At 37.0% G+C, this 60,779-nt stretch overlaps 3 protein-coding genes across 3 annotated transcripts; 2 read left to right on the forward strand and 1 right to left on the reverse strand.

The window, feature by feature from the left end:
* Positions 1–26,677: 26,677 nt before the first annotated feature.
* LOC113310051 (nudix hydrolase 23, chloroplastic-like) lies at positions 26,678–29,780 on the reverse strand. The gene is made up of 7 exons (XM_026558606.1): positions 29,426–29,780; positions 28,730–28,861; positions 28,236–28,312; positions 27,954–28,089; positions 27,715–27,855; positions 27,552–27,613; positions 26,678–27,148 (listed from the first exon to the last, which is right to left on the reverse strand). Exons 1-7 carry the CDS (start codon positions 29,711–29,713, stop codon positions 27,088–27,090), a joined length of 897 nt encoding a protein of 298 aa, XP_026414391.1. The 5' UTR covers positions 29,714–29,780; the 3' UTR covers positions 26,678–27,087.
* Positions 29,781–29,958: 178 nt separating this feature from the next.
* LOC113310050 (nicotinate-nucleotide pyrophosphorylase [carboxylating], chloroplastic-like) lies at positions 29,959–33,865 on the forward strand. Its single transcript, XM_026558605.1, has 10 exons — positions 29,959–30,096; positions 30,177–30,322; positions 30,547–30,680; positions 30,780–30,843; positions 30,950–31,032; positions 31,626–31,709; positions 31,791–31,943; positions 32,321–32,497; positions 32,765–32,832; positions 33,505–33,865. The coding sequence occupies exons 1-10, from the start codon at positions 30,002–30,004 to the stop codon at positions 33,599–33,601; spliced, it is 1,101 nt and encodes a 366-aa protein (XP_026414390.1). The 5' UTR covers positions 29,959–30,001; the 3' UTR covers positions 33,602–33,865.
* A 613-nt stretch (positions 33,866–34,478) lies between these two features.
* LOC113314436 (probable plastid-lipid-associated protein 12, chloroplastic) lies at positions 34,479–38,825 on the forward strand. Its single transcript, XM_026563227.1, has 11 exons — positions 34,479–34,853; positions 35,049–35,102; positions 35,331–35,405; positions 35,504–35,623; positions 36,054–36,245; positions 36,401–36,484; positions 36,587–36,679; positions 36,913–36,966; positions 37,093–37,172; positions 38,271–38,378; positions 38,467–38,825. The coding sequence occupies exons 1-11, from the start codon at positions 34,572–34,574 to the stop codon at positions 38,546–38,548; spliced, it is 1,224 nt and encodes a 407-aa protein (XP_026419012.1). The 5' UTR covers positions 34,479–34,571; the 3' UTR covers positions 38,549–38,825.
* The last annotated feature ends 21,954 nt before the right edge of the window (positions 38,826–60,779 follow it).

The following is a 60,779-nucleotide window of genomic DNA, read 5'->3' on the forward strand; positions in this document are numbered from 1 at the left end:
CCACTTCCTGTTTCTCAAGTTCTTCAACTAGAACCTTAAGTTCAGCAAGAACAACTTTTGTTTCATCGATTATGTCTTTGAGCCAATCTTGATGTTGAACCGTCATTATGAGATTGGTTCTTAGTTCTTCAAAACCTTGGATATAGTTAATCATAGTATCAGAACGTATCCACTTGGTTTCTGTTGGATCTTGAAAGTTGTAAGCAAACAGACTTGACTCATCTTGAGATCCATTCGAACTATCGGAATCATAATCAGACATGATTTTTGATATGTTTTTATTCTTCCTCTCTGTATTGATTCCTTGACAATCCTTAACCTTTTGAGCTTCCTCTTTATTAGCCTTTGTAACACTGCGAGTTATTGGAGGTATGCTCGGTTATTTAAATAGGGATTAATCAGGGTTTCTTAATACAAGCAAGAGATTGTTTCTCTTGACCGAAAAAAAAAACTTATGGAATACCGAAAATATACACAGAATATATTTTGTTTCCTTTGTCTGAACTTCTCATGATGGAAGGTTTATTAAAATTCGAAAATTTCAAATAAAACCTATTGTGGAAGATCATGTTAAACATGAACACTTTTTAGACAAACATGGATTCGCAGCTATCCATAAATTGCCTCAGATTTTTTTGATAAAAGGATACAAGCCAAAAATTGTGCTCTTGTTTTATGTGCTTTCCATCCCAAAATTATGAGCACGAATTAGGATGAGAGTGCACAATATCCATACAACTACGTTGTATCGGAGTAAGATTTTTCTAGCTTACAACAAGTATCAGAAACATAGTTCATATTTCTCTTTGGGAATTTCTGCCCAAAATATTTTCTCCCAAGAAGGTGATCCTTCCTTGATTTAACGATATGATCATTAGGAGAAACTGTACTGACGTTAGGATTTTCAGAGATGGATAAATCTCTCTTAACTCTGTCAATGAGATTTTCATAAGATTTTATCATTCTAAGGATTTCCTTATGATGCACATCAGCATGATTGTCTGAAACAATTATTGGAAATTTCTGATTGTTTCCTTTGGAAGAGATTTTATCTTTCCCTTTCTTCTGGGGTCGTTCTTCATCAAAACAAGAACTATTTCGATATGGGTAAGGAGGAACCTTTTTCCAGAATCGATTGTCAACTATTACTCCTGATTCTTTTGAGTTGATTTTATCGAAATGTGGTAAATTCTGTCTTTCTATTAAGGAATGATCTTTCAGTTTTTTAAGACAAGAAACTTCTTTCAATATTCTTACCACCGTATTTTGATGAAGTATAAGTTTCCTGTCAAGTGACTGAAAGTTGTAATCCTTAAGATCACGTTTACGGAATCGGTTCAAAGTTTCCTTTGGACAAGTTTTCGTCTGATCATCAGTAGATGTAGAATATGGTTTCTCATCCTCTTCTAACTTGATGTAGTTAGGAAAACTACCATCATCATGATCTGTTTCAGATGTGATCAAACAATTTTTGTCATCACAATCTCTCAAAGTCGAGCAAGGACCTTTGGTTTCTTCATCAGAAGAAATTATAACAGAATCATTAGTCAAGGTCATAGGATGAGTCTTTTGATCTTGAGCAAGAGATTTACCAAGATCTTCTAATTTGACAGTGAGATCCATATTCTCCTTGGCTAGAATATTTAGTTGAATGTATTTATCTCTGATCTCATTCTTAAGAAGATTTAACTTTGTCTTTAATATTAGCATTTTTGTAGACAGAGATTTTATAGGCTTTAGGAGTTTTACCAACCCTTTATCAACATCTTCTTTTCCATCAGAAAAAGACTCAGATGTACTCTTGATCTTCGTAACTCCTGGATCATGAGTCAATGAAGTGGTAACATCATCAACTTTTGAGTATTCATACTCTTGCAAAACGTTAACTGAGATCAGACATAGATTCAATTCTTATAGGTTGGATCGCACCAAACATAGATTGTTAGATATTTTCGTGTTTGCCTGCTTTGATACCAATTGAAAAGACGAGGGTACCCAAATATACCTCAATCTAAAACTTTTCCACCTATAAGTCCTCTTATCGAAAGTGATTGTCTATGGACTGAGTCGAGACAATACAACGAATCGGTTCACACTTCATGGGATCATCTATGGATACAAGATCGAGACAATACGACAACAAGACAACTTGTGTGATTGATTATGGATACAAGATCGGGACAATACAACAACGAAAGTGTGATTACTTGATAATAGGTTTAGACTTAACCAAACTCTATAGGATTGCTATCAAGTAATTACGGAATTAACGATTGTGTAATTTCCTTTAAATTATAATAAAAACAATTTTAATTGCGAAAAACAAAATAAATGACACATCAAGATTTTGTTAACGAGGAAACCGCAAATGCAGAAAAACCCTGGGACCTAGTCCAGAATTGAATACTCTAAGAATTAAGACGCTATACAAAATCTAAACCAACTTCGTATAGTTGATACCAAACAACTAAACCTATAGTTCACCTAGTTTCTTCAGTATCCGTGCGCTTCAGACATTCGATAAGTGCATGCACTGGAACAATTCCTTTGGTTCGTATTCCAAACAGTAAAGGAACAACAAATCTGTTCGGTAACAACTCTTTTCAAACAAAGTGATATGAGTTTGACAAAGGCTCTTCCGTTTAACCAATAAACTCCTTTGTCAGGTTCTAGATCTATTTAATTAACAACTACCAACACAGTCGTGTTTAGACTATACAGTCAATAATAGGATCCACCAAGATACTATATACTGATGTTGATCTACGTAACTAATAAATCAAGTCTATCAAAGACAAACCGATTATAGTTGGATCCCATCCGATCAAGTTTTGTGCACACCAAAGATTATGAACACAATTAGAAATTTTCTTTGTCTTCAAATCTTCTTAGATCTTCAATAAACACCTGCACACCACAACTTGAATCTCTTGTGATCAATCATGCACAGAACGGAGTATGTTAACAATGGATTATCACAAAACATCTTTAGATCTAAAAACAGTTCTAAAGATCTTGTCGAAACTTCGATCTAGTTTGAGGGAATCTTATATTAGAAGAGAAAATTCTCAAGCATAAACAAACTAGGTGCAATAAAAGTTCAACAACCGTTAATAAATCAAATCAAATCGAAAACTAATAATACTGCAATATCTAGTTTCCCACCAACGGTATTCGTAGAGCTTCTCAATCCCAAAGAAGTCTTTAAAACGAGTGGTTGTAAGAGATTTCGCCTAATTAGGGTACTTTCTGCTCCGGATAGACGGCTCCACAAGTAACAACACAACTTGGTAATTGTGCTGGCTTTGAGGATTCGTTTGCTCGAAATGCAAACTTAGGTATTTATAGACCAAGTAAGTTTGGACACCAAGGAATTTCCAAAACCGAATATTCTCAAGATATGCAATAAATGCCCAAATCTGTTTTCATAATTCCTGGAAATGCTTTGTCCAAATATCTATCGAAATCTCACTAGAAAATCTCTAATTAGTAAATGCACATTACCAATTTTTATTATCCAGAGATATGCATTTAATTGCTGGTAATTAAAAGCATATAAAACTAAAAACCTTAATTAAAAGATTCTCAATTTATTTTGGTCCGGGATTCTCCTTTAGTTATTAAGGAATATCTTTGAACAATAAAAGATAAAAATTACTCACATGTTCAAAGTATGTCGTCATCTTTATCTTTGTAAATCCTTTTTCATATTTACAATCTTGGAACCGATTTACCACACTTCCAAATGAGTTTAGAATTGGTTCATTTGATTTCCAAGAACTATATGTGATTGATCAAATGTCAATTATCAGATCACTAATCATGGGTTTACGGTTCTACCAAACACAAGGATCGGTTCTACCTCCATATGGTTACTGGGACCGGTTACATCAGTTATAGGATCGGTTACATCAATTACCAGGACCGGTTACCATATACTCATAGCGTGTTCGTTTCGGGTAATTGGGAGCCCAGGAATTGGATTTCAATGGAATAGACCCAATTTCCTTGAACCGAACAGCCATAAAATTTCCAGAATTGGATTCCTAAGGAATCCGATTCCCTCATATCAGCTCTATTCCATTGCAGCGCTGGGTGGGTGGAAAAGAATTCGATTCCGGAGAAAACCAAGGGGAATTGAGCTTAAATTACCAAACTGTCCATCTGAAAACAAAATCTCGATCTGTTTTTCAATTTTCATTTCTAACCATTTCTTCGTAATCGAGAGAGAAGAAGAATAAAACCATTGAAGAACGACAGATTGAGATCTACGATGATTAGGTTAGGGTTTTAGCTTCTGGGATTATGTCTTTCATCTTCTATCTGTATGTAATTTCCTTTTCATTTTTAACTGCTCATTTAGTTTGTTTTCAGGGTTTTGATTTCTTTTTATTTTGTTGCAGGAGTTATTAATTAAACGACCAATTATCATCTTAATTGGATTTGCGGCTTTGTGATAATCGGTCATCAACTCAGGAACAATAATCTCTTCCACAAGAACTGTAATTTTCATTTTCAACAGTACCAATTTCTTCTTTTCCCGACTCAATCAACTACAGTATTATCAGCTTTTCCCTTTGATTCAATTATTAAGAACTTTCAAGGTATAATTTGTTCACCAATTTCATTTAAATTGATTTCGGTAATTTTTTAGTATGGATTTGAGTGTTGGTTTTATGATAAAATTAGCTTATGCATGTGTATGTATGTTGGGTTTATGATATAATCCATGAAATCATCTTTTCACCATCTCTTGATTGTGTTGTGTTATGTTAGTAGTAGTACCCTGCATAAATTTGTAGTTGATGTAATTGGGGTTGTTCTATGTCTTCTCATATGAGTCAGGGAAATGATGTATAACAAAATTTGGTGCAAGAGATAGAAAGCTATTTATAATAGGAAATGCTAAGCAACTGGGTATGTTCTTTGTGGGGGGAAACTCATTTTGTTGTTTTCTAGATATCCGATTTCATTTTGTTCTCCGTATTCTGGTTAGTGGATAGTTGGTTTTTGTGATTCCAATTTCTTAAATTTGACTCACCATTCAAACACGGTAACAGCTCGTTGGGGAATGAACTGGTTGATAGTTTAATGTGAGTTTATACCATTTTGTTAGTACTGAATTTTTGTGAAAACTTTTGAGTTTGGTTGGAACCTTTTCAGTTGGGAAAATAACACTTTCCAATTCTTTTAACTTTTACCATTTTTATGTGAAAACTAGTATATTTTTTACCTTGTCTTGGAACTTTTCCTTAATCACTTTATTTGGAGAATAACTTCTGAAAATAGGCCTAAGCAAAGTGTGTACGAGAATCCATCTATAAGCTTTGGAGGAATTTGTGTTCATTAAACTGTACCTTGTTTTGGTTTTGATCAGGTGTTGAGGAAGAAGAAACTGTATCTTTGGTGGTGGTTCATTTCGCAGTTGGCTTTAGCTTACACAGAGACTAACTTAGAGGTTTGTTTTTTCATTTTTCTCTCATTGTGTGGTTCTGGCATAATTTTTTTTGTCATGCTATTTGCTTCAGACTATCTTGCTTCAAACTATCAAATTTTATTTTGCCACTGAGGACAATGCTTCCCTATTTGAATGAGAATGATTTTACAATCCACTAATCACTTATAACTTAAAATATGCTTGTTTTGTCCTGAAAAACTTTTGAGATTTGATTTGAGGCCTATATTGAGTCACCCTGTGGATGTATGATTTTTTATTGTTTCTATTTTTGAGATCTTGTGTTTTCAAGTGGTATGATGGGACTTCAATGAATTACTGGGTCCGCAGTAATTTGCAGAATAATAATCTTCTCTAACATTAACAAGTATGTTAAAAATGGCAACACATTTAGTTTTATTATCTCTCTATAATCATGTATGGTTGACCATTTTGTTCTTATGATTTTCAAATTCAGACCCACTTCCAGTATGGCACCTCTAATCTTGACTAAAAAAAAGAAAACTTGAAATGATGACAGGCGATATCCGAACAACGTTGGATGCAGTAACTTTATTTTACATTTATTTCTATTCATATGTCTCGCGTCAGCAAAGCTGTGTGTTGAGAGCCAATGATCGTTTTGAATTATCTATGGTACGATTGTGGGTGATGGAAGATTTGGTATACAAAAGTGACACCAAATGTAAATCCCAACTTCGTCTCGATAGATGCACTTTTAGAGTTCTTTGTCATAAGCTGCGCACCACTAGTGGATTAGAAGATAATAGAAATTGTGATTTCGAAGAAATGGTGGCGATATTTTTATATGTAATCGTGCATCACCATAAGAATAGAGTTGTGGGTTTTCAATTCAAGCGATCAGGAGATACGATTAGTAGACATGTGAACACGGTGTTGAAAGGAGTTATTAGGCTTCAAGGAGAGTTGTTAAAAGAACCGGTAGCAGTCGCTACAAGTTCAGTTGACCAAAGATGGAATTTCTTTAAGGTATGAGATTATCTCTAATGAAATATTAAAACCTTGTTAACCTTATCTGTAATGAATATTAACGCTTGGTTTTTCGTATCTATAATGAACTATTAACACGACCTTGTTTACCTTTAGAACTGCCTAGGGGCATTATATGGAACACATATTAGTGTCCACGTTGCTACAATAGAAAAGCCTAGGTATCGTACAAGGAAACGTGCAATTGCTACCAATGTCTTAGGTGTATGTTCTCAAGATTTGGAGGTTATATATGTATATCCTGGATGGGAAGGATCAGCTGCCGATTCTCGTGTTCTTAGGGAAGCCATTTACAAAAAAATGGCTTAAAAGTTCCACATGGTAAGTTTGTTAGAGTATTGTAACTTGAATCTGCGGATTAGCGAGTGTTTTTCATGTTTTTTATTAAGATAATGATGGTTTTTTACATGCTTACTTGTTTAGGTTACTATTACCTTGTCGATGCCGGTTATCCAAATAGTGGAGGATTTCTTGCTCCCTTTAGAGGTCAACGTTATCATTTGAAGGAATGGGGGAGAGATCGTCTAGAACCCAAGACAGCTGAAGAGTTATTCAATATGAAACATTGTAGGGCTAGGAATGTGATTGAAAGAGTTTTTGGATTGTTGAAAATGAGATGGGCAATACTTAGGGGTCCCTCATGGTATCCTGTGAACATACATTGTCTTTTTATCATGGCTTGTTGTTTGATACATAACCTTATTAGGAGAGAAATGCCGATGGATGAATTTTTACCGGAAGATGAATATGAAGATGGACCAATTAATTTGGTTTCTCCTCAAGAAAGTCGAATGATCGAACATGTTGATTCCACGAATTATTGGGATGTTCAGAGAAAGGAGTTGGCAGATCAAATGTGAGAAAGATGGACTGCACGTAGATGTAGGCGCATAGTTAGTTAAATGATTTCATCATTTTCCTGTATTAGCTTACATTTTTTATCACTTTCATTTGTACTGTACTGTTACAAGAACAAGGTTTATTACTTATCTTCGAATGGTATAATTTTGTCAAATGGTTTATTTCAGATTTATTTTTGCAAATGGTTGATTTTTTATCTCTATATTAGTATCTGTGTGGGTTTGTATGTAGCAATGATTACTGTGTTTACTGCTCTACAAAAATTTAGATGGTGGTAGAAAATTGGAGCATGTGATTACTTATAGAAACGAAATGCAGTTTTTCGCCTTTATGGCTTTCTGGAATTACTATTCCTAGACAGAAGTCTGTAGTATTTGATAATGAAGTGTATCATTCTTGTCATCAACAGGTATAAATGTGTGTTAATAACAATTAATTTGTGTTCTTTTATTCCTTGTTTTATTTGATGTTAAACTATTTTTGAAATTATCTTGACTGAACTTGGTTGTAAACAGGCAAGTAATGGCACCTCATCGGAATTGGGTACAAGCTGAAGATGACATATTGGTTGATGTTTTGACGGAACTTGCGCTCGATGGCAAGTGGAAAAGTGATACAGGATTCAAATATGGCTATTTGAAAGTGATTGAACAGAAATTAGCTGAGAAACTACCCAATTCCGGGTTAAGTACTACCAACATTGATTCTAGAATCAAGACTTTGAAGAAGCATTCAATGGCAATCAACGAAATGCTAAATGCTGGCAGTGGTTTTGAATGGGATTATGTCAACAATAAGCTTGTGTGTGAGAAGAATTTATTTGATGAATGGGCTAAGGTAATTTCAAACCATTATTAAATATATTCCTTTCTGTTTAGTCAGTTTGTTCTCTTAATCATGTAGTTTTATCCTTGGTTTGGTATTGGTATCAGTATCAGGTCATACAAGTAGTACGGGGTTGATGTCTTAGAATTGCAGAAGAAAATAAACATAGAAGTGTTATAGGAATGCCCTGGAGCTTACACTTTTGTTTTTTTCGACTGAAATTTGTGAAGTTCCAGTTCGTTGTTCTTGTTTTTTGGACTGAAATTTTGTTGTTTGTGGATTTTGCAGTCTCATCAAAGTATAAAGGGAGTGTATGGGAAAGTTTTTCCTCATTTGGACGCATTGGTTGAAATATTTGCTGAAGATAGAGCAAATGGTAAAGGAGCTGCGTCTTTAGAGGAAGAGTTAGAAGAGATAGATAAAGAAGATGAACAAGAAAGGGAGAACGAAACATAACAAGAAACAGAGCATGAACAAAGTAACCAGTCTGGATCAGTGGACGAAGCCAATAATAGCAACGATAAAGGTAGGAGAAGAAAAAGGGTTAGATCATCTTCTTTGGATGTTGGATCCGGTGAATCAAGTGGTGATTCGAATGGTCTTAATTTGATGGCTAATTCTTTCAGCAAGTTTGTATCAGGCACTCTTTCACATTTGAAGCGATTCGTAGTACATTGGCTCAAGAATCAGACACCAACAAGCAGTTGTTTGAGGATCTGCAGAAAATTGATGGTCTTAATGATGATGATGTGATAGATGTTGCATCGATTATACTTGATTCAACTACAAAGACCAAAAAATTTTTCGGGATGGACGAAGGAAAGAGGGCTCACTATGTGAAGAATAGAATACTCAAGTAGAGTAGTGGAAAAGGGAAGCTCTTGGTATGTTTATTGTGCTCTTGTTAGGGCGGTATTATACACAAGTTGGTTTCCAGTAACATTGTGGAGGAAGAAAAGTGATCTTAAATCTGTTTTGAAATTTTGAATTCTTAAATTTTTGAATTTGAATATGAATTTTAGTTGTGTATTAGAATTTGGTTGCCAGTTAGATTGTGGAGGAGTAATAGTCTCATTGTTTAAATTTGTTTTGAAATTTTGAATTCTTAAATTTTTGAATTTTAGTCATATATTAAAATTTTCAAGGATATTTAAGTAATATGATAGATTTGGATTACATTGTAATCCAATAACCCCAACAGAACATATTTTATTATACTAAGGAATCCATTTCCTGGAATCCAATTCTAGGAATTGAATTACCCTATAATCCAATTCCTAATATTTGAAAAACTTGAAACGAACGAGCCATCATGGTATTACTTGTGATCGGTCACACCAGTTACCAGGACCGGTTACACCAATTACAAGGATCGATTACACATTCTTTTGTGACCGATCACACCAATTACTAGGATCGGTTACACCAATTAATAGCATCGGTCACACCGATTACAAATATTGATCATACCATCTTAAGTGATTACTTAGGATCAGTTGCACTAATAAAAGTCATACCAATACATAAGTCAGGCACTGTGAATAGTTTTACCAAGATACATAATAAATTATGATCGGTTGTACTAATCACACATATTGGTAATCCAAAGATATGCAATGAATAACAATACCAATAATACTAGCGATTTCCCTTTCGATTCATAAAACAAGTTTATGAATGTACTTCGTTTAAACGAATGTAAACATTGTTTCCTAGGACGAAATCTTCACCCATACCCATACACATAATCACAATAGCATTCATACAATTATGTCGACGTCTTATGTACGAAGTTTAAAAAGATAAGTGTTATACTTCGTATTGTAATTCCTTAATACTGCATCTATCTACTAGAGTATAATCATTCACAGCTTCGCAGTTATGTTTTCAATATAGCACGACTTGAAAGATACGTTAGGAATAAAATAGTTCAAGTCAAAATATTACTAACCTCAAGAGGAAGGATGATGTCGTCGATATAGCTCTTTACTTCTTCACATTCTTCAAGTCTTCGAGTAATACTTGTATGTCTCATATCCTAATAACTTTCTAGTTTAATCTATACGAAGTTGACTCTAGTACATAATCAAGTGGTGTGTAAATGGGGTTGCACACAAAACTTGCAAGTATACAAGGCCAAGCTTTATAGTATAGGGATGAGTAGGGGTTAGTCCACAGGGAGTGGGAGCATACAAGAAGTTTTCCTAAGCTAGCAATGGAGACAAGGCACTATGGCAGTGAGCAGTGATGGATGAAGGCAGTGAAACAAAGAACTAAAACAGTTAACAAAGCAAAGCAGTTAACACACGATGGAAGCACAGCAAAGATTAAATGGCAAAGGATATAAAATAACAATAGCAGGGAACCAAGGCTGTAAGCCAAGGGCAGGGGGAGTTTGTGCACTGATTTCAGTGCACAACAGCTACAAATTGCAAGAATTTAAACAAGCAAAACAGGTAAGGAGATAAACTGAACAGGAAGCAAAACAGAACTGAATTTAAGTGACTGTAAAAGGGATTGTGGCTAAGCTAAGGCTTAGTATCCACCTTGTGTCCTAATCAAACAACATATTTCTAGGTTGAGTTGAAAATCCTATGCATACATCTAGAATGGGAGGAAAACTAATTTGCTCACTAGTTTGCCCCTAGCATTGACTGTCTTTTGACAGAACAATCAATCACAGGCACTATGAGCATTAACCTCTTCCCATTGCTCAAGCAAAACAGGGCAAGGAGTTAACTATCCTAGCAACTTGTCATTTGACAGTGCATAAGGCTTCAACTGAGCCTTAGCTCAATGAATTAGAACATAATGCAACTACTACTGAATTTAAACATAAACTTGAAATAAACTGAACTGAAATTGAAATTTGAATATAAACAGGACATGGAAAATAACATTGAACTTGGAACAAAACAGGACAATTGAGGTTCTGGCTAGTCCAGACCTCTAGAGAGTGAAGCTGGCTAATCCAGCATAACCCCTTTCACACACATCACAACTCTATTTATAGTTACATATAAGAAAAATCCCCAAAAATCAGTGAAGCTAGGGTGTACCCAAAAATCCAAAATTCACTCACCTAACACACTGATAACAACCCAATCAACCAACCCATGCTTCAATTAGACGTACAATTGATTTCCCCCCAAAAGTTCCCAAATCAGAAAAATTAGGGTTAGGGATTTTTCTTACCAAACCTGCGATTTGACGCTTCCCTCTTCAACCCATTCCTCTCCTCGGTCTCCTGCTCCATTCCCATGCCTTCAATTGCTTTTCTAGCTTCACTAATTCGTCAACCATTCACCTAGGGTTTCGGCAGGGGAGAAATTGACGAATTAGGGGGTTATAAAGATGGGTAATAGCTGTAGGAAGGTAGGGGTGATGATGGTGGAGGTGTGGTGGTGGTAGAGGAGTAGGTAGTGGTGGTTGTGGAAGTGGAGTAGGTGGTGGTACGGCAGGGGATGGTGGTTCTGTTGCAGAGAGGGGGGGAAGAGAAGATGGAGTCGATGGGGTTTGAGGAAGGGGCTGTTTGTTTTGCGGGTATAGATATTAGGTACTAGGGTGTTGAGCAGGTGTAGAGGATTTTGATGTTTCGCAAAGCTGGACCGTAGGATTATAGGATGATGGAATGATCCAACGGCGCGATTGAAATGGATGAGGGGAGACCGTTGGATGACGAGATACATCAAAACTGATGGCGAAGATCGAGGTTAGGTGTTGTAGTGTTAAGAGGAAGTATCGAGATTTGATGAGCAGGCAAAGAAGCGACCGTAGGATCTAAATGTGATCTAATCTGAAGGCTTGGAATTTAGGTACTATGGTGTTTTTCAGGGACTTCAGATTTTGATGAAAGATGAAGAAGCGACCATTGGATGATGAGATGGATCCGATCTAACGGCTGAGAATGGAGGCGGGTATGGATATAGAAAATGGGTTTGGGTAAGGGTTTTGGGCCTTGGGTATGCCAAGCCCATATCTTCTTTAAGAACAATTCTTCCTTCTTGAGCCCATTCCTAGCTTTTTGGTCTTGCGCTCCATTCTTTGCGGCTTCCTTGCGTAATTCTTCCGGCTTTTCATTACTCTTCAGCTCTTTTCCGCTCCGCAATTCATCTAACTTTATTTATTACCTAAAAATGCAAAATTAATTAATAAAAATATTTATTCTTGAAAACAATGAAAATACAGAATATGGGATAAAATGTAGAATTAATGCACAAAAGATGAGTTAAATGCCAAGAAAAATATATAGAAATATGCGCTTTTTAGCACTCATCATCAAGCGACTCCTTAAATGAGTTTTGGTTCACTAAAATATGACAACCAAACTTGACATACCAACGCTTGGAAGTTTAAACCGAGCAATGCTCTAACAAATGTTACTATCACCTGATTTACTTGGATTCTATCCTTGAATAACGGAGTTCTAATATTGCTTTCGCCGACGTCTGGTAATCTCTTTTCCTTTCTCTTTTCAGCATGATTCTCATGGTATGTTGTAGTACAATTTTGTATTTTTTTAGAAATATTAACGACAATGTTTAGATTAGGTTTGGGGGTGAAAAGTGGATACCATGTGACTGTCACTGTGCTATAATTGGAAACAAAACTCTTTCTTTGTGTAATAAAAAAATTTATAATAAAAATAATATAATTAAGCTCATCTACCTTGATTTGTGATGCCTGCACGTATGTATATCTTAGGGTTCTTAATCTAGATGATGAGGCATCCCTGATTCTAGCACAATTCACATGTGATATGAAAATTTGCACATGCACAATCTACCAAGCGTGCATAACATCGGTGTTTCATAGTTTAAGTAGGTTTCCAATCATCTAGAATATTGAATGAGACTTGACTAACTTGTTTTTTGGTTGGCTGGGTAAAAATTGGAGGATACATTAAGAAAAGCAATCATTGAATTTGACCGGGTGCATTGAAAAGGGTCGCCTCTTACTAAAATTGTCATGTAATGTATTTTTCTGTTTTTGTGTAAAGTTGTTGTGTCATCTTATGTTCGTTATTCCAAAATCAGTTGAAAAAAAGAAAAAAAAATCAAAAAACAAAAAAGAAGAGAAGATCTAAATGAAAAACCACCTTTTACCAGATGAGCTCCAGCGAAAAACCTTGGCGACAAAACCAGGGTTTTCCAAGGGATTTGTCTCATCATGTTTGATCTTTTGTTTTGATTTTTCTTCTTTTCCTTTTTTCCTTTTTCGCTTTTTGTTTTTTTACACGGCTGTTTTGTTCCTCTTGTCTCGGGTTAGGGTTTTGTTCTTTCTTTTAGGGTTTGCTGAGTTTTTCTTTCATGGCGGCTTATACTCGTTCCTCTGTTACACGCTCCTCCAAGAAGCCCCCTCCATCACCTCAGCTACCTTCTCCGCAGCTGCGTCAGAATGCAATTCTCTTAGATGATGCTGGTTCGCAAGATGGTTATTGCCATTTCCCCCTTAAATAATTTTGACGGTTGCAGAGATGGTGTGAACGGTAGAGGTTATATAAGGGGATCCTTATGTCAAAATCTACAAGTTAGACACCTTTACTCGGATGAGAACAATCTCAGTTGCAGAGCCATTATTTCAAAGGACTTGCAGGTTACAATGCTTGGGAAAAAGTTATCCACCAAATGCGCATATGGCTTTGCAGCCAGCGCATGACATTACACGCCTGGAGAACCCCTTGTAAAGGATTGAAGGGAGTTCATGATACTATTGCTGGTCCTTTTAACGGTAACTCTGCAGACTTTCTCATACACGGGATAGACATGCCTGCAACTTCAGTTTTGCCTGTTTTGTTTAAGCCAGTTGATGCTACGGAAGATGTTGTCCCTGCAAGGAATGATGTGAGTGATAAGTTTGATGAGTCATTTTCCGTTTCTACTGATTTCCTAAACGCTGTCTTCCAACGGCAGTTTACCACGGTGTCCAACATTCCATTCTAGTGTAGGTTGGGTTTTTCTTGGACCTTGAAGGCATGCTTGGACAGGGTGATTTGCAAACCAGCTGACCTTACTGCTTGGATCAGGCTACTCTTACTTCCCATTTGCATTTTGACTCGTTACAGGCCTCAACTTTCAGCTGAGGAGAAATCGAGCAAGAGGAAGCGTCTTCAAGTTACCGCCATTCAACAAGCTCTTCTAGCTTGGAAAGAACCAATGTTATGCTACAATTTGATCTCCAAACTGTTACAACATCCAAGCCAACAACATACTGCCAAAAAAGTCAGGAAAAAGACGCCAGAAATTGCTAACTTAAGTGCTTATCGGAAGAAGATCGAATACGGGCATTATGCAGCTGCAATTCGTGTCTTGTCTTCTAATGGTGTTGCCCCTCGCAACGAGAGTACGTTGGTTGAACTGCAATCCAAACATCCAACAGCTCCTCCACCCTCCATTCCGAATGAGGATGTTAATTGTAACCCTATCACGGTTGATTCGAGAGCCGTCCTTGGTGTCATTAAGAGTTTCCCAAGAGGTACTTCTTGTGGCCATGATGGCTTGCGTGCACAACATCTAATCGACGCATTGAGTGGAGCAGCAGCGGCAGTTGCGATGAGTTGTTGGTTTCGATTACTGGGGTTGTCAACCTTTGGTTGGCTGGTAAGTGCCCCAAGGTCTTGGGAGAGCTCGTCGCTAGTGCGCCCCTTACACCTTTACTCAAACCTGGAGGTGGACTGAGGCCTGTTGCGGTTGGAACCATTTGGCGTCCTTTGGTCTCTAAGGTGACTACTTTTTTCATTGGTAAGGCCACGTCATCTTACTTAGGGGATCATCAATTTGGTGTTGGTATGCCGGTAGGGGGAGAAAGTATACTTCACGCTGTAAATGGTTTATTAAAGTTGAAAGGCCACTCAGATATGATGTTTATGCTGCTTATTGACTTCCTGAATGCGTTCAACATGGTATGCAGATCTAACCTCATTAGGGAGGTCTGGCTTCATTGTCTAGGTATTTCTCGTTGGGTAGAATTCTGTTATGCCAAGCCTGCTAGACTTTACTATGACCAATATATTTTGTCTTCCGCACTTGGTGTTTAGCAAGGTGATCCTCTCGGTCCCCTTTTGTTTGCTCCGACACTTCACCCTCTAGTGAAGTCCATTGCTTCTCATTGTAAGATTGATTTTCATGTCTGATATCTCGATGATGGAACTATTATCGGTGACACGATTGAGGTGGCCAGAGCTTTGAGTATTATTGAATCTGAAAGACTGGGTAGGGGTTTACATCTAAACATCAAGAAAACTGAGGTCTTTTGGCCTTCATTTGATCCACATAGTATTGATGAAGATGTTTTTCCCAAGGATATTGGTAGGCTTAGCAGGGGAGTTAAACTTTTGGGTGGTCCTGTGGGTTTGGATTTGGATTTCATGGGTGACATGGTGTTGAGTAAGGTGAACAAGACTATTCGGCTAATGTCTGCTACCAAAAAACTCAAAGATACTCAAAGTGAGTTGTTGTTATTTCGCAACTGTGTTGGTGTATCTAGATTATATTTTTTGTTATGCGTACCACCAATCCTGCAGCTCTACAACAGGCCACTGACCTCTTTGATGACTATTTACTCAAGTATTTGAGACTTTTAATTACTGAAGATGGTGCTGGTTTTGGGCATTTGCAACAGAGGTTGGCTACTTTGACTTTCAAAGATGGTGGCCTTGGCATTTATACCATGGCGGACACTCGTACTTACTGTTATCTTGCCTCTCAGAGTCAGACTACTTTGGTACGGAAGGTGGTACTTGGTAGCTCATTCTCTAAAGATAATGGTGTTGCTTACCATTTGGCTCTTTGGAATTTTATTCAGGTATGTGGTTTGCATTCCACGTATTGTGTCGATAACACTGCCCCCCCCCCCCCCCACCACTTCTATGCACTCCTTGGCAGTCACTTATTTTGATGCAGTTAAGAAGCAAATCCCTTCCCAATTTAAATTATCTGCAAGAGACTCCATACTGTGGAAATGTAACCAGATCAAACATGCACAAGATTACCTTCTGGCGGTCCCTATCAGTGGTTTAGACCAATGTCTTGGGCCCAGACAGTTCAGAGCAGTTGTTTGTTATCATCTTGGTATCCCTATGTTTGTTGAAGATGGGTTGTGCTCTTGTTGTAGTAGACATATGGATATTTTTGGTGATCATGTACTTCATTGTGATAAAGATGTCGGAATTAAGTTTCGCCATGACTTAGTTCGAGAAGTTATTGCGGATATCTGCTACAAAGCTGGTGTTCCTGCACGTAAAGAAGTTGCTTTGGGTTTTCTGTCGGATGATGACAAGGATTTACGTCCAGCGGACATCCTAGTTCTCAACTGGGAGAATGGACAAGATGTGTATATGGATGTCACATGTGTCTCACCCTTCACTGGGGGTGGTGTTCGTGCTTTCGTCCCAGGTCCGACCATTTCTAGAGCCGTTTCACGTAAGCAAACTAAATACTTGAATGAATGTCTTTCACATGGTTATGATTTGGGTGTTTTGGATTTTACTACTTTAGGTGAGCTTAGTGAAGATACTGTTTGTTTTTTCAAGCGTTTGAAAAATTGGTTAGCTAGTAATGATGCTGGTAGTGGTGTAGGTAGGTTTGTTTTTCATAGATTGAGTGTTGCTATTCAGAAATGAGTGGCGCTCAGCTTGTCGCTCGGCTGCCAAATAAAAACTCTGGTGTGTAATTTTCTTGAATAAAATATATAAAATGAAAAAAGAAATAGAAAATAAAATGAAATGATTGTTATTGTTTCAAACCATTGAATTAGTTTCTCTTTAATTATGTTTTCAAGCCTGAAACATGAAGTAAATAGGCAGTCAATGTTTTTTTTTTTTGCATATGAATGTAAATAGTTTTGTAATAAAGCAAGGGAGGGTGTATCCGTCGCTGTACAACGCGGTTAAACTGAAATATCACCATCTCTAAAGGTGAACATTCACAATTCTCGTAAAGTCGGACAACTAGCTTGGCTCTGAAATCGGTTCTTTGTTCACAACTGAGAACCGAAAACCGAAGCTCGTTTTCCAGTAACAAGTACCGGGTCGAGCGAAGATAAACCGCATAACGATCTTATCTCCAGAGATGCAGCTAAAGTTTTTACACCGGCTGCCTGCAGGCCTAGGCGCAACCCACCCATTGGTAGGAATAATCCTTAACACATTCCGTGTCGTGTTGTGATGAACAGGGAGTGAGCACACCGCTTTAGTTGGGTTTACGTATTCACGACCGTTAGAGTAGCATATTCACTTTATCCCTGCCCAGAAAGCAGAGCAAGTCTGCCAACTGGTAATTTTACAAGTTCGCATGCTGAGGGTATGGCCATCGTCTAAGTTGACCCTGATGACTGGCCCGTACACATGAACAAGAATCCATGTATACGGCTTACCACCCATATGGGCATGTCACCAGATGCTGATGCAACGGCGGTTTTAACGCTCAACATTGTTGAAGGGTCCGGTAGTCTGGTCATTTCGGCAAAGGTCATAATTGCAATGATCTATCCCCGAAATCCGAAATCCAAAGTCATTTCCAGTAGCAAGTACCGGGTCGACTAGAGAAAATCTCCTAAGAGTTGAACATAGGTTTTACGCCGGCCTGTCCGAGCCTTGCACAACTTGCACTACGGTAAGCAAAAAGTACTTGACGCTATCCGGCGTCACGATTGTTTATGTTTATAGACCAGGTGGACAGTAATCACCGCGTTAATGGGATTACGAATTCTCAACCATTAAGGCAGTTATACTTACCCCATGTCTCGGTTGCAGAAGCTACGGGGGGATTCCCCCCCCCCCCCCTTCATAATCCTGCCTACTACAACGCTACAGGTGGAATCCCCCCCTTCGAAAAATGTAGGGTTGACTTTACAAGTTCGATAATCGGGTTGTAACGAGATTTAAAGGAAATAAAGGAGAGGGATTATTAGTCTACATACCTGAAACCCACCTCTTCCACACGTATTGTCGCCCTCCATGTCTGTCTGTCCAGCGCCATCTCTGGTGATAGATTTCGGTTGCTCAAGTCGTTATTTACACACTCGTCCCAAGTTAGCTTCGGATGGCCTCTGCGTTGCATCCGTCCTTCCGCGCGCCTGATGCGACCTACTCTCACTGGTGCATCAGGTGGTCTTCGCTGGAGATGCCCAAACCAGCGCAGCCGATGTTGTGCGAGCATCTCCTTGATTGGGGCTACCATAAGTTTCTTACAGACGTACTCATTCCTGATACGGTCATGCCTAGTATGTCTGCATGCCCACCTCAGCATCCGTATTTCGGTACTCTTCAGTCTTAAAGTATCTCGGTTGTTTAACGCCCAGCATTCCGCACCGTATAGCATTACAGGCCTGATGGCGGATTTGTAGAACTTACCTTTGAGCTTTAGCGGAACTTTCCTGTCACAGAGGACGCCAGAAACCAGTCGCCATTTCCCCCAGCCAGCATGATCTCGATGGCGAATATCCTCCTCGATGCCCCCCTTACTTTGCAATGATCTATCCCCATCACGATGGAATTTTCGAAGATTACCCGGGCATGTCGGCCAAGGCTATATACTCGTTGAATACATCATTGTAGCGCGCGTGCGGCCCAGAACATCTAAGGGCATCACAGACATGTTATTGCCTCAAACTTCCGTGGCCTAAATGGCCATAGTCCCTCTAAGAAGCTGTCCGCGAAGGGAATCCTCCACATAGCTAGTTAGCAGGCTGAGGTCTCGTTCGTTAACGGAATTAACCAGAAAAATCGCTCCACCAACTAGTTAGTTCACCAACTATCTCTTAATAATTGGTAGTCATAACTTCCTACAGTAAATCATTCTCTATGCATGTCTAAGGTAGATGCACTTTACACTCTTATCACATGTTTATAGTCGTTCAAGTGCTGGAATTGTGCCTTTGAAAGCTATATTGACATATCCATTTTGTTGTGAAATAATCTTAGAATTGAGGTGACACATTTAATACAAGGTGAGCTCTCTTTTGACCTAGAACTTTATGGGTATGTTATAAGAAAACCTTCACGAGATTTAACTCGTCCACTAGGAACACTTAGTGTTTTAAAAGGCTTATTGCATTCTCTATATGCAATCGAGAGACCAAAGACAGTGGTATAGTAAGTGTTAGAGCACTGCTCGGTCGAACTCGCATGCGTTGCTATCTCAAGCATGTTTGTCAATGTTAGTGATTAAAACTATAAGTCTTGATAAGTTTTAATAAAAGGTATGTGGAGAACTACTAAGGAGAGCTTAGACTTCACGACGCTTATCACTTGAAGACGAAGAACTACTAAGGAGAGCTTGTGGAACTTCATCGACAATATGTATGTGGAGACTTAAACTCATCTATCACTTGGAAAGTCTATTTCTACTTTATCTCCTTATTGAGACATAAGTCGTGTTACGATATAGTTTTATGTATACACATTTGAAATTTCGAGTTGAGTATATCTCGCTTACATATTTCTCAAAATATGTGTTGGTAAGCTTTCGCTTCGACCAAGTTCATCTTATATCATGAGAAAATTGCTGAGTAACATCTTACATGGTTTGTGTGATACAATCATTTGGTGTAAGACTTGGAATGTTTTTATAATGATTATTTCAAGATCTTGAAAATTTCTTTGATGCTAATAGTGTGTGAAAACGGCTATTGTCATTACAGAAGAATGTTTCAATGATAGAAATAAAGAGTTTAGAATCGTGTAACCTTCATATATAGTGTGTTCGCATATTAGTGTATAAATCCATAAACCGTGAGCCAAGTGTATGCATATGTGCGTATACGAAATTGGTGAAGGAGACAGGTTAAGTATGTGTACCCGTACGCATACTGGCGGAAATTTTCGAACCGAAAAATTCTACTAAGTTTTGGAATTGACAAACTCTTAACTAGTCATCTTAAGTATGCGTACCCGTACGCATACTAGCGAAAGTTCTCGAACCGAAAATTTCTGCTGAGTTTGGAAACTAAAACAAACTCAAATCTGGTTGCTTAGTACGCATACCCGTACGCATACTTAAGTGGTTACCTTTCTAAAATCGGTTGTACATGAACCTAAAATATTTATCAATAAGGAATGCAATCTTTGCAAACCGTGGCTAAAATGTTCATGTATGGATTCGAGTGAATCAAACCGATTTTTCTTCAATTATGTTCTTGTATAAGTCCATGAGAATATTGCAATTGAACAACTCTTTAACTAGTTTCATTTGATTCATTTGAACTACTTATGGTTAAGATGAATAAGGTTGATATGAGAGTAATCATATGGCTAACCTCGGTTAACTATTTGTGAACCAACATGGTGTACGCGTTTAGGTACGGTTACATAAACCTAAATGAGGGTACATTTCATTTGTGTGTAACAAGCTAAGTTCGATCTAACGGTTGAAAGATATTAGCTTGGTTGAATCAGGTTTTTCATCTAACGGTGAATATTGAATGCTTTGTTACCAAGGTAACTTGGATTGCAAACCTTGATTTGAAAACTATATAAGGGAGAACTCTAGCAACTGGGAAACCTAATCCCCACACCTCCTGTGTGTTACTAGTTGCATAACTAGAGTCGATTCTCCTTTAACCTTAGATTTCTTCTCGATACCCTGTAGGTTAACGACTTGAAGACTTCATTGGGATTGTGAAGCCAGACTCAACTATTCTCTTTGTAGTTACGTGGTCTGATCTTGTTGTTTCTATCGTGATTGAGTGCAATTATAAAATTGGCTTGATATTTATATATCCGATAGGAAAGATAGAAAAGTAATCACAAACACCTTCGTCTCATCGTTTTTGATTCCACAATAACTTGTTTTGCTAGTCGATTAAGTTTATTGTGAGGTGATTGATAATACTAGGTTGTTCTTTTGAATATAAGTCTGGTTTATCAATTGGTTCCTGTTCACCTTGATTTATCAAAAGACGGAACAAAAACTCTTGGGTATTTCTGTGGGAGACAGATTTATTCAATCCTATAGACTTTTCTGTGTGAGACAGATTTGTTTATCAAGTCTTCGACTTTGGGTCGTAGCAACTCTTGGTTTTGGGTGAGATCAGCTAAGGGAATCCAATGCGTACTATCCTGCTGGGATCAGAGACGTAAGGAGCGCAACTGTACCTTGAATCAGTGTGAGATTGATTAGGGTTCAACTACAGTCCAGTCCGAAGTTAATTGGTAGTAAGCTAGTGTCTGTAGCGACTTAATACAGTGTGGTGTTCAATCTGGACTAGGTCCCGGGGTTTTTCTGCATTTGCGGTTTCTTCGTTAACAAAATTCTGGTGTCTGTGTTATTTCTTTTCCGCATTATATTTTGTTATATAATTGAAATATCATAGGTCGTGCGTTAAGATCAATCAATTAGAATATCCAACCTTTGGTTGTTGATTTACATTGATTGACACTTGAAGATTGGTCTTTGGTACCGTTCAAGTTACTCCTCTTATATTCAATCGGGCTCGCAGATTTCTATTTGTTGATTGCGGATTGAATTAAGAGTTAAAGATATTAAACTCTTTGATATACTTTATTCTATATTGAGTCTGAATGCCTAGTTGATTCTCTAGAAAGTGTATTGGAGCAAGATCTCTCAGATTGCCAAACGAATTGTTGGGTGTGGTTGTTAGACCCCCACATTTTCAGTAAGGATCTTCTTCAGTTTGTTTTACTCGAGGATGAGTAAAATGCAGGTTTGGGGGTGTGGTCGGTGCCTAATAATGCATAATTTTATATCGTTTGTCGTTTATCACATCTTTAGTATTTTAATGTTCTATTTTATGACAAATCTTGTATTTTGCGCATATGTCCCATTAACGGGTAATTTTGTCGGAATGATCTCATTTGGTACTATCTTGTAGGTGGTTGAGTAAATAATGAATAAGAAAACAGTGGGTTGATTCAAAGGGAGTGACTTTTTAGAGGATCTGGTGGCACAACAAAATCAATAAAGTAGTCAAGTCGTGATGGTGGGTCAAAGTTCTAAGTCATGTTGCGTTTTATATACGCAAAGGGTAAAGAAATCCAAGGCTCTTATACACCTAAGCCAGATGTTCGTGTATAACAACCAAGCGGGCCCTAAAACCTCTTTCATTTTACTTTCAAGTTTGATAGAAACACTTTTCCTTTATTTCTTACACCACCGACAATACTTTCTCTGTCAATGGAAAACAAACCCAACGCTATTAACCCCATCCTCCTCTACCCCTATTTCGCTATTTTTTTCTCTCTTAATCTAGTATCAATTCACATCAAATCAATCTTTCCATCACTCTAGGAAATTTCACATCTCCTCTACTGAAAAGCATGATATGAAGGCTGATTCGATGTTTTGAAACATGGAGACAAAGTCGGGCGTCGTTTTAAGGTTACCATGGTTGTGGTGAACACAATCAACATGCATCGTCAAATTAGGTCTGAATCTGATTTCTTTACAACACCGACAACATCAGTCAACTAATGAATACAATAGGGTGGTTATGCATCGGTGAGTTCCAGAAACATCAAATCCCTATTCTTCTCATTGTACTTTATTGAAAATGGTATTGGAAATTGGGGAGGCAGTAGTATTTTGAAGTTAGGCCCGGAGTAGCCGGTGCAAGTTGTAGTAGTAATATTTAGGTTTTAATTTCAGTTTTCTTATGTTCTAAAATTCTCTTTTCAGGGTTGATATAAAACCCTTAATCTATTGTTAGTTTATTCATGCTGTTGTTATTTTTCTTTTTGTGCTGCATTGATTAAGGATATATTTAATCTTTGTACTACAATATATAACTTTCACCTTGTATGTCATGCATCCTAGGTTGTTAATTAAAGTACTTATTTGTTGTTGCATCAACTCATGCTTAATCGATTATTGTTGATTTGTGATTAGTTGTGCTGTAATAAGACAATTAGTTATAGGGATTGATACCTTAGTTGTGATTAAACTATCCATCTAGATCACCTTGGATATGCGACAGACTTAATCTTCACCGCGATCCCTTATAAGGAACAAGAATAATGTCATAAGTTGAATTCTCTGGTGTAGGTTATGTGGTGGATTCAACTGCCCTACTACCTTTTATTTTCAATTGGATTTATGTTTTCTTGTTGACCTTCATAATACTCATATGGTCGTATCGACAACCCATCTGTGTTTAAATTAGTAAAGTAGAACTTTGAAGTTTGGTTTCCCCAATCCAACTCCCCGTAGAATCGACCCGTTTTTCCCATTATCCATATTCTAGACACTGTGCGCTTGCGGTTTATAATCGTAGGTTTTTAACCCTACCAACTTGGTACCCTCTCTTTTTTACTAACCTAAGAAGAAGCCTATTATTGGGGAGATGTAACTTGGTCCCATCCTAAATGTGAATAGGGATGGGACTTAATCTATATTAAAATTCAAAACTTTCCTTACCCCATAAATAAACCCAAATCTAACTATTCATTAAAAAAAACCTAAATCTATTATGCTTCGCCTTCTCTTCTCCTTCATCAATCATTATAAAGGGGATGAGTTTCTTTTTTACCATGATGAAGATGATGAATCGATGATCCTCCTTCCTCTCTTTTTCTTCTTCTCCATCACATCGTCCTTTTTCTGCTTTTTCCTTCAACATATATTAAGTTAAGGTTAAAAAACCAGTTTATGTTTATGGTTGTGAGTTTTTATTTTCCTAATCGTAAATCATATATTACCCGGCCGAGAATATAGATTTCCTAGCCCCAAAGAAGGTATACGGTTGGGAACATTTGAATTCTCAACGGTAAATAGGTGTTTTCGACTAGGATTTCCTAGCCGCGAGTGGTTCTGATAATCACACACACACCAAAAAAGAAAGAAAAAAACAGAGGTTGGGTTACTACTAGGTTTTTCCAGCCGTAGCTAGTACTTTCTGCTTGGATTTATTTTTCTCAGCTGTAAAACGGCTCGGACGCAATGTTTTCCCAGCCGTATGTAATACTTTCGGCTTGGAGTTTTTTATTTCCTAGCCGAAATGTGTCGCTTACAATTGGGATGTAATGTTTTCCTAGACGTATATACTGGAAAAAATCTAAATTTTAACGGATTAGAATTAACAAGATTGAAAAGCTTTGCCTATTTCCTATCCCCACTTTCCCTAATTTCCATCCCGACCACACAAACCAAATTTTTTATAACTCTTTCTAAATTGGGTATACAAAACTCACTCTGTTACGATCAAATCACCATTTCCATCAGGTTTGAAGATTGAATTGCAAAACTGCTTTTACTTGATTTAAAGATAATTCATTATCAAAAATTATTAAAATTAGAGATAATTGATTACCCATTAATGAATCAACAAACATTATAAGGTGTCGCGGTGTTGATGCATATTAACAAATTTGAAAACCATAATGTAAACATATTTAGGTTTTCTTTCATCTGAGAGTGAGACGATTGTAACTAAAATTTTCGGACTCGCAAACCACATTAACCTTCAGTTCGTTAATGAAGAAATCATAAAAAAAAAAAAAAAACTTCTAAGATATTTGAATTTTGAAAATATGTTTCATCATATTCTTCTAAAGTTTAAAAAAATGTTCAAAAGAATCCTCTTTCTCCTTCTTAAAAAAGTAAAAAAAAAAATAATTCTCAAAATAAAAATCAAATAATTAAGCTAATTAAATCACTAATTATAATTAATGATGCTGACCAACTTCCTCAATACTAACTAAATCGAGGGCATATTAAACATTGCTAAAATAGGTTGGATAAGGGGCTATGGAGATTACTAATTCATAACCCTATTTTGAAATTCCAAAAACTCTCGCTTTGCAGCCCAATAATAGACTTCTAACCCAAGGCAAGGCGGTAGTTTCTAATTTTCTGCAACGGCTAATTATGACCGACTTAAACAATAAAGATGTACCCCGTAATAGTTTCGGAAACAAAGACACCTCCAAACTAGGAAACTGAAACTATTATAAATAATACCATCATCTAATCTATTCTACTTCACAGCAATCTAAGATACTAAAGACAATACTTGCAGAGAGGAAAAGAAATCAGAGATGGCTTCGAAAGCACCGGCAAGAAACAGTCGCCGAGCTCTTGGAGATATTAGTAATTTAATCATCCGAGGTGTCTATGGGAAATCGCAGCAGGTTAGTCGTCCTGTAACCAGGGGCTTTTGTGCACAATTGCCTGCTAATAAACAAGCTTGTAATATTGAAAATAATTATAAGAAGAAACCAGCAATTGCTGATGGAGCTGCTGTAGTACCGGAAACGAAGGTAATTAATAAGCCTCCTCAAAAGGAGATCGTTGTAGTAAAGCCAAATCCAGAGACAGTAGTAATTGAGATACGCCTGGATGAAGAAGAGGCTGACAAGGAAAAGTCTGGAACTCAGGAATCATCAGGGAAGGATGTGCAGAATTCATCATCAGTTTTATCTGCTAGTAGCAAGGTTGCTTGTGGTTTAGCTGATGTAACAAAGAAGGGACAAATTGTGGATATTGATGCAGGAGATGTTGGTAATCAGTTGGCAGCAGTGGAATATGTCAAAGATTTGTACAGATTTTACAAATTGGCAGAGAATTCAATCCAAATTCATGACTATATGAATTCACAGAATCAAATTAATGAGAATATGAGGATGATTCTGGTAGACTGGTTGGTAGAAGTTCACCACGTTTTTAAATTATCTCCAGAAACCCTTTATTTTGCAATACAAATTATTGATCGGTACCTTTCAGTCCACCTTGTTCAAAGGAAGGAGTTGCAGTTAGTAGGCATCACTTCTATGCTCCTTGCCAGTAAATATGAAGAAATTTGGGCACCAACGGTAAACGACTTGGTTTCTATTTCAGAGAGAGCTTATAGCAAAGAACATATATTAGGCATGGAAAAATCAATCTTGGCTAAGCTTGGATGGAGTTTAACTGGCCCTACTCCTTATGTTTTCCTTGTTCGATTTATTAAAGCTGCAATGGCAGATAAGGAGATGGAGAACATGGCTTTCTTCTTGACAGAATTGGGTCTCATGCAGTATGAGATGGTAAAGTTCAGTCCTTCCATGTTGGCTGCCTCTGCAGTTTATGCAGCAAGATGCACCCTGAACAAGACCCCACTATGGGATGAAACTCTTGATCTTCATACTGGTTTTTGTGAATCTCAGATTTTAGATTGTGCGAAGCAATTGGTGTCCTTCCACTCAGGGTCAGCAGAAGTTAAGCCGAATTCAGTTTACAGGAAGTACTCAGCTTCTGAGCTCTGCAGTGTTGCATTACTTGCACCAGCCAAAATGTTATGATCCACATTAGACAGGGGAAGATGAAGAAAAAGGGGGCCTTTTCTTAGGGCTGTTTCCATTATATACTTAAAAGTATGGATCATTGGTATTATGACCAGTAAATTTATGTAACTAATGTATTTTTTCTTCATAATTAATTTTTTTTATTCTTCACTCTAATTTTGGAACTTATAATTCTTAGAATTTGGAGGATGTATTCTAGCCTTGGTATAACATGTATATGACTACTTGTATTTCGTCAACAGCTGCAGAACGGAAAAATAAAATCGGTGTAACTGACTTGACAAACAACATCGCAGAAAAGAATAACTTCTTATTTCTTTCATTTGGTGAGAACAAAATGTTATAATACACTGGTCGCTAAAAAATACACACAAAATCTACAGTTTACACCCATCCTGATCTCCTCTTTCATCAACTAAATGAATGAAAGAATGCTTTCTTGCTCCCTTCTCACAAGTCCTACTAAAATGTTACTGGGAGACGTACCTAAGCCTCAATGTTTTACAAAGAGAAAGAACATAAAAAAAGGAGCGAAAGAATAACTGATACTTCTCCAATAAAGAGACTGAAATGAACAGGGAAAAGAAAAGAGTACTACTGCTGCAAATAGCTAGTGCCCAGTCTTAAGATTCGAATTCTTGGTTGGTGTCTGACTACTACTTTACAAGGGAAGATCGAAGATGTGAAGACTCTTTCTTTATTAGGACCGAAAATGGTCGACCAAAGTGTACGCATGGATATCAGATGCACTGGAGCCAGGCCTGTAATCAACAAACATCCCCGTTGAAAAAAAAAAAGACTTGCTCAGTAAACACAGTTATATAACTTTTTTTCTTTTCTTTTCATGAAATGAGATTTAATGCATGCTTAATGGTGGGTAATATAGTTACATATACTCAAGATTAATGAGTGGAAGTACTGTTAGTACTCCAAAATTGAAATTTTGATTCATTGAGGGAACATATATTTAAAGATGACTCCGGGAGAATGTATTTCGGTTTACTGACATTAACATTATCATGAGTCATAAAATCATACTCAGATAATTGCCACAATAACATTGCCTACTTGAGCTATGGGAATGCGAACAAACAAAAATGGATATCGAGATCTGTAAAATAGCAAGAATGAATGTGAATGACTTATAGAGTATATACAAAATACCTCTTGTTTATGGTACAGTAGTGAAACTTGGTGGTTTGTCCAGCCTTCAAATCTTCAACATACTGAAAACCGTAGAAAATAAGGTGATGTCCAAATATGAAGTAAAAGTAAATACTAAGCTCAGCTAATTAGCATAAAGGAAAAAATAGCAAATAAAACCTACCAATTTTAAAGCAACAAACATGGACGAAAATGCCAGAGAATCGAATGGTATATCACTAGGGGGAAAAAAGCGACAATCCAAAGACTCAGGGCCTGGAGATATCTCAGAGCTTGTCATCTTCGCGCGGAAAAACATGTAACTCTGTTGCAGAAGAAGTTTAGATTCACAAAAATATCGAGACATCTAAGAACTCTAAACCAAGTTGATATGTAGTAAGCGTGAAGATAGTTTTTGCTCACATTGCCAATATAAGGTATATCCAGGTGCGCAAATGGAGACAAAATTTTAACTTCTGCACATGCTTCCTCCAAGGTTTCTCTAGCAGCTCCATCTGCTGCTGACTCGCCCATTTCCATGTAACCAGAAGGAAGACACCTGTGTGGATATTGAATGAAAAGTAAGAAGCAGATCCACCGTAATTTCTTTGACAACACAGATTCGAAATTTCAAACAAGAAAACAACAAATTCGTTTCATTACTACAAAATCATGTGGTTAAGTGTTTGAATATGATAGTCTTACCAAAGTCCATAACCAGGTTGAATCTTGCGTTTGCAAAGAAGGATCATGTTATCATGCTCAACTAAGCAACCAACAACCTGAAATGAACATCTGCTTATAAGAAACCAGATCAAGATAGCACGCCTTGGAGTTTCTAACGAAACAAAACAACCAAGGAAATATCAGGAAAACCCTCAGAGATGAAACCCACTATCTATCATACCAGGTGACCGATATTTATTCTTTTTGTATGAAAAATTCAGTTCAGGATTAAGTTTCTATTCTTAATCAATCATATGGTTTTTCTGTTATCAGTTCATCCAAACATCCTGTATGTTCTGTATTTCATACAATGATTACTTCAATGATTCTAAGTGTTAATCAGTAAGTAGAAAACCTAACCAAATGGAGAGTGATAGATGCAAATCTATCATAGGCAATCTGCTTGAAACAAGTCTAATTCATAAAGAGCTCCAGTTTCACTAAGTGGTTTCACATCTTGTATTATTACATACCATTTTGGGGTTCTGATAAGCAACTTTATCACATGCTGTGCAGATAGATCTTATCTTATCATCTCCATCAGGAATAGCTTGCTTTGTTGCAGCACCACACCATTGACAGAAACCGACCTTTGGCAATTCAGCCTGAAATATAGATGTCTCAGTGCTTATTCAAGTTCCAAGCTAATATAGCACGAATTTTATGGAGACCGACAGGATATATGACATTGGACGAGGTTCTCATTTAGATGTATTCTGCTCAGATGCATAAAAAGGGAAAGAGGTCACCATAGTCCAGTTTATTGACAAAGTAAATGATATGAGACACCCAAATCACTGAAGCCAAAATATAATACTAGAATGAGGGCATATCTTTTGCACCGGTAATCATTCTTCTACTCCAAGTTAAAGTGCATAAAATTTTGCAAAGCCTTCTGGTTATTGCATTAGGACCTAATTTTCAATATAATGCAATGGACTTCGTCTACGCTATTGATAAGGAAATGACTCCAAGAATAGAACCTGGAAATGCAATTAGACTTAAAACCCAGCATACAGTTTTCAAACAGAAATTAAAGAAACAGGAAATATCGATATGATGCCACACCCAAATGAAACCCTAATTTCGTTAACCAGTGCAAAATTGCTAATCCAATCAAAGAACAAAATTGAAAAAAAAAAAGAAGTAGAAAAATATAAAAAACTTACCGTAGGTTGCAATGTAGTAGAAGAAAATGACTTGGAAGAAGAAACATCGTCCACACTGGATTGAGAACTAATTGAAGAAATTCGAAATGATCTGAATAGACTATTCCCTCGACCAGAAGAAATTTGAGAAAATAGAATTGATCCCCTTGATGAAGAACAACAACACGAATACGAGGATGATGAAAATGATCTGTTAGTGATAGATATAGAAGACAACAAACTTGTTAATGGTTTCCATCTCTGTAATTGTATCGAAGAAGAATCAACTAATTGAAATGCTCTCAGCATATTTTCTCCTCCTCCGAAAACAGAAAACAAGAAGAGAGAACAAGTGAGAGAGAGTAGAAAATGAAAATTCAACAAAAAATAGATAGATTGTTTGTGCGTCTCGACCGTGCGCCTTCGTCTTGTGGGAAAGAAGTCTGGGACGGTGGGACCCACTTTCTAGAACAGTGAAAGGCGTGTGTTGGATGGGATAATCAAACGTCTTCGAACCACAGGATCTTCTGAGAAAACCTCGAATAAAACCCCAAACGAAATCCCAGTGGCATTTTCCTTTGATATTCCCCAGGAGTGATGATGTATAGCATTCGCTCCTTTTCTAACTTTTCGACTGCTGCTGCTGCTACTACCTCACTACCAATTCTTCATCCGTTATCCACCAAATCAAGGTATATAACATCAATTTCTGTTTCTTAGATGCATCATTTTTTTGTAATTGTTTTTATAATCTGTATGATTATTTTTTCAGGAGAGTTCTTAGGATGTCTGCAACAATAGGAACACCAAACCCTAGAATATCCTTGGAACCTATGGTAATAAAGCCACCTTTTCATCCTACTTATGATCTTAAAGCTGTTATTAAACTTGCCCTTGAAGAAGATGCTGGTGATATAGGTAATTCTCTCATTTCTAAGTTACTCTCTGAATATCTACTTCAATTTCTTCTTTTTTGTATCTGATTTCTAAGTGATTGCCATGTTTTTAGTTTGTGTGGAATTTTGTGCATAACATATAATTCAAAAACGTGTGAAGAAAAATGATTTCAACCCTTGGAAAATGCTCTTTACTTCATTTATTTTTTATAGTTGTTGTTGGTTTATTGAGTAATTCTATTACAGGAGATGTCACTTGTCTGGCTACGATTCCGGTCGATATGCAAGTGGAAGCTTACTTCTTGGCAAAGGAGGATGGAATTGTTGCTGGAATTGCTCTTGCCGACATGATATTCAATGAGGTTGACCCTTCGTTGAAGGTACAATTAGGATTAACTCATTCTGGAATTATAGACGGTGTTACATTACCAATATCAGGATTTTGTACCTCTTTGTTTTGACTACGTTTCTGAATTTAGGTTGAGTGGTATCAGAAGGACGGAGACTATATTCGCAAAGGATTGAAGTTTGGTAAAGTTTATGGTATGAGTCTTTTTCATTTGTGTTTCAATCTTTTTGTTTTAGGTTATTGCAGATTTGCATTTTGAGATAAGCTTACTAATCTAACTTTTTTTGCTGAGGTATGCAGGATGTGCACACAATATTGTTGTAGCAGAAAGGGTTGTGCTCAATTTTATGCAGAGAATGAGTGGAATTGCTACACTAACCAAGGTTTGATAATCCCCCGTATGTTTTGAATCTTTTATCTAATTAGGTCAACTGAAACTTTCATGAACCTTTGTGTAAACTGAAAGTAGATTGACGGAGTTACATATTGCTCAACCCACAACGAGAAGAGTCGAAAAAGGAAAAACTCAAGTTATATGTCATCATTTTCATGTCAATTTATCATAGTTGACATTTCGCTCACATTATCATTAAAGATTGATAAATTTAGAGAATACATTTAGAATTTATATCGTTGAACAGAAGGCCACGCAAAACAGCACCAATGCAGTATAGCCGGTTTATATAATAATAACTGCAACTTATTGCAAAAGAATAAAGGATTGCTAAGCAAATGCCAGTATGCCAAAATGAAAATTTATGCGCAGCCCACCAATCAATAGACACAAGGACTGACAAACAAACGACAGTGAGCCAAATGGGAAATTCACGTCATGAGCATGGTTAGCACTTAAGTGACTAACGATTTGTAGGGAATCGTATGTTAATTGGACCTACCTAATCCAGATGGACTGGTTTGAGCTAATACTGGTCTTTTCTATGCCAGGGAGAGATTGAACGATTCATGTTTCCTGCAGGCAATGGCAGATGCTGCACACCCTACTTGCATCTTAGAGACTAGAAAGACTGCTCCTGGTTTACGTCTGGTTGACAAGTGGGCGGTATGATCATTTCTTTCATCTTCCATTTTCTTTATATCAGGCTTTCCTTGGTTACATTTTCTCCTTGATACTATTTGACAGGTAGTGATTGGTGGGGGACAGAACCACAGAATGGGCTTGTTTGATATGGTGATGATAAAAGATAACCATATTTCGGTATCAGGAGGAGTAGCAAAGGCCCTCAAATGTGTGGACCAGTATTTGGAGCAAAGGAATCTTCAAATGGGGGTTGAGGTAATCTCCTCTAGCGAATATAAGTTCTAGACCCTCTAAATATACGATGGATATCAGTACTTTGAGTACCATCACATTATGGCTGATTAAATATCGTAGGTTGGGAAAAGAGACATCCCTTCCGGTTCTGAAACCCTGTTCACATTTTTAATATTGTGTACCAAATTTATTATTTGTATGTTCTATTATTCTCTAGTAATGTGGCTTTTATTGAAAGAACTCTGTTAAACTTACAACTTACTCTATAACTACTTAAATTGTGAAAACAATAGAGCAAGTTTGTATGAGTTACTCACATTTTAGAACCTTTCTCATTCTTGACATATTTCTTGACATATATTTAATAGTTTAATGAAAATTCTTTCTTGTTCACTCAGGTTGAGACAAGGACGCTGGAGGAAGTGAAGGAGGTATTGGATTATTCATCTCAAACAAAAACCTTGTTAACCCGTATAATGTTAGACAATATGGTTGTCCCCCTGTCAGATGGGGATGTGGATGTATCTATGCTAAAAGAAGCTGTTGAGTTGATAAATGGAAGATTTGAGACCGAGGTTAGCTTTTACTTACTATTCTTGTTTATTTTGGTCTTTCCGTAATATCATTTTTTTCCAACTTTCAACATGTAAAAAACCACTGTGAACTATTGTGCACTTGATGATGTGTCAAGGGTAAAGCAAACGCCACTTATTTAATATAATATGTATGTAAATCTTGGTTTTGTGGAAAGAAACCTTTCATATTTTGATCAATTTGGTAACAGAAATTTGTGCTATTATTATTTTGGGGTTATGGTGATCAAGTTCATCTGTGTATGACAGGCGTCAGGCAATGTCACTCTAGATACAGTGCAGAAAATTGGACAAAGTGGAGTAACCTACATTTCCAGGTAATCTTACAAGTTATTTACAGTTTTTATCATGCAACAAGATGTCAGAATCACTAAATAATCAGAATCTCTTTAGTTAAGTTCATTTGTACTGTTGACCGATGTGTGGGTCGATGTTATCGACCTTCACTACTTGAAAACTAGCCTATGTTACATTCCTGGGCATCATTTTATCCAGTGTTGTTTACTTGTTTGGAAAAAGTGTTTCTGTTGGGACTTTTCCTGCTATAGACAGTAGATATCTTTGTAATACACAAAGGTTTTGATGTTTAGGTTTAGCAACAATGGTCGAAATCAAGTCTAGTAAGTTCCATGAATCCAACAAAAGGACAAGTATTTAGTAGTGTTGTCATTGGGATGCAAGAAGCTACAACTATTATTATATAATGAGGACATATGAATGGTGGATTAACTTGAGTTTTGAATTGTGTAGTCCTGTATGGAAAGTTCATTGAAAATTGTACACTTCACATGTTCCTCTAGAATTTTAGACTTTGTAGCTAAGTCTAAAATTGAGATGTAGGTGATAATTAGATAACTGATCAAGATGCGGAATGGAATATCTTCACTTGCTTATTTCATTGCCCTATATAGTTAAGAAAATACTTTGTCGATGATGATGATCCTTCAAACTTGTTTCTAACTGAGTCTCCCACTAATATATATGTGCAGTGGTGCATTGACACATTCTATAAAGGCACTCGATATCTCCCTCAAAATCGATACAGAACTGGCCTTAGAAGTTGGAAGACGTACAAAGCGGGCATGAGCATCTGTTTTTCTCCTCTGATCTCTTGTTTTTTTCTTCTCAAAATGGCATCTTAGATTGAAGCTCCCAATCAAGTATTTTGGGTAATCTATGATGCAGGTGTAATAATAAAAGAACTTATCTTAGTTTTCCTCTTTTTTGTGCAGCCAAAATTCTAACTGCCTGTTTGAGCTTGTATATTCCAGAATAAGAGTCCAAACATTTCTCACACCCTTCCAGGGGTTAGTCCACGAGTGAGTTGGAGGGAGTTTAATGTATTTTGAATCTTGGGGATTTGGAGGGAGTGTAAGAGAGTATAGAGAGTTTGAGAGAGTTTGGTGTGTTGAGTGTAGGGAGTTTGAGAGACTCTCCCAAGATCTCTACTTTTTTGAGAGATTTGGAGTGAGTCAAAAATACACTATAAACTCCCTAAAACTCCCCAAAAAAAACAAACTCCTTATCATTCTAATTTTTACCACTAACAGGGAGTTTAAGAGCTTCTTTCAAACTCTCCCACGACTAACGGGATTTTCTAGGGAGTTGGGGAGACTCTTCTAAACTCTCCCACGACTAACGGGGATTTTGAGACTCACCCGAACTCCCGCACGACTAACAGGAAAAAACACAACTACACCCAACACCCTGTTCATTTTTGAGGACTACTTTAGAAAAACTTGCTTTCCAGCCCTGATAAAAACTGGGGCACGGCTTTCCTCGTGCAACAGCTTCCAACTACATTGGACAACAGTCTCTAGAAATGGCCCAAGGAGTAGGAGTAGCCTGTCTGCTATTGAGATCCGACACAAACACAAAATAAGACACTTAAGTGGTCTCCAGATGGGTTTTAATTTTCCACGTGGCGTGAGTCTGTAAGATATGATATCTGTGTTCATCATTACAGTTGACAGTCTTGATGTGGCCATAGAAGCTCAGCTGTGTTAAGGAGAATTTTTTTTCTTCTTCTTTTTAATCTTCAGCTGAGTTTCCCGCCATGGCTGTGCAAGTCGCTAAACTAGGATTTCTTTGCAACACTTGCCATCATCCTGCATTATCACACTACAGAAAGAATAACCATTTCAGCTATTCAAATGTCATAAATACATCATCCCGGAGAAGAAGAAGTTTGTACTTTTCTCGCCGAATTTCAGGGTCACTCATCAAAGAAGAAGAGGAACAACAACAAGGCTCATTTACACAGCCAGAGACTCAACTTATTGAAGCCCTAATTGGTATCCAAGGAAGAGGTCGTGATGCTTCTTCCCAACAACTCAAGGTTGCTCTTTTCTTCATCTCTCTTCCTATTTTGATTCTATTAAACTTTTTCCTTAATCACTTGGAAAATTCTTTAGTCCCTTTGTTTTTATAATCTAAATTATCGTTTTCAGATTTTATCTATTTACTTTTTATACAAAACTGAACTGTTCTATAACAACAATTTTCTCTGACCATGTTTTGCAAAATTTAACAGGAAGTTGAGCGTGCCGTGCAATCTCTTGAAGGTCAAGAAGGTGTGCCAGATCCTGTAAGTCAATAATTTGTTTTGGCCTTTTTTTTGTACTGGTCGAAGTTTCTCAAAATTTACTGTCTGTGATGGGGTTCATGTTGTTGAGCTTCTTTAGTCTTCCTCTCTTATTCTTGTGAGCTCTACTTGCTATTTATTGCTGATGTCCAACCTTGTAAAATTAACTTTATGCCCCATAAATGAATGTTCGTGAACCGGTTGTGATTTATGATTAATAATTTAATGCAGACAGATTCCAGCTTGATTGAAGGCCGTTGGCAATTAGTTTTTACCACAAGGCCTGGGACAGCATCTCCAATACAGGTTGGCTTGCTCTCAAATTTTAATGGATTTTTCACTTGACGAGATTCAGCTTACATTTATTTGAGGTTAATAAAATTAATTATGCTTATGTCTTGTAGAGGACATTTGTCGGTGTTGATGGCTTTAGTGTCTTTCAAGAGGTATACCTCAAAACAGATGATCCAAGGGTGTCAAATATTGTCAAATTCTCTGAAGCAATTGGTGAGCTAAAAGTAGAGGTATGTATCATTATCTGTAGAATTATAATTCCTTGAACATATTTATATCAAAAAGGATTGTATTTAAGATGTGTGAGTACGGATTGAATGTGCAGAAGAATTTGTATGGATAACAACTATAAAATTGTACCCTTTGCTAATTTAGAATGTATCTTCGCCTAAACCCCTTACAACCTCCATTTTTTTTCTCGTTACATTCTTATGCGATTCTGGCTAATGGGGAAGTACTTACCCAACTAACCTACACCCAGCCTTCTTTTCCGGAAATCTTTCTAAAAGCTCTCTTATTATGCAATGTCACAATCTACTTTAAATTCTATGGTTTCTGTTCTTTACGACAGAGCATCTTTATCTTCGAAACAAACTGCAGATTCTGTTCTGCAGAGAATTGCTTTACAGACTAACAACCTGTGGTGTTTTCTTCCATCAGGCAGCAGCGTCAGTGAAAGATGGAAAACGCATTCTTTTTCGGTTTGATAGAGCAGCTTTCTCTTTCAGCTTTCTGCCATTTAAGGTTCCATATCCAGTTCCATTTAAGCTTCTCGGAGAGGAAGCAAAAGGTTGGTTGGACACTACGTATCTGTCTCAATCCGGAAACATCCGCATCTCGCGAGGAAACAAGGTATTTGGTTCCTCAATCATCTTTATATTTTTTATTTAACGATTTGATACTGCCAACCAATACCAATATTTTTCTTTGCTAACTACTTGCTGTATGATTTCTCAGTTCTCACCTTCCACGAACTAAGGACTTTCCCAAATTTGTATGTAGTGCAGGGCACCACATTTGTGCTTCAAAAGGAAACTGCACCAAGGCAAAAACTACTTGCCACCATTTCTTCCGGAGTGGGTGTAAAAGAGGTTAGATACTTAAAGTTCAATAACATCAAACAGTGTTGGAAGGCACCTCATTATGCACATAACTTTTTGATTTTTGTCTTTTGCTTGTCATAATGTTCACAGGCTGTTGAAAAATTTGCCGCCTTAAATCAAAGACTAGCCAATAGAGAACCAGAGCTTCAAGTGGGAATTTGGCAATTAATATGGAGTTCACAGGTTATCGTGATAACAGATATATATACTTTTCCGTAACTTTTTTTTATAAGATCCAAGATTGAGTAGATGTTATTCGTAAGAGCCCGGAGTTTTTCTTTTTTAACTTCCAGTTGCATACTCGTTTGATCAGGTCCCTTCCCAGGCTACTTTTATCAACTGCTCATGTTAATATTTTGAGCTTCTGCTAACATTATTCTAGATCTCGAACTTAGCTTGTTTTCTTCATTTTGCAGCAAGAAACTGACAGTTGGATAGAGAATGCTGCTAACGGACTTATGGGCAAACAGGTATGCTGTGAGGACAACATGTTCGTTTTTGAAGCTTTACCTACGTTATTGCACCTTTTTTGCTTCGTAAGCAGACTGGTTGAAAAATGACCTGTTGACGATTTGACTGAACGTTATCCTCAACAGATTGTGAAGGAAAGTGGACAACTGAGGTTTGTGGTTGACATCTTGCTTGGGATGAGGTTCTCCATGGATGGAAACTTTGTGTGAGTTTTTTTACCCTGCTTTTTATATTCAATCTTTCTACTTAATAAAGTAAAGCGTTACACTTGCACAAAGTAATAGTATGTCTATGTTTGAAAGCAACTATGTCTGAAGTTTTAGTAAAGATCCTTCAAATGGAAGATTCTTTTGGACTATTTTGAGAAATGCAAGACGTTTGTAGTAAATATGAGTATAAACTAAAAAAAACAGCTTGAGATGAATCAAAATCAGCTCAAGAGTATGCAGTAGGTTCATTATAAGTCCTGGATTTATGTATCAGTACAAGTGTTATCTGTCACTTAAAATTGAAAACCAATAGTGAAGCCTTGAGATAAGCACATAAAAACCATGTTGTCAGGATAGTTCTGTCTAATTAACTCCCATGAAAGAGCTCGTGAAATATAAAAAGGCTTGTTTCTTGCATTTCATCAGAAATACAGGTGAGTTCCCTAGTGCGATTCTCGTGCTCAATCGTTAAAAGGTCATTCATTAACTTGTAAACATGTTTATGGTGCTTTAATAATAAGGATATTTTAAAACATTAGTTAGGCATACAGTGATACAGATACTCCTTTTCTCTTACCCTCTCTTTTAGATAAAACTTTATAGCATTCCTAATGGAAGACAAGTGGTTTATCTGGGAAAATATTCTTCCTATAATATTAAATTCATGGCTTCTCTTCATGTTTTGTCTTGTTATTTTGTTTTTCTTCTCTTCTGATTCGATTGTCTAAAATGTAGAACCGTCCATTTATAAGAATAACTTTCATCACATATCTAATTGAAAACCTATTGTTACACACAACCAAAACATGCGGGCTGCACACACACCCGAATCTTATCATGTGTGTGAGGACAGGCTATGAAAATAATTTGAATTCCATTGTCCTGTAAAACTAGTTTATCTTACTCTGGCATAGTAAAAATCCTTAGTACACAGTAAAAGATTTTAGGTAATAAACAGGAGTATTTACATGTAAAGGTTGAGTTTACCCACCAAAGGAATGTATGAGTTGTATTTTATTTATTTTTTACTTTTGTGCATTTGCTTCTCAAAACTTCGGACTATTAACATCAGCGTTAACATTCTACTGTGGCAGTAAATCCGGCAATAATACATACGATGTCACGATGGATGATGCGGCCATCATAGCTGGATCATTTGGACTTCCTGTGGAGATGATAACCAAGTTCAAACTTGAATTGTTGTAAGATTCACAACTTATTTGAATTCGGAATTTCGATCTCTAAAATAAATCAAATATTTTCCGGTTCACATTTAGTTTGCTGGTGCAGGTACGTCGACAACAAGATCCAGATAACACGAGGTTACAACAAGATACTATTTGTCCATTTACGAGTTGACGACGCCGAATAAAAATAATTATAATGACAAAAGTAGGCGCCCTCGGTGGAAAATAGTTATCCGATGTATCAATGTAAATTTCTTATAGGATGTGATCTGAAACAAACGTTGTTGTATGGAAAGACTTTCTTTGGATTTCCTGAAGAGCTTCTCCCCCAACTTCATTGTATTATTAATTAAAATTAATAATATGATTTTAGGTGATTTTCTGCGGTTGTGGTTAAAAGCTGAACGCTTCCAGACCCACCCGAATATATTTCAGCCAATAGAATCATTCTGTTAATTTAAACCACCAATTATTGTAATTTTAGCCCCACTTCTCACAATTTTCGCAAGAACTATGATTTATATTACTTGCGAGCGTCTATCGTCATATATCAAATAACTTTGGTTTTATCCCATCTATTTGAAAACAAACCCTAATCTCTGAAAACCTCCATTACTTTCTGATCACCGATGGTGAATCACAACGTTGGAAGGATAAAGAGATTAAGAATGTCATAATCGATACTGGAGTATAAACATGGCCAGCAAAAAACAAAAATCCATATAAGCAACAACATTAATAGATATCTATCGATCAAGGTATTGTTAGGGTTTTCTTTTCCTTTTTTATTAACGAGAAAACATATATCAGGCTAATGTTGTATCAGTCTCAGATGATTTTTTGCTTCTTGTGTTTTTGGATGTTTTCTACTTCTCTTTTATTAACGAGAAGAAGATATATCTTGCTGATTTGGTTTTTTACTCATTAACAATAGTCTTGGGTATATACGCCGGGATGAGTAGACTGTTTTTTATTTACTAAAGAAAACAGAAGGGCACTGCTAAAAGAGCGTTTTCCACATGCGCAAGGGAATTTCTGTTTATCTTTGCTGTTTTTTTAACAGAAATCTTTGTCTTTCCCAGGAATTAAACATATTCGGCAGAATGAGGATGAAAAGCCAGACCTAAACGTATTCGTATCTCTTGTGCTCATCTTTACGTTGGACCTCCATTAATATCATGGTTGCAGTACACAACGAATATCGGTATCCGTCTAAGGTGGATCAGCATCCATCCATGTAGTCATAGTTTTTGGGGATAAATAAGCACGCGTGACTATATGTATGAGTACGAATCCGTTATTAGATAGAGATGCATTGAAATGAAATCTTCGTCCAATACAAAAGAACGGTACTATGACTGTAAGACTACTAATTTGGTGTTCAACTTTAGAGTTCCATCTTTAAGCTAATAAATTTGAATTTTGAACACAGTAGAACCTGAATTGCGCCTGTATATGCTGTAAAAGGAGGGGCGTCCTTTTAGAAATTTGTTGAATCTCCTCAACTTTCATCAACAACTCCGTTAGTTTCATGCACGGGATTACATAATGATACAAATATAGAAGCTTTAATATTTTTTGGGAATGCTGATAATTACTAATTGAATATCTTTATGTATCATTGGGATGCAGAACTTGACTGTTCACCTGGTGGAAAAAGAACTGATGGAACTTGGACCATTTGGAGTCGAGCGTGACAATAAGATTATAATAATGAATTCATGGAACAATGGTGAGTTACCTTTCTTTTTGTTTGAATGATGGTCAACTACCTTTACCATTTTTCACACCAATAGGCTAATATATCAATGGGCTTTATCTGATATGATGCACAATGAAACATGCAACTTACAGAGCGCATTGCAAGTCGTTTGGAAGTTTTGTTAGAATAGCAGAGACGTATATCAAAGAAAAGCATGGACATTACTGGGAAACCGAGATGAAGTGTAGGTATTTCTCTAAAAAATTTCAGTATATGTTTTGTATAATATTAACCCTTTTGGATGGTCTTACTAAGTGTCGGTAGGTATTTCTTTCCCTTTTCCACATTTCAAAAACAAATACCTTAAGAGCTCTTAAAATTATCAAGAGAATTCCCAACTTTGAATTGTTGATTTGTTCTAACTATTCTTAATAAGATGAATCTTCTTTTTTTTATTGATCGTTCTGTATAACATCATAATTTTTCTATTTCTGTTATTACCAAAGCAAATATCACTATTATTAACAGTAACGGGGGTTTGATATTTTGATTCATACAGAACTACCTTTTTTTATGCAGATTTACATGTGGCGGTTCTAAACCTGAGAAGCCTCAGAACTGCAGCTAAAATGGTACAACACACATTTACTTAGTACTTAGTATACAATTATTGTTTGAGGTGCAAATGAAGTTTTTTCAATAGAGAGAAAAAGAGTTTTGGTTTAGAATCTTTTAGATCATGTGAAGACAAATATTAAGAAGCTTTGCACGGGCTAAATCATGTTGTCGGGATGCTTAGGATTACTGGCAGGGGCATTGAGAACCCGTGGGCTATCCCCTGAAGAACATCTTGACGGCTCCATTGAACCTTGGCAGAACATAGAGAAGGTAATTAATTAGGAACAAGTCTGAATATGACTCATCAATCATAATTTTAACGATACTTGATTTTTCTTCTGTACGTACATGAACAATCATAATCATAAATTTTTAAAGTAATGGAACAGAAAATGGGCGAGAAAGTAGTAAATTAAAAACGCAGATTTTCATTCGAAGTTTCTAAAGCGTGGTGGAAAAGTCAAGAATTGAAATGGCTAATATAAGAGTTTTCATCAAATGATTGTAAAGAATTTCTGAGTTTATGGTTTTGAACTGGTTGATTTTATTGATTCAATACATTCGTATTTATACATATACAAAGAGAAGTAAACAACTGATTGTAACAACTTTGACTAAGTTGTTGATGACTAAGTTAATCTCTATCGACTACAACAGAAGATATATACATATGTTGTTGTAGAACCAGTATGTTGCTGTAGAACCGGAGTAAGCCGGAGATAAGTCAAATGTGGTGTAGAACGTCGACTATATTTCATTACCCCCCCTCAAGTTGGAGCCGGCGGAGGAATAGAACAGAGGCCTAACTTGCTAAGTAGTCGTGAGAAGCGATCAGCACCGAGAGGCTTGGTGAAAATGTCTGCAAGTTGAGATGTGGTGTGAATATGTTGTGGAGCAATCAACTTAGACTGAATTTTCTCGCGGACAAAGTAACAATCAATTTCAATGTGTTTAGTACGTTCATGGAACGCAGGATTATTAGCAATGTGAATAGCCGCTTGACTATCACAAAAAACAGGAATAGGATTAGAAGGATAAACTCTTAAATCGTTAAAAAGATACCGCAACCACTGTAACTCAGCAGTTAGATGTGCAAGAGCACGATATTCTGCTTCAGCAGAAGAACGAGAAATAGTGGGTTGCTTCTTAGATTTCCATGATAGAGGACTATCACCAAGTAAAGTGAAGTAGCCAGTCGTAGAACGACGAGTTATAGGACAACCAGCCCAGTCAGAATCAGTGAATCCACGAATCTGAAGTGAACTAGTGGAAGAAAGAAGAAGACCATGACCAATAGTGCCTTTCAAGTATCGGAGAACTCGCAGTGCAGCATTAAGATGAGAACTGCGAGGGACTTGAAGAAATTGACTTAGAGTATTGACGGCATAAGCAATGTCAGGGCGAGTAACTGTTAAGTAAAGGAGGCGACCAATTAAGCGACGATAAATTTTAGGGTCATCGAGAATATCACCATCAGTTGGGAGCAATCTCAAGTATTGCTCCATGGGAAAAGCAGAAGTTTTAGAACCCGTCAAACCGGAATCCTTTAAAATATCTAAAATGTATTTCCGTTGGCATAAGAAAATCCCTTTCGAGGAACGAGACACCTCAATACCAAGGAAATATTGAAGACGACCTAAGTCTTTAATAGAAAATAGGGTAGCAAGCTTTTGTTTGAAAGCCGAAATAGCGGAAGCACAAGGTCCAGTGATGATAATATCATCAACGTACACCAAAACGTATAAAGAAACATCACCACGATGATACATAAACAAAGAATAATCAGCACTTGATTGTTTAAAACCTTCGTTTAAAAGTGCGGAGGAGAATTTAGCAAACCATTGTCGAGAAGCTTGTCGTAGTCCATAAATGGACTTATTAAGACGGCAAACTAGTTTAGTTCCTCCAGATGGCTTGAAACCAGGAGGCAGTTTCATAAAAATTTCCTCATGAAGATCACCCTGGAGGAAAGCATTATTGACATCCATTTGATGAATCGACCAACCTTTAATAGCGGCAATAGAAAGAAGAACTCTAACTGTAACAAGTTTAGCAACAGGGGCAAATGTATCATGAAAATCCACACCCTCTTGTTGGGTAAATCCCTTAGCGACAAGACGAGCCTTATAACGCTCTATAGTTCCATCTGAGTTAAATTTGATTTTATAAACCCATTTACAACCGATAGCGGTTTTGCCTGGAGGTAATTGTGTATAGGTGAAGGTATTATTGTCTTCCAAAGCAAAAACCTCCTTTTTCATAGCAGTACGCCAGTTAGGAATCTTCATAGCTTCTGTGAAGTTACGAGGCTCATCATGGGTGAGGACATTTGTGAGAAAAATTTTATGGGTATTAGAGAATTGATTGTAAGATAAATAATCAGTTAATGGATATGGATGGGACATAGTACAACCAGTAAAATTGCAATCATAGTCGGCTAAATAAGCCGGTGTTTTAGTAACTCGTACATGACGAGATGTATCAGAAATAGGAAGAGGCGAATTGTTTATTGGAGGCGCATTATTGGGTAATACGGGAAAATCATTTGGTGTCCCAGTAGCATGCGATACTGGAGAATTATTTGGAGTAAATAAATGTACCGGTGATGAATCAGTACATGCTATAGGAGGAGAATTTTGATTAAGAACATTTGAATGTTCTGACGTAATGGGAGAATGGACAGAATCATTAAAAAGTGATGAAAATTCATTATTAATAACAGAATTAGGAATTGGTGGTGATAAATGTTGAGTGGTATCAGGAGAGGGTAAAGACAAAAAAGGATCATCATCAAAGAAACTATCACTTTGAAATTTGGTTTCGCTGAATGATTCAGAATTATTCAAATTAGTCTTGACGGGAGGCAAATCGGAGTAAGGAAAGATGGATTCGTGAAACACGACATCCCTACTTATAAATTTAGTATGGGTATGTAAATTATAGACAAGGTAACCTTTATAACTATGAGGATAACCAAGGAAAATACAAGGGAAAGCCCGAGCATCAAATTTATGTTTGACATGAATATTACGAGCAAAGCATAAACAACCAAAAACCCGAAGAGACAAATAGTTTGGAACTTTACTAATTAACATCTCATGTGGAGATTTATTTCCAAGAACAGGAGATGGCATTTTGTTGATTAAAAAGGCTGTGGTTAGCACGCACTCCCCCCAAAATCTTAGGGGTAAAGATGCTTGAAAACGTAGTGCACGAGCAACATCCATTAGATGTCGATGTTTCCGTTCAACTACACTGTTTTGTTGTGGAGTATCCACACAAGATCGCTGGTGTGTGATACCATTATCAGTAAACCAATTTTGAAGATCTTTGGCGAGAAACTCTGCACCATTATCAGACTGAAATTTTTGTAATTGGGGCAAAATAAATGAACCAGAACCACTAAACAATCGTCGTATTGGCTGGGAAAATTGATTAGTAACATGATTAAAAAAATATTTGAGATGAGTTAAAGTTTCAGATTTAACTTTCATCAGAAATATCCATGTGCAACGAGTAAAATCATCAACGATCGTTAAAAAATATCGAGCACCATTGAGAGAAGGAACCGAAAAAGGTCCCCAAATATCCGAATGGATCAATTCAAAAGGACGAGTACTGAAAGATGAACTTGTATTAAATTTCAAACGTGATTGTTTTGCACGAGGGCATACATCACAAACATGATCAAAACTAGATGAAATGAAATCAACTTGACTACATAAAAAACGAAACCTAGCTAAACTAGGATGTCCCAGGCGACAATGCCAGACATCAAACTTTTTATTCTTAAAAAATGATAAGATATTTGATAGACGAAATTGATAGAGACCACCAAAGCATTCACCCTGACCAATCGTCCTCAATGTCAACCGGTCCTGAAATGTACAAGAATCGATCGAAAAATTAACTAAACAATCCGAAGACCGTGTTAGTTGACTAACAGATATAAGATTAAAATGGAAGGTTGGTATAAAATAGACATTGTATAGGCATAATAGTGGTGAAAATTCAACCGTGCCAACATATTGAACACTAGATAAACTACCATCAGGTAATTGCACTTCACAATTTTTAGGAGCAGCAGTATAAGTTTTGAAAAAAGAAAGAGAGCAACAAACATGGTGTGTAGCACCACTGTCAATAAACCATTGAGATTGAAATTGAGAAGTGGATAGAATCTTACCAGTGAGGTTAACAGTTGGAGGAAGGGATTGATCACCGTTTGAGTTCTTGAGAAGTGACAAGAGTCCACGATATTGGTCTGCTGTGAAGTTTGGCATTATAGTATCAGAAGAAGAAGCTCCAAAATCAGGGGTTGAAGCAGCCAAAAATGGACGATCTTTGTTGTTGGTGTTGTTGTTCTTACGAGGTGGATAACCAACAAGTTTGAAACAACGTGACTTGGAGTGACCAGGAATCTTACAGTGATCACAAAAATACTTCGATCGTTTGTTAGTATCAACAGATAAGGAACTCACATCAGAACGGAATACCTGGAGAGCAGCAGCATCAATAGAGGGTCTGGAATGACCTTGCATATTTTGTTGCACCTCCTCCTGACGAACCAAGTTATGGATTGTGCGAACAGTTGGGAAGGTTTCTCGCTGCAAGATATTGCTTCGGAGGTTAGAGAATCGATCATTGAGACTTTGGAGAAACTCCATAGCCCGATCCTGATCGATAAATTCAAGGGTTTGCTTGCTGGCTCCGCATACGCAGTTTGGCATAGGACGAATGGAATCTATTTCATCCCATAAGGCTCTAATGGTGGTGTAGTGAGAAGACAATGGTTGATCAGTTTGTTTGAGGGAAGAAATGGATTGCTTAAGTTGGAAAAGCTTGGGAGCACTTGTTTCAGAAAAACGCTTTCAAATCCTTCCAAACAACCAATGAAGAGGGTAAGTAATCAATAGTTGCTTTGATCTGAGGAATAGTAGAGTGACATATCCAACTGGAAACAAGGTCATCAGCGCGTTTCCAGTTGTTGTGGTCTTCAACATCATCTTTTGAAGAAGGTTCAATAAGGACGCCATTAACGAAACCTAATTTGTTTTTAGCACTAAGAGCTTTTGTTATCCCACAAACCCAAGTAGGATAGTTGTCACCATTCATAAGAGGTTGAACTAACACAGAGGTGGGGTTATCCGATGGATGGACAAAATAAGGATGAAATGGATCGAGTGTTTTGGTAATGGTTTTAACAGGGGTTTTTGGAGTTTTTGGATCTTCATCATGAACAAGGAGATCTCCAGCCATGGTACAAAGTTGGGTTTAGGTTAAAATAGGATCGAACCTGTTGAAGGGGATACCATAAAGAATTTCTGAGTTTATGGTTTTGAACTGGTTGATTTTATTGATTCAATACATTCGTATTTATACATATACAAAGAGAAGTAAACAACTGATTGTAACAACTTTGACTAAGTTGTTGATGACTAAGTTAATCTCTATCGACTACAATAGAAGATATATACATATGTTGTTGTAGAACCAGTATGTTGCTGTAGAACCGGAGTAAGCCGGAGATAAGTCAAATGTGGTGTAGAACGTCGACTATATTTCATTAGATTGCAAAAACGAAGCTGAATTCTAGGAGGTAAAAAAAAAATTCCCTAACGACAGCAATGTAATTTGTTGTTACGATCTCGACTAATACGATAACCACTATTGCTTGAAACTAAACAACGGCTAGACATGCAAGCTATGCAGATATAGGATGTGCATCTTACAGCTAGGAGCTTCTGGAGACAACAACCTTCCTTGCTCGATGGTGTATGTAGAAATTGTACTAAACATAGATTCCATAGGTACCACATATTACTAAACATATTGAGCATTGCTTAAACTTATTTAAATTGGTCCACTTACGACAGAAAATAATGGTCGTGGATTCCATAGGTACCACAACATCTGGGGCGGACCACAACGAGCATAGCGTTCCCTCTATCGTATCGCAGATTCACGATATATCAGCTGAAACATGTTATTACGAAACGTGTCTTTGCGAACGTATTTATTTGCTCTATTGTATTGAAATAGAAAATTCACTATATGGTTACGGTACAGTTATATAAGAGGCATCTTTCTGTTTATGCTAGATTTTACTTTATTTAATTTTGTTATTCTCTATTTTCAATTTTATTAATTCGTTATTTTTAATATCACCGTTTTTAGTAGCTGAATATTTTGATTTCCTTTTTTTTTTAGAAATTCACCCAGCACCAAAAATACTTTTCTCTATATAAGGCCCGTGCAGCGCACGGGCGAAACGACTAGTTTTATGTAATTTATTGTTCTTCAATTGTATAAATAGCATTTATCTGAAATATCCTGTCAGTCAAATTTTATTTTATTTTATTTTTGAAGTATGAAGATAAATAAAATAGGCCTAAATCGCCATTGCACGTGGGTATCTATTATCCAGATCGTTGTTGAGAAATTTTCTGTTTGGCTTCCGTCCGCTGCATAATTTACTAAACCATCTGCTACTTGGTTTTCTTTTCTATAGTTGTGATGTATATCACCCCGAGAGATTCGTCGCATTCTTTGTTTTATTTCGTCAATCATTCCAAAAATGTACCAAGGAGCTTTAGATGACGATTTAGAGCTTGTAAATTGAATTATATATATATATATATTTTGTACTCGGATAGGAGAATGATTCGTAGGAATTGATTGAAATGCGAAGAGAACTTCTTCTGGCATCTTTACAAAATCTCTTTTAACTTAGTTATACCAGTAGAACCTCCTTATATTGATACTTTTGGGAACGCAACAAATTATTAATATATGGAGGTTATTAATATACGGAGGTTTTACAAGCAGGGACTATGATTTGTATTTTTTATATAGATAAAAGTCTTCAAAAAGGCTAATGATCCCCCTCAACTGTTGGCAAGAGCCAAACAGGAGGTACAGACTAGTACATAGAGGCATTGCTTGTTTTTGTCCATTGAGCTAACTCATGAGCTACAGAATTACAAACACACGGTTGAAAGCTAAAAATACAAGCTACTAATTTAGAAGCAAAAAATTGAATGTCTTTGAAAATAGCATCCGTACGCGAGTCTCCATCAAACTGACCAACTGAAACTGATCGATGAGAGTCTTAGCATCACTTTCGACGATGATATGAGTTAACTGTTGCTCCAAGGTTTTCTTCATGGCTGCCCAAATAGCTCTGGCTTCAGCTTTTTTCAGCAAACTTTACTTCAAAAACCAGGGAGGCACAAAAAGAGGCTTTGCTTGAGAAGTCCCTCATCACAAAACTTGCACCATTTTCTCCAGAAATGTCATCATAGGCACCATCAATCTTGCATTTTATCCATCCAACAGAGGGGGGCATCCATTTGTCATAAAGGTTAACAGGGGTAGTAGGAGAGACAGTAAGGCAGGTTTTCCTAGTTAACAACATGGCTCTATCTCTAACTAGGACATTAGTATGGGTTTCCTGCATGTTTTGTAAGATTAAATTATTCCTACTAGTCCACAGAGACCATAAGATAGTAACAAAAAAACACTGATCTTCATCAGGAAGTCTAGACACAGGATCAATTAACCATAATAATAACCAGTCAGTAAAAGATTTGTTTTGAAAAAACTGAGTATTGATGCAGAAATCAGAGAGAAACCAAACTCGACTAGCAAAGGGACAGAGGACCAAAGCATGCATTATGGATTCCTGAGGATCATTGCACCTAGCACGCTCATTACTATGCATAGGCATTCTGGTATGCAAAATAGTTCTGGCATGGAGAGCATTTCTAGCAGCTTTCCATGTAAAAACTTGGATTCTGTAAGGAACGTTGATTTTCCAAATGTGCATCCAAAATTTTTTACATGGGGAGGGCCTAAGACCACTAAGCCCCATGTAGGAAAATTTTGGAGAAAACTTGTCATTCTTTGAAAGATCCCAAGCCTTCCTGTCAGAAGTCCAAAGCCGGCTTAAGGGAATAGTGACAATCTTCTTAACATAAGAATTATCCAAGTGAGTGTTAAGTTTGGACAGATTCCAGGTTCTGGTATGAGATTCAATGAAGTAAGAAACTTTAATACTAGGATCAGGTGGGACTAGAGGGTTGGGTGTAGCAGTACCCAAAGATGGGATCCATTTGTCACACCATGGGTTAATAAATTGACCATCCCCAACAATCAGGAGATAAAAGGCTTGATAAGTTCTTTTATAGCATGCAAACACTTCCAAGTCCAAGAGCACTTACCAGTACACTTGGCATTCAAGAAATCAGTTCTAGGAAAGTATTTGGCTTTGATAACAGTAGCTAGCATTATTCTTTTTATGACTTTTGCACTGATTAAAAATTGAAAAATGATTTTAATTAATTAGTTATCATTTTATTTGATGCGGCATGCTTGCTTAAATGTTTGATGTCCCATGCTTACGATTTATAACTAATATTCTGAGAATCTATTTTGGCAAAATAAGAGTCCATATATTTATGTTTTGAGCAGTAATTGTTAAGAATAAATCATTAAGCCTTATGTTATGAAGATTGGCCGAATCATTAGTCCCAGTACCTCTCTACCAATTTGTCAATATTTGTATATATATTTATTTTCTAAAAAATTATCCTTCACAAGTCCGAGAGTTTGAACCTCATTACTACAACCACGGAAAATCTTAAATCAAAATGGCGCCGCCGACGCGGATTTGTGCTTAGGTAGAATTTTTAGGTTTATTTATTTATTTTATTTTTTATTATTTGTTCCTTTTTACTTTGTCTTTTTGTCTTTGATTTACAGGTTCGAAGTGGAGCATTAAGGACTTGGAGAGGAAAAAGCTTAAAGCGAAAAGCGAAAAGACAAGAAAAAAAAGGACAATTTTAGGATTTAATTTTTAATTTTTAATTTTTAATTTTTTTTAGAGTGTGTGAGGAAAACTGTAATTTTTTTTTTTTATTTTGGACTTTTTTTTTATTTGGACTTTATTCTGGACTTTGGACATTATTTTTTAAAACCCTACGGAAGGGTTATTTAATTAAAGAAAAAAAAAACAAAAAAAAAAACATATATAAACTGTGTGCAGGGAAGGACGACGATTACTATATCGTCTCGGCCCCTCGGGTTCGCACACGGAATAGGAGTCGTGGCCCGAGTCGACGACAACGGTTCATCGCCCGTCTGGTACGGGAGGTAAGTCCAATCGAAACACCCGTGAATCTCCTGCAAGCGGGTTACTGTCTGCCTTAAGGTGATAATTGTTTGAGGACGAACCGGACTGTTTTTAAATTCCTAGTAAAGGGCAAGGCCTGGCCTAAACAAGATAAGGGTTCAGATTTCATCACCGTTCTCTTCTTGCCCGCCTTAGGAAAACGAAACCGAACGCGAACCTAAGCTTTAAAATTTGGAATAGAACGAGACCGATAGGGTAACGAGCTTAATAGGAAACTCGTTCGAAAAATATTGGTTGCTCTTTAAGCACACTCCAAAGTTCATGATGGTTTCTGTGGGTTGAATGCGTGACTGCGCCGCCTTGTGATAGCGGTGAGGCCTTGGGTATCAAAGCTCCACTGAGCTTCCCTCGCCTCAATTCAACTTACTTTGACTCGGATTGATTCCAGAGGGGTTTGCTCAAATTGCAACGAATTCCCTTTCGAAAGATAGAAGCTGGTCTAGAAACAATCTAAGTGGAGCCATCATGCTTTTTGTTTGCTAGAAATCTTTAGGTTTGCTTTGGTGGAGTCGAGTCGGCCTTGTTTGTGATTGTATAGAATCCCTCTGTAGTTTATATTTCTTCGGTGATGAATCCTTTTGAGGAGACGCCACCTGCGATGACGTTGCGAGAATATATGTCTAGAAATTCTCGTTATCAAGAGACGTCTTCGGAAATGACTCTTGGTGAATATATGCGTGGGCAGCGATATATGGATACTCCAACTTTTATTGAGGAATCACCTCTAACGATCTATGAGAAATATTATAAACATAGACCATGTAGTTTGGAACAAAGATTGAGAATTCTTGAATTTCAAAAATTGTATCATGATGATGAGGATAGTGATGATGAAGAATCTGAAATATGTGGGAATAGTGATCAGGAATTTGTTACCCCAGTTGAGCCTTATAATGATTATATTATTTCTGGTTCAGATCCTAATAATTTTAAAAATTATTCACCTATTCAAAAGGACGAGGATTTGACTAGAGATACCCCCGTTTCAGACGATGTAGTATGTCCTGTTTACGAAACCGATGATGGTTTAGAGGAACCAGTTTATCTTGAGATCGAGTCAAACGATTTAGAAACAATAGTCTTAGATGAACTCGTAGAGATTAGCGAGGATGAACCTGACTTAGAAAAATCAATTGCCGACCTAGAAATTAGGGAGGTTATGACCAGTCTATCTAGAGACGCCGAAAACTCTAAGTTTGGGGGTGAGTATCATTCTCCATGTGCTTTAACTCTTAGTAAGGTCCCTCACTTGGGACTTGACATCAATGCCTCAACCATCTTACAAGATTATCTTCATAATCGTTTTCCAGAACCTAATGATATCCAACAAGAGTCTCAAATGTTAGAAACCCATCCTCTGGTTGATGTGGTTAACCCAGGCAATAATACCAAGATTGATTTTGTTTTCCCACCAAATAGTTTTCTTCCAACTGTGGGAACGTTTATATTCCAAATGTGTCGAATATTAAGTTGTGAGACTAAACCTGAATGCCTTAGGAAATTAGAATCGATACATTTGCTTAAGAATGACCACTATTCTCACTGTGGTCAATTTTGTAAGTCATATCTGATTGACTTAGAGGATCCGCAATTATTTAGGTTATTACTTTGTGATTCCAAGTTCTTATTTGAGTTTTTCCAGACTCTAGGACCTAATAATTTGGATCCAACCTATGAAGAAACGCAGCCAATGAAATATTCTATTTAGACCCTTTCATAGAGCCTGAACCTGAACCACAATTAGCGATAGTTATCAGGAAACTAGGTAAGGGCATGCTAGTGTTGTTCATTTCGTTGGTTCACTGCAGTTTCCTTTTGTCAGCTCTTTTGGTTTTAAAGACCCACAGTTATTCCGGCTACTTTTATACGGTTCGAGTTGACTAAACCTTTCCTACGTATGGCTGAAGACTTTAAACTTAGCACTTCTTGGGAGGTAACCCAATATTCTTGCGACATGGTAATATCCTTCCTTATCTCTTTTGCTTCAAGTGGTAACAATTTCTCCTTGTTCATGCTTTTAGTTTCATCTTTAGAACATTGAGGACAATGTTAGATTTAAGTTTGGGGGTATGGGAGAAACTTTTTAGTTGCAATAAATAAACTCCAGAGCCTAGAAATTTATGCGTATTAAGGATAGCACTAACCAATCTAAGTGGATGGAAACATTTTTGTTTTAGGAGTTGAGGAACCAATCTGACTAGATGGAAACATCTATAGAGTCTATTCATAAAAGCACAGAGCTCAGGTGTTAGAAATAACATGATAGTTTCGCCATATCTTGTCGAGTCCTTTTCACTTTCACTTTCTTCTTGGAAATAGTAATTTTGGGGTGGAAATAGTAATTTTTCTGGGTTCCTCCGGGACATTTCTGGGGTGCTTCCGGTGCATTTCTGGGGTGCCTTCGGTACATTTCTCCGGGGTGTAAATCATCACTTTTTGAGCAACTCTTTCCACAGAAGGGTATTTTCTCCAAAAACACCTAAACAAACATAAAAACACCGTAATAAGAACAAATGGGTACTAACAAAATACACAAAAGAGATGAAAATAGACACATAAATGTGTCTATCAAATACCCCCAAACTTATTATTTGCTAGTCCCGAGCAAATCTAATCTAGAAAAGTGACCGAGTTAATCTCGGGTGGGTTTATCAGAGGTGTACCCACAAAAACCAATACTCCAGACCCTAGCTATCTACGCAAAACCTTGGAAAGCACTAAAAAACCTCCTTGGTTGGCATACAATTATTGACTCTAAGAGGAAGAACCCTGATGCGAAATTCCAATTGTTGTACACGAGTTTGCACTCAAGCATACTAAAATTCATATAAGTGACAGAGCTCTACTAAGATAGTTTCACGATGGACATCATACTCGGAGTCAGACTAATCACATGAAAAGATTAAGAAGATGGAAAGAAAAATGTAGATGGTTGAAAAGCGAACGGTGTTTCCCATATCTGTCTGAAGGCCTCTGCCAAGATGAACCTAACCTAAATGACTGAGATACTGGTCTGACTAATATTAACACACTGGCATATACAAGGGAACCAGTGGTCAATAACTTAAATCTAGATCAACAAACTGGCAAATACAAGGGAACCAGCAGTTGACTACACATAACAATAACCATTTTTTTTTTTTTTTTTTACTTAACGGCATGAATAGATCTTTTTGATCCAAGCGCATGCTTCTTGTCAGCAGATTACACGATAGTTCCCACGGGTCCTGCATTCCACGCTTGCTTAGGCGACGGAAACAGGGAGAACACACGCATATTGCTATCCAAGTGTTAATACTTATTCCGATTGGTCTAACTGGTCCGGTCTTTTTTTTTTTTTTTTTTTTTTTAATACCATTTTGATTTAAGATTTTCCGTGGTTGTAGTAATGAGGTTCAAACTCTCGGACTTGTGAAGGATAATTTTTTAGAAAATAAATATATATACAAATATTGACAAATTGGTAGAGAGGTACTGGGACTAATGATTCGGCCAATCTTCATAACATAAGGCTTAATGATTTATTCTCAACAATAATAGCTCAAAACATATATGGACTCTTATTTTGCCAAAGTCGATTCTCAAAACATTGGTTGTAAATGTTAAGCATGGAACATCAAATCACCTAAGCTAAGCATGACCCATCTAATCAAATAACACCCAATTTAATCAAATCATATTTCACTTAATTTTTAATGCAAAAGTCTTAAAAAGAATTAATAAAATTACCCATTTATGAAGCTCGGCCTCCTCCGTCGCCCCAGTGTTGGGGTTTAACTCATCATAGTAAAAATGCTCTCAAAATATTTCATTGATGCTCAAAAGTGTTTTACAATGAAGAGAAATACAAGAAATTGATGTAAAACAGAACTCTGCGACCCACAGAAGGCGTCCAGAATCAACGACAGAGCTGAGGTGTTGTTGTCGTTGAAGAACTACGACCCACAGTGGACAGTCGATGTTGCTGTTGAAGAACGACTGCTTCTGAGAGTCCGTTCTTCGTGTTCTTCAGGCGTGTTAATGGCAGCAGCAGCAGCAGGTAACTTCTCTGCAACTCCTCCTGCGCCTCTCTGCTCGCCTCCAAACCTCCCCAAACTCTCGACAGCCCTCCATTGTACCAATATACATCTATTTATACTCATAATCCTCATTTAATCCGTCCATATCTCCCAAATAATCTTCATTTATTAAAAATATTCTCCACGGCCAAAATTTTCATTTTTTGATCTTCCACACGCATGCAGCTGTATTTCTTTCCTTATAAACCTTCTTCACGCTCAATATAATTGATTGAGTCAGCTAAGCACGTTCAGTACACGCTAAAAATCTTCTCCAAATCCCGTTGACGCGTGTTTCACCTTGTTTTCAACTCGTGGATTAAAACACGTTTTCCAGCCAAATTTGATCGATAAAAACACCCATTACAGCTATGTTATGACATATCACAACTTTCCACAAAGTTTCAGCCATTTAATCTCTGTATAACACCTTCAAAAATTGATTGGAAAATCTACCAGAGTGTGAAGAAACTTTCCCGCCAAAAACAGAATTTGAATTTTGAGAAGAAAATGTCCTCCCCCTAATCCTGTACGGGTGTCCCTTTAGCAATTGGGGTGGAAATAGTAATTTTGGGGTGGAAATAGTAATTTTTCTGGGTTCCTCCGGGACATTTCTGGGGTGCTTCCGGTGCATTTCTGGGGTGCCTTCGGTACATTTCTCCGGGGTGTAAATCATCACTTTTTGAGCAACTCTTTCCACAGAAGGGTATTTTCTCCAAAAACACCTAAACAAACATAAAAACACCGTAATAAGAACAAATGGGTACTAACAAAATACACAAAAGAGATGAAAATAGACACATAAATGTGTCTATCAAGCATACAAGTAGGATCTTCTAGAATTCTCCAGGCATTCCTAGCTAGCATAGCCAGGTTATTTAGCTCAGCCTTTCTAAAGCCTAGACCACCTTCAACCTTAGGGGAACAAAGAATGTCCCATCTTAAAAGATTCAGTTTCCTGTGTTTAGGATCTAAAGTCTCTCCCCACCAGAATTTACAAAGATGGGAATCCATTTGTTTACACAGATGTTTGGGGATAAGTAAAGCTCTCATTTGAAAAAGGGGAATAGCTTGGCCAATATGTTTAATCAAAGTAGTTCTAGCAGCTTGAGACAGGAGCTTATGTAGTCAGATAGAGATTCTGGCATCCACAACTTGGAGAATACCCATATGGGTTTGAATTTTAGAAGCTTCAAACACTGTAGGAGTGCTTAAGATATTTTTCTCCTAAATCTCTGCTATTAATCTCTAGAATGTTGGCCAATAGAGCTTTCCTATGTTCAGAAATTTTCCTACTAAATAAGATACCAGATTTATCAAAGCTTATTTCTTGCCCAGAGACCAAGCAGTATTTTTGAAGATAATCTTTGATAACTTGAAAGTTTTGGATAGTAGCTTTGGAAAACAAAAGAGAATCATCAGCAAACAACAAATGTGTCATTTCTGGAGCATCTTTACACACCCTTATGCCTTCTAAAATTCCTTTCTTTTGAAGGCTATCAATGTAAGAAGAAAGGGCCTCAGAGCAGATGATATAAAGATAGGGAGAAAGTGGGTCTCCCTGTCTGAGACTTCTTTCGGGTTGAAAATAACCTGTTGGGCTATCATTGAGAAGGACGGAGTAGGAAACTGTAGAAACACACTGGTTAATGAGTTTGATCCAGTGGTTTGAGAGACCCATTCTAGTCAAGACACTCTCAAGGAAAGACCATTCTAGCTTATCATAAGCTTTGGACATATCAAGTTTAATGGCAGTTATGCCTTCAATTTTGTCACAATGATTGAGTGCAAAATATAGCCTCATTAGCTAGCAGAATATTATCAAAAATACTCCTCTTAGGAATAAAGGCACTTTGGTTTTGAGAAATTATGTTATTCATGAAAGGTTTAAGTCTATTAGCCAAAGTTTTTGAAAGAATTTTGTAAATGAAATTGCAAAGCCCAATTGGTCTATACTGGAGGAACTTTATGAATGGGAGTTATGTTGGTATGATTAAAAACTTTTGCAATATGCCTTGTCCTGAAGCAGATTTGAGTCATGTCAATGACAGCTTTACCTACAATATCCCAATTTTTTTGATAAAACAAACCTGTAAAACCATCAGGTCCTGGAGCCTTTTTCCCCCCATTTGAAAGACAACATTCTCTATTTCCTCAGCGGCTAGAGGTAAATTCATAAAAGAGTTGTCTTCATGGGAAATTTTTTTGGGGAGGTCAGCAAGGATTTCATCTTGAAATTGTTGAGGATGAGAAGAATACAGGTTTTTGAAATAATTTATAAAGGAATTTCCGATACTGTCTCTGTCAGTTAGAAACTTAGAATAGGAATTGTGGAATCCTTTATCCAGATAATAACATTTCTTTTTCTCCTAAATAGGGTAACTCTATGAAAGTAGGGTGAATTCCTATCACCTTCCATGATTCAAACCTCCTTATACTTATCCTTCCAATAAATTTCCTCTAGATTGTAGAGGTATTCCAATCTAGCCTTGAGTCTAGAGGTGGTACTAGTATCAGTAGGATTAGAAACCTAGACCTCAGCCAAATCTTTTGGTAGATATATTTTGAATATTACCAAAAGAAGTTTTGTTCCAGTCCCTAAGGCCTTTTTTGGTGTTTAAAAACCTAGCTTTTAATTTATATGCATGAGAACCTACCACATTAACAGACCAAGAATTAGCAATAATATCTCTACAAGTGGGATCCTCAATCCACATAGCCATGAAATGGAAAGGCCTAGGCATACAAACTTCCTCATAATTGAAACCAATATGCATGGGGAAGTGATCAGAAGAGTCTCTAGGTAGGTTATTAACACACAGTTTGGGTCAAAGGTCCTTAGCAATTTGATTTAAGAGACATCTATTTAATCTTTCAAGAATTAAATTAGGACCCTGCTGCATGTTAGACCAAGTAAATCTAGGACCAGAGAAACCAGGATCATGCAAGTTGAAAACAGAACATAAATTTCTAAGATTTAGGAAATCAGAATCATCAACCTCTAACCCACCATTTTTATCTTCAGTTCCTAAAAGAGTATTAAAGTCACCTATAAAGAAAACTGGTTCATCTAAGGGAGCATTGGATTGTTGACATTGTTGTTCCCAAAAAGCATGTCTCAAGCTACTGTTAGGTTCACCATACATAAAATGAATGTGACAAGTTTTGGAGTGGATGATATCAGTGGATGTGACATAGATGCCCCTCAATCTAGAAGATTCAATGATAAGTTTAATTTCCTTCTTCCAAGCCAGAACTAGACCACCACTCCTACCAATGCTAGAAACATTGAAAGTGCAGGGAAATCCCATACTTTTTAATTTCCTAGCAGCCAAATCTTTGTTCATTTTTGTTTCAGACAAGAAGATTATGTCAGGGTTGAAATTTTTACATAGCAAGCTGAGTTCCTTGTTTGCAGTCTTTTTTCCTAAACCTTTAATGTTCCAAGCTATCAAGTTGAAATTACTGACAAGAAAATGATTTATGGGAGTAGTTGTAGTATGATCAATTAAAGGGGGTGAAGGGGTAGAATTTACCTGAGTGGTGGGAGTAGACCCGCCACCAAGAGAAGCACTGGTTGTATCACCACTTTGAGAAGTATCTTGGGAGGAATTGAGATTAAAAGTAGAAGCATTGAGATGAGAATTATTGCGGACACCATTGTTGTTTGGAGAATTATTAGCAGGTACATTAGAGCTCCCATAAGAATCAATTAAAGGTTGGGTATTGAGAGAACAGTTAGAAAGGTTGATGGCAGGTATAGTTCCCCCAATTTGGTAATTGGAGGACACAATTGAGCATAGTCAGGTTCAGTAGTATCTTGTTCTTATGGGATAACCACTAGACTAGTAAGACTTGAATTAGCTCTAGTACGTTTCCTCAAATCAGCCATGGGATTGATCTTTCTTTTGAGATTGGATAAAGCATCATGCTCAGCTGGGTTAAGAGCTCCTCTGGTTATCATAGGATTGGGACTAGGAACAGTAGCAGTTTTTAATCTCCTTGACGAGTTCGAAGCTCGAATCGGTCCATTGATAACCGGTTCAGAACCAGTGATAGAAGCTTCAACAGTAACATTCTGGGTAGTAACATGTTTGTAAATGATTGGTAAACCGTTATTTTGATGAGTTAAGTTTTGTTGAATCAGACTAACATAAAAAATCTTCAAAGAAGTAGATCAGTTGACAAAAGGTCACATCTGAAACATATTTGTTAAAACTTTTTGGGAAGTATTTTCCATATGTTGATCATTTTCCTTAGCTTTTCCTGTGTTGCATATGAGAGCAGTAATAGACTCAACTTGAGTATCTGGCACAATATCCGTCTGTTGCATGATGGTGTCATCTATTGTTGTGGAAGTAGATGCATCTTGTTTGTTTACTGGTGGTGGTGGCATCATAAGCCTTGAGACAGCAGGGAGAACATATTTGCTGCTAGAAGATGCAGTCTCTTTAATGGCTTTCTGTTTCAACTTCCAAGCTATGAAGTTGGCATCTTTATGATCTAGAACACCACATTAAGTGCAGAAATATCTTGGAACCTTCATGTATCTACACTCAATGAGGAAGGGTTGGGTTCTTCCACTGGCAAATAGTGGGATGCCTACTGGTAAAGCTTTTTGTACCGGAATTCTGACACACACCTTGACATTCTTCTTTAAAGGATGATTTCCAAAAGGCTCTCGATCTTCAATGAGTTCTCCCATCTTAAAAGTAAGCTTCTGCACATCTTCAATTTCAGTATGAAAAGGCGAGGGTACCCAAATATACCTCAAGCTAAAACTTTTCCTACCTATAAGTCCTTTCTCCGAAAGTGATTGTCTATGAACTGAGTCGAGACAATACAACTAATCGGTTCACACTTCGTGTGATCGTCTATGGATACGAGATCGAGACAATACAACAACGAAGTATGTTTACTTGATACAAAGGTTCGGACTTAACCAAACACAATAGGATTGCTTATCAAGTAAATAGGAATTAACGTTTGTGTAATTTACTTTAATTATAATAAAATAGTTATAATGCGGAAAATAAAAGCAAATGACACAGCAAGATTTTGTTAACGAGGAAACCGCAAATGCAGAAAAACCCCGGGACCTAGTCCAGAATTGAATACTCTCAGGATTAAGCCGCTACACAAAATTACACCTAACTTCGTATAGTTGAGACCACGTAACTAACCCTATAGTTCACTTAGTTCCGTCTGTATTCACACGCCTCCGACTTGTGAATAAGTCACGTACTTGGAACAATCCCTTTGGTTCGTATTCCAAACAGTAAAGGAACAAGAAATCTGTTTGGTATCAACTCTATTCAACCAAGTGATATGAGTCGGACAAAGGCTCTTCCGTTTATCTTAACATAAACTCCTTCGTCAGGTCTAGATCTATCTTATGTTTAATCACCCTAAGGTAATTGTTTAAGATTAAGCCAACAACACCTTTAATCCGAAGAACCGTGTTGATGTCGATCTACTCAATTAATCAATCCAATTTACCACAAGGATAAACCGATTATTAATTGGATCCTCTTTTACCGAAACAAGTATTGTGCACACCAAAGATTATAAAACCCAAGTTAGATCTTAAATGTCTTCTTTATCTTCAAATCTTCTTAAATCTTCAATAAAAACCTGCACACAATCACTTGAATCTCTTGTGATCAATCACGCACATAACAGAGTATGTTAACAATGGATTATCACAAGATCGTCTTTAGAACTTACAACAGTCTAAAGATCCCTGTCGAAACTCTGAACTAGTTTGAGACGTGAATCTTATATCAGAAGAGAAGATTCTCAAGAATAAACAAACTTGGTGCAATCAGATTTCAACCACCGTTAGTCAATCAAATCAATCGAAAACAAAGATAAACCGAAATTATCTAGTTTCCCACCAACGGGTCGCGCTAGAGCTTCTCAATCCCAAAGAAGACTTTAAAACGAGCGGCCGTAAGAGATTTCACATAATTAGATTACTCTCCTCTGACAGGCGGCTACACCAGTAACAAAGACAAAAGAGGAAGTATGTTGTTACGAAGGATTAGTTTGCTAGAAATGCAAACTTCGTGTATTTATAGACAAGGAAGTTTGGACACCAAAGAATTTCCAAAACCGAAAATATTCTCAAGATATTCATAAACGCACAGATTCGGTTTTCATAATTCCTGGAAATGCTCTGTCCAAAAATAACAATCGAAAAATCTCTTGGAAAATATAATTAGTAAATGCACATTACCAATTCTGTAATTTCCTTAAAAATGAAATTAATAACCTTAATTAAAATATTCTTAATTTATTTGTTTCGATCCTGGGATTCTCTTCCCTTAGCCGTTAAGGAATATCTTTGAACAATTATAGAAATAAACATTCTCAGCACTTGTTCAAAGTTTGTCGACATCTTAACTTTGTAAGTTCTCTTTCACACTTACAACCTTGAAACCGATTTGCCACACTTCCAAACAAGTTTAGAATTGGTTCATCTGACTTTCAAGAACTATGTGATTGGTCAAACCAACATTCAATGACAATCATGGGTTTACGGTTCTACCAAACAAGTTTCGGTTCTACCTCCATGTGAGTACTACGCATAGTCACACTAGCTTCCCAAAAGATTCGGTTGACTAGGTACTAGGATCGGTTCCCCACATATATATGGTATCTAACTTATATGTCTTGCACATTTTCACAGGATCGGTTCCCCTTTCTGCTGTAAACCTTGTTGCACCCCATACAAGGATCGGTTCCCCTTGATGTACTGCACCCCTTACAAGGATCGGTTCCCTTTCCCTTACAAGGATCGGTTCCCTTTCCCCAAGGCATACATAATCCGATCATACCAAGGT

This window comes from Papaver somniferum, chromosome 9, assembly GCF_003573695.1.
Source record: "Papaver somniferum cultivar HN1 chromosome 9, ASM357369v1, whole genome shotgun sequence".
Taxonomy (NCBI): Eukaryota; Viridiplantae; Streptophyta; class Magnoliopsida; order Ranunculales; family Papaveraceae; genus Papaver; species Papaver somniferum.

What these genes read in the sequence shown, in the direction of transcription:
- LOC113314436 (XM_026563227.1), top strand. Translation starts at nt 34,572, where the DNA reads ATGGCTGTGCAAGTCGCTAAACTAGGATTTCTTTGCAACACTTGCCAT. An exon ending in GGACAGCATCTCCAATACAG is followed by an intron (nt 35,406 to 35,503) that starts GTTGGCTTGCTC and finishes TATGTCTTGTAG; the next exon opens with AGGACATTTGTCGGTGTTGA. An exon ending in AAGTTCAAACTTGAATTGTT is followed by an intron (nt 38,379 to 38,466) that starts GTAAGATTCACA and finishes TTGCTGGTGCAG; the next exon opens with GTACGTCGACAACAAGATCC.
- LOC113310051 (XM_026558606.1), bottom strand. Translation starts at nt 29,713, where the DNA reads ATGCTGAGAGCATTTCAATTAGTTGATTCTTCTTCGATACAATTACAG. An exon ending in CTACTACATTGCAACCTACG is followed by an intron (nt 28,862 to 29,425) that starts GTAAGTTTTTTA and finishes TCTATATTTCAG; the next exon opens with GCTGAATTGCCAAAGGTCGG. An exon ending in CAACCTGGTTATGGACTTTG is followed by an intron (nt 28,090 to 28,235) that starts GTAAGACTATCA and finishes ATATCCACACAG; the next exon opens with GTGTCTTCCTTCTGGTTACA.
- LOC113310050 (XM_026558605.1), top strand. Translation starts at nt 30,002, where the DNA reads ATGATGTATAGCATTCGCTCCTTTTCTAACTTTTCGACTGCTGCTGCT. An exon ending in GAATTGCTACACTAACCAAG is followed by an intron (nt 31,033 to 31,625) that starts GTTTGATAATCC and finishes TGTTTCCTGCAG; the next exon opens with GCAATGGCAGATGCTGCACA. An exon ending in GGAGTAACCTACATTTCCAG is followed by an intron (nt 32,833 to 33,504) that starts GTAATCTTACAA and finishes ATATATGTGCAG; the next exon opens with TGGTGCATTGACACATTCTA.